Source organism: Crinia signifera, chromosome 3, assembly GCF_055691185.1.
Source record: "Crinia signifera chromosome 3, ASM5569118v1, whole genome shotgun sequence".
Classification (NCBI taxonomy): domain Eukaryota; kingdom Metazoa; phylum Chordata; class Amphibia; order Anura; family Myobatrachidae; genus Crinia; species Crinia signifera.
In genome coordinates, this window is record NC_139219.1 from 34,236,593 (window position 1) to 34,298,835 (window position 62,243).

The 62,243-nt window shown below is 46.2% G+C and overlaps 1 protein-coding gene across 1 annotated transcript; it reads left to right on the top strand.

Annotated features, from left to right (window-relative positions):
* The first annotated feature begins 13,194 nt into the window (after positions 1-13,194).
* Positions 13,195-58,888, top strand: CHGB (chromogranin B). Its single transcript, XM_083175620.1, has 5 exons — positions 13,195-13,502; positions 24,985-25,028; positions 40,083-40,176; positions 54,243-55,891; positions 58,476-58,888. Exons 1-5 carry the CDS (start codon positions 13,454-13,456, stop codon positions 58,557-58,559), a joined length of 1,920 nt encoding a protein of 639 aa, XP_083031746.1. The 5' UTR covers positions 13,195-13,453; the 3' UTR covers positions 58,560-58,888.
* The last annotated feature ends 3,355 nt before the right edge of the window (positions 58,889-62,243 follow it).

Genomic DNA, 62,243 nt, shown 5'->3' on the forward strand with positions numbered 1-62,243 from the left:
GGATCATGTGACCCGCAGCTTGATCAGGGAATACACCTGGAGCTCACAGTGACGCAGGGGAGACTTGGAAGCAAAAGACATCACGCCAGGGATTGCCGACTGTGCCGGCAGCCGACCTACGGAGGACACTACCCCAGCGTGCCGGTAAGGGGCGCATGCGAGCAGTGCGAGAACCGGGGTTCATGACAATACCTTTGCAGCTAGTATAGTCATTTAACACATTAACAATGTATATAGTGTATTTCTGAAACTTTTTTGTTATTTTCATTAAATAAACAATGCTTTTCTTTAAAAAGGACATTTCTAAGTGACCCAAACTTTTGAACGGTAGTGTATATCAATAGTACAATAGGGTACATCTAAGGATACTAAAAGAGCTTTAAGGGTTCTGGTAACATCATTAACATAACTATTTTACCAATCAATAGCTGCAGGAGTATTTCCAGAGGACTGGAAAAGAGCAAATGTCCCACTGCACAAAAGTGGAAGCAAGGAAGAGACAAGCAACTACCGACCAGTGAACCTTACACCAGTAGTAGAAGAATGAATGGAAATGCTATATTTAAAATCCATCAATATACACGACCCCAAGCAGCATGAATTTACTGATATCTAACATTGTATTCACTTTTTGACTGAGTGACTAGTAAGTAAGTAATAGATCAAGGTGGAGCCATAGCTGTAGCTTATCTAGACTTTTGACACTGTTACACATTGTTGACTATTAGACAAACTCAAAAGTTTGGATTGGATAGTAAGAGGGAAGTTTACTAAAATGGGGGTTCTATTTCACATGGGATGTTGCTATGGGCAACCAATGAGAATCTACTTCTTATTTGTTTAGCACCTTCTAGAAGTGAGTAGATAGTATAGATTGGTTGCCCATAGCAACATCCAATCTAACAAAGAACTTAGTAAATTTCCCCCTAAGATGGTTGATTGGACAAGATCTTGGTTGCAAGATAGAAAACAGAGGGCCTTATTCTGATCAGTGCGGCCGGATCAGAATATGCGGCCAGGACCGTGCGTGCGAAACCCCGCCTTCCATACGGATCGCCAACTCCGTCCGTACGCGGCAAGAAGCTGGCTGAACGGACCGCACGTGTATTTTTCATGGAATACGCCTCCTCCATCTGAGGGAACCTCCCCCATCATTCGATGGTCGCAGACCATCGAATGCAGGACCGAGTGTTCCACCAGCTCCCGCAACCTCAGACCACACGGACATTTTTCCGTGCAAAAGCAGGGATCTGGGCGGGCAGCTGACATCCGGCGATGTCATATGTCCGCCCCCTACACGTGCGTCACGGCCGCATTACCATACGTACGCCCAGCGTTTGCATGGGAATGCCCATGAAATGCGGGGCGTACGCATATGGTAATGAGCCCAAATAGCCCTTCACGCCCCTCTCCACCCCCTGTTCGGAGTGTTCACATTTCATGCGGGATTTCGACGTACGCCCCGCTCGCACATGCGCAGAGACACCTCTGCACATGCGCAGACACAAAACATCGGCGGCACGAACGCACGCGGATATTACCGCACCAACCAGAATAAGGGCCAGAGTTATAGTAAATAGAGCTGGCAACATAAATCATTGGGCCCTGTACACTTATTTTTATAGGGGTCCTCCGTCCATTGATCCCTGGAAGGTATATATAAGCCAGTTGCTTGAAAGTTTGCCTTACCTACAGTTGTGTCAGAAAAGCAATTGCGGCAAGTGGGTCCACGAATAGAAGTGTGTGTATGCATGCTCCCATATTCCATATGCTTATAATGGCTGAGGTGTGGGGTGCGGCTTTATGCACTTTGAAGCAGTTAGTCTTACAAGTGATGCATATACAGTACACATGTGTACACATCACTTGTAAGAAGAGGGAGGACATATCTATATATGTAGTTTCTCTGCAACCTCTGAGAAATTGCTATTCCCTGTGCAGATGCAGACTGCAGTAGGTATTCACTATTTACTATGTGCCTAATTCATACGTTATCAAAAGGCACCTTTTTTCTCAAGTGTACAAAACTATGCTGCACTGCAGGGGGGGGGGCAGATGTAACATGTGCAGATAGATTTGGGTGAGTTATTTTGTTTCTGTGCAGGGTAAATACTGGCTGGTTTATTTTTACACTGCAAATTAGATTTCAGCTCGAACACACCCCACCCAAATCTAATTATCTCTTGACAGGTTCCATTTGCTCCACCTGAAGTGCACATGGTTTTGTCCACATTAGAAAAAGGGTGCTTTGCAATCAGGTCTGAATTAGGCCCGTGGTTTGGAAGAAGGTCTTTTTTTGCAAAGGACTATGACACATTTTATTGTAATATAACTGAAGTTCCTCAGGCTAAAGGTCGATACACACTGGGTGCTTTTGCCCAGTGTGTATTCATAGCGATGATGCTGAAAATCGCAAAGTGCAAACACATTGAGTGATTTTTGCCCGTCCAAGCATTTTTTTGGGAAGTGGACTCTTTCCATAGCAGGATACTATGGAATGCCGTCCACCCCTCCGCTCATCCGCTGGTAATGCCAGCAGATGAGCGGCGGTAGCTGGCAATGATGCGGGATCGTGCATCAGCGATCATCCCCAGGCCATACACACTGGCGGCTTTTGAGCTGAAAGCAGCTCACGGTAAAAGTGAGCTGCTTTCAGCTCAAAATCGCTTAGTGTGTGGGCCTGGAGATGATCACTGATGCACGATGGGCCTTTGTACTAGCACAGGTTTTGGAGTAGGGTATCTATTCATGGTCAGCAGCAGGGATCTCATTTCCACTATAAGCACATTGCATTGATAGCGTACCTTTGGAGCCCCTGTCCCTTTGGTTGCTCCTATTACATATATCTGGTATAACTGCATGTGTCATTGTAATTTTGGGTGCTAATGTCATGCCCAGATCTCAAATGCAATTGCGATAACTGACAAATGGACCCCTCAGATATCTTACTACTGTATGTATAATTTGTTGCAGTGAAGGGAAAATAGGGACATGATACAAACTAAGGTACAGTATTAGAACACTAGTTACCAGCCCCTCAAAATAACAGAACAGAACATTATTGTCAGCAGCATTACCCTTTGTTATATAGGATGAGGCATTGAAGCTGGATGGAAATAGGTTCAGAGGAAATATAAGGAAAATTTACTTTGCAGAAAGGGGAATTGGATAAGTGCTTCTATAAGAGATGGTTGTGGCTAATACAGTAAGCAATTATACAATGATATCCTTACAAAGACCTAAAGATCAAATGGGGTCTAATGTTACCATAAGGTTAAAAAGTAGCAGAGTAGATGGGGCAAGTGGCTCTTATCATCCGTCGCATTCTATGTTTCCATGTTATGTTTAAAAAATCTCTTGTATCCAGAATAGAGTTTTAGCTGTAACTTGAATAAAAAACGTGTTATTTCACTTGTTGTTAGACAAAGATATATATATATATATATATATATATATTGATATATATATATATATACTATATATATATATATATATATATATATATATATATATATATATATATATATATATAGAGCACAACTACCCCAGAGAGCAGGAGAGCAGGAGGCTGGGATATGAGGCATAATAGGGGTATGTGGGCAACACAGCGTCAGCGATTACCCAGTGGTGGAAGTTACGGTTCAGGAGAGCAGGAAGCTGGGTAGTGATAGGGGTGTGTGGGCATACGGGGGACTAAAGAGGGTGGGGGACACTGTGCAGCTTCTGCCAGTGGGTGAGGGTCCGGCGTGGCAGCACAGAAATACAGGAGTCAGTGTCTCCTCCGACTGGGTGGGAGTTAGGGTGCATGAGAGCAGGAGGCTGGGCGGTAAAGCATGATAGGGGAATGTGGGCAACACAGGGTGAGCGGGTCCCCACTGGCGGAAGTTACGGGGCAGGAGAACAGGAGGCAGGGCAGTGATAGAGGTGTGTGGGCATGAGGGGTAATAAAGGTTTTTGGCTGTTGCGGAGTAGGGATAGGCATTGTTGCAGACACCATCGATGGTTGGCATTGATGGCTATTTAGCACCCTGCCATCGATAGTAGTAACATATTACTTGGATAACCATCGATTGTTGTAGTTATCGATGGTCATCCATTATATCTGACTGAATAGGCCGTGGGTCAATCAGAACTTGGTGGCCTAAAAAAATTTGAAACTTGATCGGTTCTCCTTTGCCATCGTTGTAGGGAAACCATCTTGTCCTCCCACATTGATGGCAAAAATATTCAACATCGGCCATAAACCATTGATTATTTGAAATAATTGATGGTCGATGGGCATCCCTAGAACTGGAGGAGGGTGGGGGACAGTATGCAGCTCCCGGCAGTGGGTGAGCGTCTCCTCCCACTGGGAGGGAGTGAGTGTGCATGAGAGCAGGAGGCTGTATAATAGTGGTATGTGGGCAAGACATTGATAAAAGTTGTGGTGCTGGTGCAGAGGGCAGTGGGGAAACCTGCAGTGCGGCAGCCAGGGCCGGATTTCGCTGGGGTCCCGCGATTCGCGGGAGGGTCGCGGGGGGGGGTCGCGGGGGTCCCACGAATCGCGGGAGGGGGGGTCGCGGGGGTCCCACGATTCGCGGGAGGGTCACGGGGGTCCCGCGAATCGCGGGAGGGGGGGTCGCGGGGGTCCCGCGAATCGCGGGAGGGGGGTTGCGGGGGTCCCGCGAATCGCGGGAGGGGTTGCTCGCGGGGGTCCCGCGAATCGCGGGAGGGGGGGTCGCTGGGGTCCCATGATTCGCGGGAGGGTCGCGGGGGTCCCGCGTTTCGCGGGAGGGGGGGTTGCGGGGGTCCCGCAAATCGCGGAAGGGGGGGTCGCGGGGGTCCCGCGAATCGCGGGAGGGGGGTCGCGGGGGTCCCGCGAATCGCGGGAGGGGGGTCACGGGGGGTCCCGCGAATCGCGGGAGGGTGGTCGCGGGGGTCCTGGCAGAGGGTAGGGATGTGCAGGAGTAATGGTGGATGGTGGCTGTGGAGTAATGGTGGATGGTGGGCGTGTACTGTAGCCCTGGCTGGGCGAGGGGAGGTGATGTCAAGGGGGTGGAACGTTATACACATGAAAATGTTCTACACAGGAATGTTCTACACAGGGGTTGAGTGACAGATCTGGCTAAATATATAAGAGATATATATATATATATATATATATATCGGAAGTGAAAAAGTGCACTCACCATTTTAAAAGCAATTTTTAGATTTTTATTCCATCATAATAGCAAAAGCTGACGTACCATCGACGTGACGTGATGTTTCGGTCTTGCAAAAGACCATCATCAGGATTCCATACAGCTTATATACAGCAACTGTCAGACAAGCAACCTGGCATCCATCCCTGGGGAGGACACGTGTCCATAAGGGATATATATATATATTTTTTTTTTTTTTTTTTTCTTTCGGGGATAATGGTTCAGCGACTGCACGTGTTTAATAGAAAATATATAAAATCTTTAAAATCATGTTTAGAATAAAAAAACATTTATTTTTAGTAATATCAAAGCTATAAAACATATATGGTAAAAAGAAAAAAATTTTTTTTACAGGATATATTGAATAAATAATAAAAGATAAGAAAAAGTCTTAACTTTTTAGTATGGCTGTAGGAAGGCTTCCAACGTGTAGACATTCTAGAGATTCTGACACAGATACCCCAGCAGAGCACATCTAATAGGGTAAATTGTGTGGTAGCTTGGTTAGCCTCTTATTTGTCCACTAGGTGATTCATCGCGCCCTACGGGCGCTCTTCACACCGTCGTAAGGGGCTGCGCCCCCTTAATTTGTGAACATTTGCATATGAGAAAGATGGTTAGAATTGTATGAAAGATGGCCTGTATTGCAACTTGAGTTATAGGTGAAATGTGTTAAATATAGAGCATATGATGTGGAAGGGGGTGTGTATTGTTTTGTTTAATTAAAAAGCGGTTACAGAGTAAGATGTACATTGATAGTGTGGATGGTACAGTGACATTTGTGGGTGTGGGGGGGGCTGTGTGTGCATGTTGTTTAGGTGTGTGTGTGCAATAGTACAGTAGGGTGTTTCTGAGTCAGCGGCTCCCCACTGGCGGAGGTCACGACACAGGAAAACAGGAGGCTGGGTAGTGATAGGGGTGTGTGGGCATAAGGGGGACTAAAGAGGAGGGTGGGAGATACTGTGCAGCTTCTGCCAGTGGGTGAGGGTCCAGCGTGGCAGTACAGGATGGTGGCCCTTAGTCAGTGTCTCCTCCTACTGGGTGGGAGTTCGGGTGCATGAGAGCAGGAGGCTGGGCGGTAAAGCATGATAGGGGAATGTGGGCAACACAGGGTGAGCGGGTCCCCACTGGCGGAAGTTACGGGGCAGGAGAACAGGAGGCAGGGCAGTGATAGAGGTGTGTGGGCATGAGGGGTAATAAAGGTTTTTGGCTGTTGCGGAGTAGGGATAGGCATTGTTGCAGACACCATCGATGGTTGGCATTGATGGCTATTTAGCACCCTGCCATCGATAGTAGTAACATATTACTTGGATAACCATCGATTGTTGTAGTTATCGATGGTCATCCATTATATCTGACTGAATAGGCCGTGGGTCAATCAGAACTTGGTGGCCTAAAAAAATTTGAAACTTGATCGGTTCTCCTTTGCCATCGTTGTAGGGAAACCATCTTGTCCTCCCACATTGATGGCAAAAATATTCAACATCGGCCATAAACCATTGATTATTTGAAATAATTGATGGTCAATGGGCATCCCTAGAACTGGAGGAGGGTGGGGGACAGTATGCAGCTCCCGGCAGTGGGTGAGCGTCTCCTCCCACTGGGAGGGAGTGAGTGTGCATGAGAGCAGGAGGCTGTATAATAGTGGTATGTGGGCAAGACATTGATAAAAGTTGTGGTGCTGGTGCAGAGGGCAGTGGGGAAACCTGCAGTGCGGCAGCCAGGGCCGGATTTCGCTGGGGTCCCGCGATTCGCGGGAGGGTCGCGGGGGGGGGGTCGCGGGGGTCCCACGAATCGCGGGAGGGGGGGTCGCGGGGGTCCCACGATTCGCGGGAGGGTCACGGGGGTCCCGCGAATCGCGGGAGGGGGGGTCGCGGGGGTCCCGCGAATCGCGGGAGGGGGGTTGCGGGGGTCCCGCGAATCGCGGGAGGGGTTGCTCGCGGGGGTCCCGCGAATCGCGGGAGGGGGGGTCGCTGGGGTCCCATGATTCGCGGGAGGGTCGCGGGGGTCCCGCGTTTCGCGGGAGGGGGGGTTGCGGGGGTCCCGCAAATCGCGGAAGGGGGGGTCGCGGGGGTCCCGCGAATCGCGGGAGGGGGGTCGCGGGGGTCCCGCGAATCGCGGGAGGGGGGTCACGGGGGGTCCCGCGAATCGCGGGAGGGTGGTCGCGGGGGTCCTGGCAGAGGGTAGGGATGTGCAGGAGTAATGGTGGATGGTGGCTGTGGAGTAATGGTGGATGGTGGGCGTGTACTGTAGCCCTGGCTGGGCGAGGGGAGGTGATGTCAAGGGGGTGGAACGTTATACACATGAAAATGTTCTACACAGGAATGTTCTACACAGGGGTTGAGTGACAGATCTGGCTAAATATATAAGAGATATATATATATATATATATATCGGAAGTGAAAAAGTGCACTCACCATTTTAAAAGCAATTTTTAGATTTTTATTCCATCATAATAGCAAAAGCTGACGTACCATCGACGTGACGTGATGTTTCGGTCTTGCAAAAGACCATCATCAGGATTCCATACAGCTTATATACAGCAACTGTCAGACAAGCAACCTGCATCCATCCCTGGGGAGGACACGTGTCCATAAGGGATATATATATATATATTTTTTTTTTTTTTCTTTCGGGGATAATGGTTCAGCGACTGCACGTGTTTAATAGAAAATATATAAAATCTTTAAAATCATGTTTAGAATAAAAAAACATTTATTTTTAGTAATATCAAAGCTATAAAACATATATGGTAAAAAGAAAAAAAATTTTTTTACAGGATATATTGAATAAATAATAAAAGATAAGAAAAAGTCTTAACTTTTTAGTATGGCTGTAGGAAGGCTTCCAACGTGTAGACATTCTAGAGATTCTGACACAGATACCCCAGCAGAGCACATCTAATAGGGTAAATTGTGTGGGAGCTTGGTTAGCCTCTTATTTGTCCACTAGGTGATTCATCGCGCCCTACGGGCGCTCTTCACACCGTCATAAGGGGCTGCGCCCCCTTAATTTGTGAACATTCGCATATGAGAAAGATGGTTAGAATTGTATGAAAGATGGCCTGTATTGCAACTTGAGTTATAGGTGAAATGTGTTAAATATAGAGCATATGATGTGGAAGGGGGTGTGTATTGTTTTGTTTAATTAAAAAGCGGTTACAGAGTAAGATGTACATTGATAGTGTGGATGGTACAGTGACATTTGTGGGTGTGGGGGGGGCTGTGTGTGCATGTTGTTTAGGTGTGTGTGTGCAATAGTACAGTAGGGTGTTTCTGAGTCAGCGGCTCCCCACTGGCGGAGGTCACGACACAGGAAAACAGGAGGCTGGGTAGTGATAGGGGTGTGTGGGCATAAGGGGGACTAAAGAGGAGGGTGGGAGATACTGTGCAGCTTCTGCCAGTGGGTGAGGGTCCAGCGTGGCAGTACAGGATGGTGGCCCTTAGTCAGTGTCTCCTCCTACTGGGTGGGAGTTCGGGTGCATGAGAGCAGGAGGCTGGGCTATGAGGCATGATAGGGGCATGTGGGCAAAACAGCGTCAGCGACTCCCCAGTGGTGGAAGTTACGGTTCAGGAGAGCAGGAAGCTGGGTAGTGATAGGGGTGTGTGAGTATATGGGGGACTAAAGAGGGGCTTAGGGGTGCCTTGAATTGCGGGAGGGGCGCCGGGGTGCCGTGAATCAAGGGAGGGGGGCCGCAGGTGTCGGCGAATCGCGGGAGAGGGTCCGCAAAGCGTGGGAGGGGGCGTGAATTGCGCGAGGGGGGGTTGCGAATCGCGGGAGGGGGGTGCGCGTGGGGTTCGTGAATTGCGGGAGCGGGGGGCACGGGGCGTGATGAATCACCTAGTTGGTTATATATTCTTGTAGAAGGATGGCAGGATGTTGCTGTCATTCAGAATGCATTTACATAAACAGTAATAGTAGCAGTAAAAGGTCTGACTTAAAACACCTACAGTAAAACAGAACAGGTGTTATATATTATACAAAGAATTGGTTGATGATGTGTAGGTTGACGTGCACATAGTTCATAGTTGTCACTGGAAAAAAATTGCTACAAGAAAAAATCAACACAGAAAGTTCAACACATGTAAATGTTGACATAAGTGTGGCACTTCATCGGTGTCCATGTCGACACATGAGAATGAATATGAAAACATTCCAAAAAAGAAAAATAAATCTTCAAAAACTCATGTCAACCTTTTTCATTGTTGACCATAGCCGTGCCAGTGTTTTGCATGTGCCATTTGATCCTGGGGTTGCCGTGAACCACGCGCGGGGGTGGGGGGGAGGGAGGGGGTGAGGGGTGTCCGCTAATCACGGGAGGAGGGGTCGTGGGTGGATGCCATGAATTGCGGGAGGGGGGGTCGCGGGGGGGGTGTGGGTGCCGTGAATTGTGGGAGGGGGGGGCGCGGGGGGTTGCAGTGAATCGCGGGAGGGTGGGTCGCGGGGGCGGGTGGTTGCCGCAATGACAGGAGGGGGGGTCAGGGGTGGGGAATCGCGGTAGGGGGGTCGTGGGGGGCACCGTGAACCGCGGGAGGGGGGGGCCGGCGCGAATCGTGGGAGGGGGGTCGTGAGGTGCCACGAATCGCAGGAGGGGGGGGTTTCACGGGGTGGGGCCGCGAATCGCGGGAGTCACCGGGGGTGCCGCGAATTGCGGGGGGTGTGCTGCAAATCGCGGGAGGGGGGTCGCGGGGGGTGCCGCGAATCGCCACAAGAAAAAATCAACACAGAAAGTTCAACACATGTAAATGTTGACATAAGTGTCCATGTCGACACATGAGAATGAATATGAAAACATTCAAAAAAAGAAAAATAAATCTTCAAAAACTCTTTTTCATTGTCGACCATAGCTGTGCCAGTGTTTTGCATGTGCCATTTAATCCTGGGGTTGCCGTGAATCGCGCGCGGGGGTGGGGGGGAGGGAGGAGGTGATGGGTGTCCGCGAATCACGGGAGGAGGGGTCATGGGTGGATGCCGTGAATTGCGGGAGGGGGGGGTGTGGGTGCCGCGAATTGTGGGAGGGGGGGCGCCGGGGGTTGCAGTGAATCGCGGGAGGGTGGGTCGCGGGGGCGGGGGGTTGCCGCAATGACAGGAGGGGGGGTCAGGGGTGGGGAATCGCGGTAGGGGGGGGTCGTGGGGGGCACCGTGAACCGCGGGAGGGGGGCCCGGGGGGTTAGCGCGAATTGTGGGAGGGGGGGTCGCGGGGTGCCGCGAATTGCAGGAGGGGGGTGTGTCACGGGGTGGGGCCGCGAATCGCGGGAGTCAACGGGGGTGACGCGAATTGCGGGGGGTGTGCTGGAAATCGCGGGAGGGGGGTCGCGGGGGGTGCCGCGAATCGCCACAAGAAAAAATCAACACAGAAAGGTCAACACATGTAAATGTTGACATAAGTGTGGCACTTCATTGGTGTCCATTTCGACACATGAGAATGAATATGAAAACATTGAAAAAGTGAAAAATAAATCTTGTCAACCTTTTTCATTGTCGACCATAGCCATGTCAGTGTTTTGCATGTGCCATTTAATTGTGGGGATGCCGTGAATGGGGGGGGGGGAGGGAGGTGCATACCTCCCAACATGACCCTCTCCAGGAGGGACACATTGCTCTGTTTCTGGACTTTCTTCTTAATTTATGGATTACCATCACCTGTGCTTAAACACCTTTCTTATCAATTACCCTGTTTAAAACAGGTGATGACAATTATAAATTAAGATGGAAGTCCACAACCCAGCGTTACAGCTCCAGACACACTTTGAGTGACAGATGTAGCCAAATATATAAGAGATTAGACCTTGATTACTATGTCACAGACCTAAAGGGCCATTGTGTTAGTCTGCCATATACTGTCTGTTAGACCCTGACTATCAGGTTACAGACCCAAAGGAACTGTTGAGAAAATTACGTGGAATTCCTATTTATGACTTGTGAAAAAAGCGCTTTGATTGATTTGTTCCAATGTCAGAACTGAAAACCCCCTGATGAAGTCACATGTTGACAAAACGCATTGGGTTTCCTCCTATGTGAAAATAAACAAGTAAACAAGTGTTGCATACATTATAACAAAGCATCGGCTGTAAAGTGAAAATTTTCAGAGACTTTTGGGACTTTTTGTTATTGTTGATGACCCTAGACCAGGGCTGGGCAACACCGGCCCTCCAGATGTTGATGAACTACACATCCCAGCATGCCTTGCATCAGTTTCAGCATGGCCACATAGCAAAACTAATGCAAAGCATCCTGGGATGTTTAGTTCATTAACATCTGGAGGGCCGGTGTTGCCCAGCCCTGCCCTAGACGATTATATATTATAAGAAGTCATCCTGTGGTGCCATTACTTCTTTGTTGTAACATATATATATATATATATATATATATATATATATATATATATATATATATATATATATTTGGATTGTGGGAGGAAACCTACACAAGCATGGGGAGAATATACAAACTCCACACAGTTAGGGCCATGGTGGAAATCAAACCCATGACCTCAGTGCTGTAAGGCAGTAACGCTACCCATTAGTCCGTCCGTGCTGTCCAATGCTGTAAATGTTATAGAATAAAGATTTTTCTAATAGGATTACGAGTTATAACATTGCTGCACCATTTCCCAAACACTAACAAAAAAAAATCCTGTTCCTGTTCAAAGTGCCTAGATCTGGGGTAGCCAACTCCAGTCCTCGAGAGCTACCAACAGTTCACGTTTTCCAGTTCACCTCGCAGGTACACAGGTGCACTCATTACTGACTGACACATTTTAAAAGATCCACAGGTGGAGCTAAATACTTTACTTGTGATTCTGTGAGGAGACATGGAAAATGTGAACTGTTTGTAGCTCTCGAGGGCTGGAGTTGGCTACCCCAGGTCTAGATCAATGTTTTTCAACCACTGTGCCGTCTTACACTATTGTGCCTTGAGCTGTTCTCAAGTGTGCCCCCAGATCTAGAGATGCAGAAACCAGTTTACAGCAACCACCAGTTCAATTGTTATTTACTGGCCTCTTCTTTCCATGTAAAGGGCCAATGTATTTTATTTTTGTTACCTGTGGGGACCAGTGTGATTGTTTTTTATATAGGGGCCTATAGGTTTTTTTTTTTCCTGTGGTGGCCAACGTGTTTTGCCCTGTGGGGATCTCATGGCGTGCCTTGGCAATTTTAAAATCTTATTTAGTGCGCCGCAAGGTAAAAGGTTGAAAATGACTGGTCTAGGTAGACAGTTAATAGATCTACACTAATAGTTCAACATGGTCAAAAGGTCGACATAAAGGTGAAAATGCAATAGGTCGACACGGTCAAAAAGTCAACATTTAAAAAAGTTGGCGTGACAAATACCGACACATGAAAAAGTCTACACGAGTTTTTACATATTTTTTTTATTTTTTTTGGACTTTTTCATACTTTACCATCCACGTGGACTACAAATGAGAACAGTAAAGTGTGCTGAGCAGAGCCAGCCATGTGAGGGTACACGTTACACTAATTGGGGTTCCATGTTGACATGGGCACACAAAAAATGAGAAAAAACTCATGTCGACCATTTTTTTACGTGTCAACCTTTGACCATGTGGACCTTTTGGTATTGACTGTCTATCTAATACACACACACACCACAGAAAGATTGCTGGATTGTTTTCTATACAATAGAGAGAAAATACTGTATAATATCTGCAGATAACTATTTCCTATTATAACTGTGATTAATCCTGAGACAGGTACTTACTATGATCACTGTGATTAAGTCTAAGATATTCCTTTCTATGAAATGTAAAATAAAACCAGAAAAGAAACAAAATACTTCTTCCCAGGAAAGAGAATCCTTTCCTACAGCATGTTACATATATGAGCAACACTTGGGCTGTGTTGTTTCCCTATTCCCTCGTTGCACGCCCATATCTTTATCATCTCTGGCACAACACATCACAAGGATCAATAATTCATAATGATGTTCAGCATAAAAAGACTCTTTGGGGGGATTGTCGTGACGCAGATTCCTGGAAGTAGATAGGGGATAGCTCTGGCTTTGCCTGTGTGGCAGGCAGGCAGAATAGCCTCCCAGCCTCCCACGCCTGCACCTTCCCTTTAAATACAGCCAAGCTTAGCAGCAGCTGCTATTGCAAACGCTGGATCCAGCCCTGAAACACCTCCAGCTCTCAGCACTCTATAGGAAGGCAGAACACTTGATAGAGAGCTGCCACAAGTCGTTTAGAAGAAGGGGAAAAAGCCACAGTATATTCCACTTAAACAGGGCAGGGACTGGGGATTGTGAGAAGGATGCCACCCGCCTTGTTCCTGCTGAGCCTCTTGGTGGGCACCCTGGAAGGTAAGTGACTATTGGAGATGAGCAGGAGACATAGAAAGCAAACCAGACTGAGTACAGACATTCAGCACCAGGGACAGCACCGTGTTACTGGAGCGTCCTGGTTTCAGCACCAGGGACAGCAGCGTGCTACCGGGGCGTCCAGCTTTCAGAACCATGGACAGCAGCATGCTACTGGGGCGTCCAGAGACAGCTTACTGATGGGTGCTGTAGCTCTAAGCGGAACAGAGTGCAATATATATATTATAATTATTATTATTCATTTTAGTTATTTTCTATTGTAATTAATTAATTAAAGCTTGACGGTGTTTTGCTTTTTTTTTTACTTGTGCGAGTCTGGAACCCCATAGCCAAGAGACAGAAATACATTACAGACGTGCCTCAGCCCCTCTCTTCATGTAATTTATCCTGAAACGTTGTACCAGTGCTGCCCCTCGTTAAGTTACAGCATTAAGTATTTGCGCTGCTGTTTTTGCAGTGAGGCAGCATAAAATTTTTTAGCAGCAGCCTATTTTGTGACCATGTCTTTCCTGGTGCCTTCTGCATCACTCAGGCAGAGGAGAACTGTTGCTTATTCTGAATGAGATGGAAATGATTTAGTGGAACAGTACTCTGGATTTACCTAAAAAAAAGAAAAAAAAAACCTTACCTTACATACGTTTAAAGAACGTGGACTGGGAATACCAACGTTTCTAAACCACCTTTTAGCACCTATTCATTTGCTTTTGCGTTATTACAACATATACTGTATGTGTGTTGACAATAACCCCACATCGATGTTATTAGTTCAATATTATACCAGGTGATGGTTTTAATGTGACTATGAAGTCTATTATGTCAAGTGCTTTATTCCTTGTATGTAGTGCACCAATTTCTGTTGGTTTTAAGGTATGCAAGACTCGAGTAACAGTAATTAAAAAATGGATAGTTAGTTATAAACTACCACTGTTAAGTAGTGTAAGGGCCATCTAGTGACCAAAGGGAAGAACTACATCCATTGATTTTTTTTTTTAGCTACAAAAATGTTATCTACAGGTGGAGTGCCTCTCATGCAGCACCGGTGATCACCGGTGGAGAGGCGCTTCATCTCACTGGGATGCACAAACGTCTCACATGCATGCGCGTCCCAGTCTCTCTGCAACGGAAATCGGAAACCCTTCCCGTCTCTGCTTCAGAGAGACTGGCAAGGTTGGGGGGGTGCGGGCAGCGACTGGGGAGTGGCAGGGAGGCGGCGGAGAACTCCGTCGGAAGGGTACACCCGCGTGCCCCATTCCGGTGGCTGGCAGTTGGCGATTCCATCGTCAGCCCCCAGCAATAAGAGATGCGCTCCATCTGAAACACCTTTTGTAAATAATCATTTCAAAATAAATCAACATAAATAGTAAATATACAATTAAATTGGTATAATTTAGGTACATTGAGTGGACACCTTTACTTGTTAATTGACTGCCTGTGGCCCCAATGTGGACTCAATATTCTTTAGTTTTATATATATTTCTAATATACTTACTAGAAAGATTGGCTGGCACAAGTTTTTCTCATGTTTTTCCCTTTTTCAGTTTCCAAGTATTGAATAGTGCTGTTAACTATGAGAATGGTGATTGATTAATCCTTTGAGTGCCAAGTGAATTTGTCAAAATAGGTGTGAAAATTGCCAAGCCAACATTTTTACTCATCGTAATGACCTGTAATGTTTACATTATATAGGAAACATAATCTTTTTGACACAACATTTTTTTTATTTGAATTGATATAACAAATGTGAGCGACGCCGGCATTTTAAGTGGATATTTTGAACATCTCTCACAGAGCCCTTTTTACTCAAAGGGTTCTTGCAGTCATTTTTCAATGATATTTTCTAGTATTGTTCCTGCTGCAAAAAATTGTATTGCAACCAAGTGATAAATGAGAGTATGAGGGATACAAAACATGTGAAAGAACTTAGGATGTCTCTTACATATCGCAAACTGTCTCTTCAAAGAGTAATACTTTGAAATGTGCAAAGTGTTGATTGAAAGATGAATGATACGTACATTTGAATGCCATATTAATGTGTCTATTAGGAAAGGTGCGTGTAGACATACTGTACGTATACTTTACTACATTTATTTTTATGTTTAATTAAAATCTTAGTGAAATTACTGGCAAAATATCGACTTGGAAAAACGTTGACATATATTTTTCTTGATTTTTTTTTTTAACTGACTTGTTCACACTTTAGAGTGAGAATATAATAGTGTGTCTAGCGCAGCAAGGAACCGTGTCCGAAGCATGTCGAGTGCAGCGAGCCTTCCGAGGGGACACGGTACAGTGTCCATATCAATCTATGTTGACATAGACACCCAAAAAGGTGAAAAACACATGTCAACATCTTGTCATGTTGGCCTTTTTTTTTGATGTGTTGACCTTTTGACTGTAGTGGTCGACCTTTTGACTGTTAACCTAGACACTAGCCTACCTTTAACGACCTTTTGACCTAACGACCCGTACCCATCCACAATGGGTTTATTTTCACCTAATTTCATATTTATATTGCCACTGCGTGTTTGCACCACGAGGGGACGCGTATAACTTCACAGGTATACGCGTCCCCTCACGGGGCTCGCTGCGCTCGCCACGCTTCGGGCTCGGTGGCTCGCTGCGCTCGCCACACTTTATATTCTCAACTCCACGCCGACGTGGATAGTAGGGGTATGAAAAGGTCGGAGGACGCGAACCGCCGCCCCTCGCGGGCACGCTGCGCTCGCCACGCTTCGGGTTGGCGTCAATCGTGGGGTGACGACGGGGCCATATACAATGTGAAATGGGTCATATTGGCCCATTTCACATTGTTTCCTATGTGAGATGGACTTAATCAAGTCCATCTCATCTTGTGCCATTATAATGGCACAAGACCGACGCGATGCTCCCGATTTCAATGTTAAAAATATTTTAACATTGAAGCCTATGGCAAAATCGCGGGCATCGCTTCGGTCCCCCCGATTTTGGTTTTGCCGGCAAAATGGACCTGATTTCAAAGGAAATCGGGTCCATCGCGGGCATCGTGTACCTTAACTTTAAGGTACACGATGCCTGCGATTGTGGCCATTCTAGGAAACAAGTACCGTTGTGTTTTTCCCCAATAATTTAAAGACAGAGGAACATATAAAATTATATATATATATATATATATATATATATATATCTCAATCACAAAAAGAGATGAATCTGTCTATACACTATTATTTATGTACCCCATAATCAAATCAGTTGTAAAAAAGGAGTTTACATATGCGTGACATTTATGATTAAAAAAAAATTATAAAATTTAATTTGCAGATTTAAAACATTTTTTGGTACTTGTTTCCTAGCACAGCCACAATCGTATGGATCGTGTACCTTAAGTGTACCTAAGTTAAGGTACACGATCCATACGATGGACCCGATTTCCTTTGAAATCAGGTCCATTTTGCCGGCTAGGACAGAATATCGGGGGCATCGCGTCGGTCGGGACCATTAACATTGGTCCCGACGCGACCGACGCGATGCCCCCGATATTTCCATAGGCTTCAATGTTAAAAAATATTTTAACATTGAAATCGTGTCGGGAAAGGTAAAATATCGGGGGCATCGCGTCGGTCGGGACCATTAACATTGGTCCCGACGCGATGCCCCCGATTTTTCCATAGGCTTCAATGTTAAAATATTTTTTAACATTGAAATCGTGAAAAAATGTGAAAAATGTGAAATGGGCCAATATGACCCATTTCACATTATAGATGTCCCCGTCGTCACCCCACGATAGACGCCAACCCGAAGCGTGGCGAGCGCAGCGAGCCCGCGAGGGGCGGCGGTGTGCGTCCTCCGACCTTTTCATTCCCCTACTATCCACGTCGGCGTGGAGTTGAGAATAGAATAGTGTGGCGAGCGCAGCGAGCCACCGAGCCCGAAGCGTGGCGAGCGCAGCGGGCCCCGCGAGGGGACGCGTATAACTTCACAGGTATACGCATCCCCTCGCGGGGCTCGCTGCGCTCGCCACGCTTCGGGCTCGGTGGCTCGCTGCGCTCGCCACACTATTCTATTCTCAACTCCACGCCGACGTGGATAGTAGGGGAATGAAAAGGTCGGAGGACGCGCACCGCCGCCCCTCGCGGGCTCGCTGCGCTCGCCACGCTTCGGGTTGGCCTCTATCGTGGGGTGGGGTGTACGCCGTTAAATTTGGGGGGGTTGGGAATATTTTACATTGAATCCAATGTAAAATCGGGTCCCAGGGACCCGATTTACATTTCATTCAATAAAAAAATCGGGTCTAAAATCGGTCGGTCGCGTCGATCGCATCGCATGCGACCAAATCGCATGCGATGCGATCGACCCGATTTTTCCGACACGACCACCCCGATGTAAATCGGTGTGGCCGTGCTAGGAAACAAGTACCCATTTTTTTTAAATACTGTGTTATTTTAAATAACTTCACAGTTGTGGGTGTACTTGACAAATATAGAGTAGAATACTATAACACTGGCTTCCTCCCAGCATCCCAGCAAGATTTAAATGCCTTCTTAAAGCCTTCTGGAGCCTTGTGAACAGCTTCTTGACACTGCATCTAATCCCTCTGACTGGGCGCACAGGCACGCTGATCTCCCAGTCATATATGCTGCTCACAGTAACTATTTTCCAATACTCGCTAGATTGCAAGTTCTTATGCCGGCACCACGTGCAAGGACATATTTTGCTTTGTGGAATATTGCAGATGCATTTTAGCCTAATGAAATTGATTGACTTTTGTACCGGCTCTGAGCTGGCAGATGTCTATTCTTGTCCTATGCTTTTGATGGGATGCATATTGTACCTTTTAGAGCCGGAATGGGGAACCGTCGGCCCTCCAGCTGTTGTTGAACTACACATCCCAGCATGCCCTGCTACAGTTTTGCTATTTGGCCATGCTAAATCTGATACAGGGCATGCTGGGATGTGTAGTTCAACAGCAGCTGGAGGGCCAAAGGTTCCCCATCCCTGTTTTAGAGGAACTCGGGGTGATGAGTATTTCTAGGTAATCTGCCCAGTGTAAAATAAACAAAATCATCCAATGCATTAAAGTGCTATGAATGATAAAAAAACAGTTCCAATGTCTCCTTTCATGAGGAATCTAATACATCAGTAATCCAGGACAACATTGTTTAAGGAGCTAAGGGTTCTAAAGTGGCCAAGGTTGGACCTCTTCTAGAGGAGGCATCTGCTAACAAACTGTACAGTGTACCTTTAAAATATAAAGGTAAGGGTAAAGTTACAACCTTAAACATACAAACATACTGAGTAAACAACACATACTGTACCCTGTATGCAGAAGGGTAAGCACATCATAGGCGGAACTAGCGAGTTGTGGGCCCAGGTGCAAAAATATGCTTTGCAAACACCCCCCCCCCCCCCCCCCCCATTATATTTTCAGCTATCTCTGCATTATATTTTTAGTTTCATTTTTGTGCACCCTTCTTATATTTTTTTGTGTTTTTTGTGCCCCCCTGTTATATTTTTACTTTATTTTTGTGCCTCCGTTTATATTTTATTTTGTTTCTGCAGCCCCAAGCCCCTGTTTTATTTTAAGATATTTTTGCGCCCCCAGCTCTTGTTATAAATTAAGACGTCTCAGCGGACCCCCTCCCCTTAAATGAACTGCTGCCGTTGCTGCTTTCGGCACCTACACCCTTCTCAGCCTCAGTCCCATAGCAGCAACAGGCAGCCTTGCAATTGGCTGCCTGTTGCTCTGGCTACTAAAGGAGACCAATTCCTGGCCGGAATGGATGCAGACGCAGCATGACCATGCTGCATCTACGCAGTGGCGTAACTATAAATTTTGCTCCCCCTGTCAAAATAAATTCTGGTGGGACATGGCCATTGGATGGGAATGGGGCCGCCAAGAGAGGGCTTGGCCACACCCCCACAAAAAAAGAAAATATAAACCCAGAGGGAGAGAGGCTGTGCTGCGGCACCCGCCTGACCTCTGTGTGGTGGCACGTCGCAACCATCCTGGTTATGGCCTCAAGCCCCTAAGCTGTAAAGACATATTTATGCAAGTTAGTTAAATGTATCCTGTACATATTATTTTTTTATTTATTAACAGTTTCTTATATAGCGCACACATATTCCGCAGCGCATTACAGAGTACAGTTGAACATTCACATAAGTCCCTGCCCCAGAGGAGCTTACAATCTATATTCCCTACAACATGTACACGCACACACAGACATTCTAGGGTTAATTTGTTGGGAGACAATTAGCCTACCAGTATATTTTTGGATTGTGGGAGGAAACTGGAGTACCCGGAGGAAACCCACCAAAGCACAGGGGAATATACAAACTCCACACAGTTAGAGCCATGGTGGGAATTCAACCCATGACCTCATTGCTGTGACTCAGTAATGCTAACCATAACACCATCCGTACTGCCCTAATAGATGAAGAATGTACAGTATGGTAGTGTAGTAACTAGATAAATGTTGAAGGAAATGATAGAGGTGAGAGGTATGAAGGAGGGTGTGGTAAAATAGCAATAACAAAAACAATATTCATTCTCCTAACTGTAAAGTTCTATATAAAGTTCAAATCTGCAAAATGGGCGAGAGGTTTTATAAGATTGCAATAAATAAAAAGTTTCATTGACTACCATATAATTGGTTACATAGAGAGAGAGCAAGAAGGGCGATATTAGAGACATGGAATACATCATTTAAAGCTGAAACTAAATTTGAATGCGGCGATGATAAAGTCTAGGTAGCTCATTAATTGTGTGTGCTGGTCGGATGCAGAAGTTATTATTATCAAAGTGTTCACTGTTAGAACCCAACACTCATTTATTTTTAATCCAGATGAAATGATCCCACAGCAGCTGTAGATTAATGCTGGTGACGCGTCTCTGTGCAGAGCAGCAGCAGCATCAGGGCGACCGAAACTCAGCGAACAGATAAACATCCTCATTTATCTTCTGAAGCTCATTTAAAATTGAAGCTGAAAGAGTGAAATATAAGAATTTTCTATTTTTTCATGTTTTTTTTTTATATTTATTACACTAGTTAATTCTTTATTTTATTTTTTATTTGAGGCCTTTATCTGTTGCATATTTGCTTTCATTGTTATAAATGTGTGTGTGTGTGTGTTTGTATTTATTACTCTGAAATGAAAATGATTGTGTAATGGGTGTGATTCCTATTGGGCGCCAATGATGATTTAGACCAGGCATGTCCAACGTTGGCCCTCCAGATGTTATGAAACTACACATCCCAGCATACTTTGACACAGTTTTGCTATTAGAGAATGCTAGAACTATTGCAAAGCATGCTGGGATGTGTAGTTTCAAAACATCTGGAGGGCCAACGTTGGACATGCCTGATTTAGACGGTCTTGTGGATATCTGGAAACAGCGTATTTGAAGTAGACCACTTTGTCTTCTGTATTTTTGGAACCAGGACCAGTCCAAGAACTTGGTGCTGGTTTCCTAAATATGGGGAGGACCCCATCACTTTTTCGCCACGAATTTGGGAATCCAGGACCAGCTCAATGAACCTGGTTATGCTCTGGTGGACCCCACGCACTTTTTAGATTTAAAAAAAATTTGGACAGAACCATGCACAGATCTCACTAATCCGTACATGGTTTTATCAACTCGCCAGCCTGGACCTGGCAGTTTTTGGCAGTGTTTAGGGTACGATTTGATAAATTGCACCCTATCACATTTGTGAGTTTGTTGTTTTCTATGAGAAAACCTCTGGATGCGATTTTTGAAGTGCGTTTTTTAGTTTTTAGTCACTGCAAAACGTGTGATTTTTACCTCAAATATACGATTTCTGAAAAAAGGGGGGAATTCAGATGTTTTTGACCGAAAAATCGCATATATTAAAAATCGCACCTTGGAGGTGATTCAGATTGATTTGGTCCCCCGCGCGTTCTCACGGGGATTGATGTTTTTGTTATGCGCATAATGATTTATGCGCATGTACAGGGTCCATGGGTGAACGGCTTTGGCGACTTGCATAGGAGCGATGTGGGGCGGTGGAGTCGGGTGGACGTCCCCATGAAAACGCTGGGTATACCCATGGGATTGTTGGCGGGACAAGGTGTGCCGAGGGCTGGCAGCTGACATCACATGACATCAGCCACCCGCCCTATCTTCATCCCGCTGCCTGCAAATACAGTATAAGTCAGTCTCCACTGACATATTTGGGAAGGCAGGAGAAATCATTCGATGGTCGGCGCCCCCCCTTTCAGCATGTGTTCGCCCTCAGGGTCTGCGAATGGATGTTAAACACAGGGCCGGTTTAAGGGGGGGCACAGGGGGTCAGTACCCCTGGGCAAAGTCCCAAGAGACTTTGCACAAGAGGTCAGAGGCTGAGAGGCTTGTGCTGAGCTCTGCTTGGTGGAGCTCATCATATGCTTCTCAGGCCCATGGAAGACAGCAGCAGCACCTGCCTCGTCATGGGAGGGTTTTTAATCAGAGGCAGTGCTGAGCCTGTGAGGTCTCCTACAGTCCTACAAAGTAAGGTACAGAGGGACAAACACAAGGTTTTCATGTGGTATATATATATATATATATATATATATATATATATATATATAATATTAACCCCTCCCACCCCCCTGCAGTTACCCATTGACCAAGTTTATACTGCCTTTACTCTGTGTTTTGACAGTGTAATATTCTCCCATGCAGTTTGCGGCCAGTAATGACAAGTGCAAAGGGGTTCCCCTGTCAAAGTGACCGCTGACGCCCCACGCCCCCCAGCCCCAGCCTTGGGTGTGTGCACCCAGCAAACAGTTCGTTCACCGTGGCCGCACACACCCGGCATATGCACATGTGCAGAAATGACCCTGCGCATGCGCATATGCCCACCCTCGGTCCCCGTGCGAATGTTCTGGACCGTGGAAATGGACCAGAATAACCCCCATATTCCGAACATTTACATCACTCCCTGCTCCAGTGGAGCTTACAGTCTATATTACTTACCACACGCACACACAGACATTCTAGGGTTAATTTTGTTGGGAGCCAATTAAAATACCAGTTTATTTTTGGATTGTGGGAGGAAATCCGAGCACCCAGAGGAAACCCACGGAAGCATGGGGAGAATATGCAAACTCCGCACAGTTAGGGCCATGGTGGGAATTGAACCCATGTAATGATAGCCATTTTACCCTCCTCGCTGCCGGTAAACCGTGCAGGTTCATCACATTGTACATCGGAATTTGATCTCCCTAAATATTCTGTATGTAACTAAGGCTGAGAGAAGGAAATATAAAATATCTGCCCACTATATGACACCGAGAGACGGGTATGTCGGGATTTATTGGAATAAGAAGCAGGACTGATCCCAGCTGCCGGATTATGTAACATCGTCGGTCAGGTCTAAGGGCTGGGCGTTCACATTACCAATGTTCTCATTACAATTACATGACTTGTCATGGGTAAGTGCACATATGTTGCCCAATGTAGCGTGAATAATTGCTGGCAGGCCACTTACCCTACATACATATAAAACAGATGAAGGTGAGCAGCTGGGAAATCTTCATATTCTTATTATGTTGTTGTTGTTGTATTATCATGGTATTTAAATTGTCCAGACATCAAATTTGTATTTTCTGAGATTTAAATGTTTTCAATTTGTCTTTAAGCTGTAATGTTACTCACATACTACTGCACAAATGTAACTAGCCAAAGCAGTGGGTTAACGTTACATTGATTATGAAAGGCCACCTTTACCTTCAGTTACTATTTATTTATTACCAGTTATTTATATACTGCACACATATTCCGCAGTGCTGTATAGAGAATATTTGAACATTGACATCAGTCCCTGCCCCAGTGGAGCTTACAATCTATATCCAGGGCCGGCGCCACCACTAGACAGGACTAGGCATTTGCCTAGGGCGCCGGCCACTGGAGGGCGGTACTGAACCGCCGAGGTACCATAGAGAGGTACCAGAAAGCAGGGAGAGGGGAGCAGGTAAGTATGTAATCCTCCTCCCCCTCCCCAACCCCCATCTCACCCGTTAATTAAGGCTGCCCCCCCCCCCGCGCGCCACCCGCTTCCTGCTCCCCGCTGGGGGGATTGCAGTGCGGCAGTATCGCCCGCACCCCCCCCCGTGCCGTATCGCACCCGCCGTACCTGAACACCCCCCCCCCTGTGCCGCAGTATCGTCCGCACCATCCGGGCAGGCGGGGGGCTTGCATCGGCCCTGTCTATATCCCCTACCACATATACACACACACAGACAATCTAGGGTTAATTTTTTGTTAGGAGCCAATTACCCTACCAGTATATTTTTGGATTGTGGGAGGAAACCGGAGTACCCGGAGGTAACCCACGCAAGTACAGGGAGAATATGCAAACTCCGCACAGTTAGGGCCATGGTGGGAATCGAACCCATGACCTCAGTGCTGTGAGGCAGTAATGCTATCTATTATACCGTCCGCACTGCCCACTGGCTTGTATCCAGGGCTATTTTTCAGCAGGCTCCAGCAGGTACTGAGGCCCTTATTCTAGTTCACTCTTTCTGACAAAATATTTCTTAGCTGGACAAAACCATGTGCACTGCAGGTGAGGCATGTGTAAAACCCCACCCAAATCTAATTATCTCTGCACAAGTAACACCTGCCTCACCTGCAGTGCACATGGTTTTGTCCATCTAAGAAATATTTTGTCAGAAAGAGTGAACTAGAATAATGGCCTCAGTTCCTGCTGGAGCCTGCTGAAAAATAGCCCTGCTTGTATCACGATCCTCTCAGTGCACACTGCTGAATACTATATATGCGTCATTAGGTCGAAATTATTAGGTTGTCCACAAACGATCGACAATCAAAAGGCAGATTGACACATGAAAAATGTCGACATGCATTAAGTCACCTCTAGGGCCCGTCCCCACCCTGCACCCGGTTACACTGACATTACCTCCTGCGCCACGTGGCTTACCCTCTTATAGCAGTGTTTTGCTGGGGTACTGGTTGTTAGATCAAGGTGTGTTTAGGTCGACAGTCAAACGGTCGACCACTATTGGTCGGCAGTCGAAATATCGACATGAAAAATCATCATCAGATCACATCTATCATTTCTTTATTGCATCCTTGAAAATTATAGACATATTCTGATTCTGATTGGTTGCTAAGGGGCAATATCTCCTCTTTACCTCTTTTCATTTTTAGAAGTATTAATAAATATACCCCTATGTTGGTGCTTTAGAAATAAACAATGATAGTAATAATGATGGAATAAAAGTACCAAGTTGATACAAGTTTTACAGTAGCTCCGTCATATCTTGAGAAATCCATTTCATTTGTTAGTGAAATGATTTTGCTGATTTCTTCCTGTTCCCAGAGCTACAGTAGTTATAAGGCGGAGAAATGATACCAGCAAAAAAGGGCAATTATTCAGGTTATGAATTTTCATGGAGACGGGAGGCGTGAAGCGATAAAGTAATATATTCTGCATTGGTAATTGTCTGTTTTCTCTCCCTAATACAGTTACCGCAGCTCCGTTTGATACAGGAGTACGGCCAGAAGAAATGGTAAGTTTATTAGAACCTTTCTCGTGTTATTGCTGTTACTGTATGTTACTCACTGGCAGCAGGTTCCAATGGGCAGCTGCAAAGGTTGCACCTGCTGTTTACATATGAGGGCTGACACTTGAAGCTTAGCAGGGCTTCCTTATGTGCTGCAGTTAGTGCATGGTATACTGCACACATGTGACTGCTCAGCTGTTTACAGTAATCGCCAGTGGCGGATCCAGAGGGGGGCTGCAGCGCAGTCCAGCGTTCAAATAGTGGAGCCAGTGATGCAGTTTGGGATGACAGTTAGAAACATAGAAACATAGAATTTGACGGCAGATAAGAACCATTTGGCCCATCTAGTCTGCCCCTTTTTTTACCCTTCAGGTAAACTCAACCCTTTTTAATCCTTATTTCTTTGTAAGGATATTCATATGCCTATCCCAAGCATGTTTAAATTGTTCTACTGTCTTAGCCTCTACCACCTCTGATGGGAGGCTATTCCACTTATCCACTACCCTTTCTGTGAAGTAATTCTTTCTAACATTTCCCCTGAACCTACCTCCCTCCAGTTTCAGTGCATGTCCTCGTGTTCTATTAATTGTTTTCCTTTGAAGAAAATTTCCAACCTGTACTATGTTAAAACCCTTGATATATTTGAAGATTTCTATCATGTCCCCCCTTTCCCTTCTCTGCTTCAAACTATACATGTTAAGATCTTTTAGTCTTTCCTAGTACGTTTTGTGATGAAGCCATGAACCATTTTAGTTGCCCTTCTTTGTACACTCTCCAATGTATTTATATCCTTCTGAAGATATGGTCTCCAGAACTGGACACAGTATTCCAGATGAGGTCGTACCAATGACCTATAAAGTGGCATTATTACATCTTTTTTTCTGCTACTGATTCCTCTCCCTATGCAACCAAGCATCTGATTAGCCTTCCTCATTGCTTTGTTACATTTCCTCCCTGCCTTTAAGTCACTTGAAATAGTGACTCCTAGGTCTCTTTCCTCCTCAGTAGTTTCCATTATAGTACCCTTGATACTATATTGAGCCTTTGGGTTTTTGAGTCCCAAGTGCATAATTTTGCATTTTTTAGCATTAAACTGTAGTTGCCATTCTCTTGACCAATTCTCAAGTTTACTTAGATCATCAGTCATTTGATTTACCCCTCCTGGTGTGTCTACTCTGTTGCATATCTTTGTATCATCTGCAAAAAGGCATACTTTCCCTTCAATACCATTTGCAATGTCACTAACAAAGATATTAAAGAGCAAGTTGGCGTAGCTCCTCTATTTGAACTTTGACCAGCACTGCTGCCCCACCTCTGGAGCTGCCACTGGTAATCACCTAAATGCATGTTAATCATTAAACCTCCATTCCCACAAATATCAGAATAGAAGGGATTCAGATGCTTAGGACACCTGCCATTTGTTTGACATCCCCGACCTCTAGTACCTATTTCTGCAGATGGCAGGAGGACTTGACACCCAACGTTTCAGGCACTTAGTGATCTTCATGTATAACAGCTGCCTGATTAACCCTTTCAGGTCTAACGTCTAGTCAGGCTCAACAGCCCTAGGGCTAGTAGCAGATCCAGTGGTGAGCCACTTTATAATAAGAATATTAACATCGTTCAACATTCAGTGTAGACCATTTTTTTTTCATTTAAAAAGAAAGTTACAATTAATTTAAACATTTAAACCAGACTGTTTGAAGTGCAAAAAAAAAATTGGACTGCAAAAGGTTAAGGCTTCCAGGTGCAACTTTTTACTGGAACAGCCCAATTTCAAAATTCCATTCCATCTGTAGCAGAAGAATTACGGCAGTTGATAGATCCCAGGGGGCTGAAGGACCTTTGATGGCCAACCACATGACACGTGGCACCAGGGGAGGAGCAAGATTGGTGGCCTAGCACTGTCATTATCCATGTCACTATCTATTGCCCAAAGTAACCAAGTGGCAAGAGAACCAGAGCAAACCACCTTGCCCAAAGCTTGGCGAAAGTACTATTGGGCTCTCACCTTCGAACCGTGTCTCCTTTTCTGCCTGGGCCCAGGACTGGAGTCCCTGAAATCCCCCCTGATGGTGGCCCTGCCCATTATTGTTAGCATGTCAGATATTGCTTCCAGGGAAAAAAATACCCAGTCCACCAATGTGCGTGTGATGTTTACCCTATGACAGTGTTCCCAGTGTATACCTGCACTTGGAGATGGCTCTTGGGTACTTGTGAGTTATCCGGGCTGCCGATTTTGTCCTTAAGTTTGGTTAACTTAAGGACACCCGACCGACGCGATGCCCACGATTTAGCTCCAAATCGGGGGCATCGCGTCGGTCGTGGCCGTTATAAGGGGCCGCGACGCGATGCCCCCGATTTCCCATAGACAGTAATGTTAAAAGACACGATATCGGGGGCATCGCGTCGGTCGTGGCCGTTATAAGGGGCCGCGACGCGATGCCCACGATTTCCCATAGACAGTAATGTTAAAAGACGCGATGGACCCGATTTCCTATAGACAGCAATGTTAAAATAAAATTACAATGTGAAATTGGCCAATATGTTTTTAAAATAAATGTTTCATGGCCCCCCACCACCGTTAACGCCACCCCGCTATTGACGCCAACCCGAAGCGTGGCGAGCGCAGCGAGCCCGCGAGGGGTGGCGGTACGCGTCCTCCGACCTTTTCATGCCCTACTATCCACTAGGGCGTGGAGTGAGAATAGAATAGTGTGGCGAGCGCAGCGAGCCACCGAGCCCGAAGCGTGGCGAGCGCAGCGAGCCCCGCGAGGGGACGCGGACACCTGTGAAGCCCGCAAGGGCACGCGGATACCTGTGAAGGTGTCCGCGTCCCCTCGCGGGGCTCGCTGCGCTCGCCACGCTTCGGGCTCGGTGGCTCGCTGCGCTCGCCACACTATTCTATTCTCACTCCACGCCCTAGTGGATAGTAGGGCATGAAAAGGTCGGAGGACGCGTACCGCCGCCCCTCGCTTCGGGTTGGCGTCAATAGCGGGGTGGCGTTAACGGTGGTGGGGGGCCATGAAACATTTATTTTAAAAACATATTGGCCAATTTCACATTGTAATTTTATTTTAACATTGCTGTCTATGGGAAATCGGGTCCATCGCGTCTTTTAACATTACTGTCTATGGGAAATCGTGTCGGAAATCGGGTCCATCGCGTCTTTTAACATTACTGTCTATGGGAAATCGTGGGCATCGCGTCGCGGCTCCTTATAACGGCCACGACCGACGCGATGCCCCCGATTTCGGGCGCGATGAAAAAATCGGCAGCCCGGATAACTCACAAGTACCGGCTCTTGTTCTTTAGCTTATAGAAAGTTATACCTTTGTGTATAAAATAACCTATACAATACGCCACACTACACAGATTCCCCATTCAGACCTACTGCAATATAAATGATTGTTTGCTTAGAGCTATTATTATACTTTCTGCGCACAGTCTGACGTTACCTATGCACAAGGATATTCCAGCTCTGAATAAACAGACAATGCATGGTTACCAATGGAAACGTACACAGTATGGCCTGAGGTGTAAGGTTCACTTATGTGCAATGTCTCTAAGTAAATATGGCTAATCTATGCTGGGACAACGTATTTTAATTTCCTTTATTCCCTGGAAAATACAGGACAGACTGCACAACTAATTTGTTATTGATAAAGCAAATGTTAATTTTTACCAAATATCATATCGTGTATAAACAGAACAGGGTGACAGGTTGTGCTTTTAACAGTAACTGCCGTACAAATAAATGAAAGTGATGGTAAGTATGGTATACAGTATACAGTGGCGGCTGCAGTACAGTTCAAAATTCATATAGGGGAGCTCCACCAACTGCCAATGAGTACTGGCCTCTTGAGGTATGGAGTGACAGTTGGTGTGACTCCCCTATTTGAATTTGTTGCCCCCCCCTTGGATCCGCCACTGCATGTATAGAACTATTGTAGTAGGCTTGCAAGATACAATGGGATTGTATTTTCTTCAGTAGTGCAGATACAGATACAGTAAGACGCATGAAGTATTGAGTACTAATCAATATACTATCATTGGTCAGACTACACTATACTGACGTAAACTGATATCTGATTTTGAACTGGTTTAGTAGCTAATAATTCTGTTTGAGACCTGTTATCCTCACTGATCCTGCATATTATATAGTACTGTGTGGTGCCACTTTTCTGTTGCTGCTGATGGACAGGTGTGAGATACTCTAGGACAGGCATTCCCAACCACAGTCCTCAAGGCACACCAACAGTGCAGGTTTTAGTGATATCCAGGCTTCAGCACAGATGGTTTAATCAGAATCCCTCAGATACTAATTAAGTCACCTGTGCTCAAGCCTGGATATCACTAAAACCTGCACTGTTGGTGTGCCTTGAGGACCGTGGTTGGGAATGCCTGCGCTAGGATGACAGGAGTAGTACTCACATCTCACACTCATCATGTCTGCTTGTTATCCCACTCTCCAATGTCTGCCTGTTGTCTCTCACCCCAGCTAGCTCACCCAGCCTGCAAATTAGCAGCTGTGTAATCAGGTCTGAATTAGGCCCATGGTCACACAGGTTAATCAGGTGTGGATTATTAGATAGACAGGTTCTAGATAGACAGTCAATGGGGTGTATTCAATGCTTTTTGCGAGCAGTGCTGCTTGCTCGCTGTCACAGCTCGCACGGTCAGTATTCAACTGACACCCTGCACGCGCCATTTCCCTCTCGCTGGGTTTTTTACAGTGACGTGGAAACGGCGTGTGCGGCCGCTGAAACAGCGAAGCTCGCGGCTAACTGCTGTGGGCTCCCTGCATTAGCCACGAGCCTCTCTGTTTGGGGGAATCCTCGCCATCATCTGACAGCGACGATTCCCCTGGAACATTGAATATGGTGAGCGGCCGGCGCGGGGGTCAAACGGCGAGGATCGCTTGTTTTCGGCGATCCCTGCTGTTTAACCCCCTCACCGGCAGCATTGAATACTGCCCAATAGGTCAAACCCAAAAGGTTGACATGCAATAGGTTGAGTCAAAAGGTTGACAGGTGAAAAAGTCGACATGAGTTTTTCACATTTTATGGGTGTCAATGTCAACACCTGCCCACATGGATCCCCCAGTTTGTGTTATGCATACCCTTACCAGCTCGCCATACTTTAGGCCTTTACTGTTCTCAATTGTAGTCTTAATTGTAGTCCATGTAGATGAAAAAGTCCAAATAAAAAAAAAAAAATTGGCAACACTGTAGACCTATTGCGTTACAACCTTTTGGAGTCGACCTATTGACTATCTAGACACTGTAGATCGATCAACCGGAACCGGGGTAATCTATATGGTAAATGCTTGTTAGAAAAAATACGCAGCTCATTAAAAATATTGATTGTGCATGGAATATAAATGGGCAACGTTTGGGTTACAGATAGAACGCGGCAGTCACAATCCGGCCATAGCCTCCAACAGTACTAAGAATGTACTTTTGTGATTTTCAGTCCGGACTGGCCCACAGGGGTACAGAGGAAACCCCCCGGTGAGCCCCACTGCCTGGTGCCCACTGCCTTCTCTATGGATCAGGTTCCGGACTGTTCACTTGAATTATACATTATATCACACAAGACTATGGTGTATTTGTTTACAGTGCATTGGTGACATTAATCTGGTACATTATCCTGCATACGCTATCATAATATACTATGTATATATATTTACCTGGAGGCCCGCACCACACACTTTAGAATTGTTAACCAAGCTTCTGTGGCAACTGGCCACACCCCCTCTGGAGACTGGCCACACCCCTACACATGGGCCCCTAGCATTTTTGCATTAGCGATGGAAGGGGTGGGGGGGAGGTGTTGGTGAGTCAGGAGATGCCGGACTTCAGAGGGGAAGCTACAAGTTAAACTACTAGATCCCGGCGCCCCAGTAGAACCGTCCCTGACTGTGCCATTAGGATTTACCCACACAGGTGCAGTTACACATATATGTTGGATAAGGACAGTACCTCTCAACATATAGGTTTTACGGGAGAGATTTATGAAAGCATGGAGAAATATAAAGTGGTATATTTATTAACCCTTGGGAAGAGATAAAGTACCAATAATCATCCGCTGTTATATTTAAAACACAGCCTGTAACATGGCAGAAACGGATTGGTTAGTAATTTATCTCTCTCCACTGTATTCTCTGTCTAAGGTTTGAGACCTTTCCCCCTAAATGCGATATGATGCGTAGCTTTTAACACCCATAGTGCGACCAATTCCACATAAGGCCCAATCATTTTTTAAATACTTTTAAAGTAATAAATAAAGTCTACTTGCCGAGTGTTCTATGGTCTTCTCTGGGAGGACGAGCAGGTGGGCTGTGGTCGGGGTGGGGCGGGAACACGCACTCTGTTAGGCCCCGCCCTCTTAGGGGGCTCAGTGTAATTGACACAATTAACATAAAATCACAATTAACACAGAATCATGTCTCTAGGCCCCAGGGCCGGCAACAGAAATCATGGGGCCCTGTACAATGATATTTCTGGGGCCCCCCCACTTAATCCCAAATTCACACAACCCTCTTCTGCATGAGCCTCATTTAAACTTTTGCCGCTCCAGATCCTGTTTTCAGGTGCAGAATTCTCTCGTTCTCAGTCCTGCTGGCCTGGCTCCTGGGTGCTGCTTCCTGCTGGCTCCCTGATGCTGCTGGCCTGTCACTTTCACAAAAGTACGCCAAGCACTATGAGCAGGCAGGGCAGGTAATTCGCAGAGTGCAGAACAGATAGCCAAAGTAAGTACAGGAGCCAGAGACTGAGGCCACAGCTCCAGCGGTGGGTACGGCTGTGCCCCTGCGGCCTCAGGCCATGTGTTCACACAGAGTAGACAGCCAAGGGTGCACACAAAGTAGACGGCCGGGCTAGTACAGGCGGCAGCCGTGTTGGGGCATGGAAGATCTGCAGCCCTTCAGATCGCTGGGGCCCATCACACTTGTCCCCCTTGACCCCCCTGTCGCCGGCCCTGCTAGACCCAGTCCTCTGCACGGACCACAGATTCCCGTTATTCTCTGCATTCTGCCACCTTCACTAGGCAGTGGTTGGGATAAAGAAGGGGTGCCCCCCCCCCCCTCTTCAGGGTCTAGCTGAAACATTCTTAAGTTGTGTATACACTGTGCGATGTGGTGGCCAACGATATCAATTCGATGTCGGTGGCTGCTGATCGAAGCAGAAATAGACTTGCCCGCACAGTCAATTTCTGCTTTCGATGCCGATTTCGATGCCGCAGGGCTGCACATTGGGAATGAATCTGGATCAAATGCGGCTGTACATGTGCGATTCAGGGTCACTTTCTATTTCATTTGGACTCTATAGTCCAAATGAAATAGAAAGGGACCCTGAATTGCACAGTGTGTACACAGCATAAGTCTTGCGCGGGTTCCAGGCGAGTCTGATACTAAGTAAATCAAGGAACAATAGTGATATAAAACTGAAATCCATGAGCAAATTCTAATGGTACATGACAGTGTGATTACTGAACGTGCACATACTCTCCATACACATCTGAGGCTGAAGTCAATTAAAAGGTTGATGAAAAATCTGCCCAATTACTGTCAGATAATTGAATTCCGTCTTCCTGAGGGTCACAAGTCACCAGGGAAGAATGAGTCATGGGCAGTAGAGAAAACAGCAAACCACTGCGCTCTGCGAAATATAAACCGGGAAGATTATAACATCATCTCTCATGACCCAGATGTTTTGCTTTTAAACCACTGCCAACATCGGCCGTCGGGAATTACACCGCAAAGCATTCGTGAAAGCAGCAGCCACACTTAAGGTACAATTCATTTTCGCAGTCCTGAAACTAATATGTGGCCAGTGATTTCGCTCAAGGGAACTGTAATGCGATTCCTGCTTTAACCGCTGATGGTCTGGTCTGGACATTTCAAACGGTCTTCTTGTTAAAGGCAAGAATTGATCTCCTAATGATGCTCTGGGTCACTTTCTGCTGCAGAGAGATCATCACTGTAGATTGCTCTGATTTCCCTATAGAGAGCGATGAGATGTGTGTAGGTGGGTGAGCCTATTCCAACTCACTTCTGTTCCATCTTCTCTAAACTCTAATCTAAAAGCAGTAGGAGCATTGTGGTCAGAGCTGGATGTACCACCGGCTGATCGATCTTCTCTGGTAAGGATTTCTGTACTTAGAGAATGGATGTCTTCTTCTCTGGCAGAATAGGACCTCTGGCTTCAGTTAGATCCAATTATGTTCCTGTCAAGAGTAATTGATTTATAATCAGACTTGTGCAATGGATGATACGCATGTAAATGGTTTAGCATCTGGAAGAACACAAAACATGTCTGAATATGAGTCTTTGAATATATATAACCTGTTTAATACAAAAGAGTTGCAAAGGGATAGAAGTCAGCCATTTGAGTGTGTAGGTGGCAAACCACTCTGCATTCCACTCATAGCTATGGTGGGTGCTAGCAGGGCCGGTGCCACCACTAGGCAAATCTAGGCATTTGCCTAGGGCTCCGGCCACTGGAGGGCGTTATTTCGCCCCCCCCCCCTTGCCGCCCGGGTACCTGTCCTGCGGCGTATATGTGCGTAAAAGCTGGCGGAAGCGCTTCTGTTTTGGAAACACTGGCCGCACGCTGATTGGCTGAGATTCAGCCAATCAGCGTGCGCCGTGCGGCCAGTGTTTCCAAAACAGAAGCGCTTCCACATAGCCCGGTGGATAGCGCTCGTTATTTCTTATTGACTGCAGGGACCCCCCGCTGCCGCCGCCGCCAGCTTTACAGCGCCGCAGGACAGGTACCCGGGCGGCAGACACCGGGACGCCCCCACCCCGACTTGCCTGGGGCGCTCTGGTGCCTTGCACCGGCCCTGGGTGCTAGGGGTGCCATTGCTATTTTATTCTCCCACCACGCCCTACCATCCACTAGGGCAGTGGTTCCCAACCTTTTTTCGTTCGAGTACCCCTTGATTAGGCTTTTCATTTTGGAGCACCCCCTCCTTTCATAAATCCCTCCTCTCCCATCGCTTTGCGCCATAAAAGTTGGTTTTTGTTAGATAGTAATGTTATTAGGTTAGCAAAATACTAACAACGTCTCTTTGATGACATTAACAGGGTTTTACTTAAAATAATGGCACTAAAAATAATGAATACACAAAGGCAGAATTGTTGCAGATCACATACGACACATTTTAATAAAACTTTGGGGCAGATTTATTAAGCTTGGAGAAGAGATAAACTGGAGATAAAGCGGAGAAAAAGTAAAAGGAGATAAAGCACCAGCCAATCAGCTCCCAACTGTCTTTTTCAAACACAGCTGATTGGCTGGTGCTTTATCTCCTTTTACTTTTTCTCCGCTTTATCTCCAATTTATCTCTTCTCCAAGCTTAATAAATCTGCCCCTAAATCTTTAAATAACACCACTCCATGAGCCAATTGGCCTACCTGTATATTTTTAAACTTATCTGTATGTATTTTTAAACTCATGCAAGCACAGGGAAAATATACAAACTCCACACAGCACATTGTGGGAATCTATTCTAGCCCATGATGTCAGTGCTGTGAGGCAGCGATGCTAACCATTACACTGTCCGTGCTGCCACACATTAGCCAGACAAATCTTTAGTACCACCAGTATCATCCTCAATAATCCATAAAGTCCCCTTTTTACACACTACGCCAGCATAGTCACCCCTCTACACATTGCAGCAGCATAGCCCCCCCTTTTTAAACACGAAGACACCAGAGCAAAGTAAAGTGACTGTGGTTCCTATTACCACAGCATCAACAAGCTATATAGGTGGTTCACATCATTTGTCCAGGATCACATTCCCTCCAACACGACCCATTGCGTCCGGTACACCTTGTTCTGTTCCTGGACTCCCCTGGTAATGTATGATTGCTGTCACTTCAGTTGAAACACCCTCCTCGTCAATTTTGTTCCACACAGGTGCTGGCAATCCTACATTAAGAAAGAAGGCCAGGAGCAGAGCATTGTGTATGGAATGGGTCATGTTGGAGGCTATGGGAGAGGACAGAGAACCCACCTGGAAAGTTATGGTGCAAATCCCTGTGTTCTCTCACACTTTCAAGTGTGGCACTGTGTCATTTTCAAGATAAATACAGGCCCATTATTCAAAGTAAATTAATGGCTGCCTTATATTGAGTGTCACACATAATCCCAGAGTCATGACCCAGTCGTCATTGGGTCCAGCAATGCTTTTAGTCACAGCAGCAAGAAAAATGTGCAAGACTAGAGGGACAGAAAGCATACTCACCTGGCATCTATCCGCACATCCAGCGATGGCGTCGTTCCGTCCAAGCAATCCTGGCGCGGCGGCTTGCTTCCAGGCAAGCCGGTGTCCTTCAGCGCGGCTGCGCATGCGCCGGGGTCCGTCCTTACAGGCGCAGCGTCTTTCTTCCAGGCGCGGCGGTCTCCTCAAGTGATTGCGCATGCGCCGGGGGTCCTCCTTCCAGCCGCAGCGGCGTGACCCGGCGTCCTGCGCATGTGCCGGGTCACGCCGCCGTCAATATCGTACTCGGCCTTGCTGCAGCCGCCATTACCATACTCGGCCTTGCGTACCCCCAACCCGGTGGTACGCGTACCACGGGTTGGGAACCGCTGCACTAGGGTGTGGTGGGAGAATAAAATAGTGTGCCCGAAGCATGGTGAGCTACGTTTCGGTGTCCATGTCGACACAACATGTGCCGACAGGCTGTATTTTATGCCCTACCATCCACTAGGCCTGGGCGTGGTGAGAGAATAAAATGGTGTGGTGAGCGTAGCAAGGCACCGTGCCTGAAGCATGGCGAGCGTACGCGGTGCTACGTTTCGGTGTCCATGTCGACACGACATGTACCGACAGGCGGTATTTTATGCCCCACCATCCACTAGGGCATGGTGGGAGAATAAAATAGTGTGGCGAGCATAGCGAGGCACCGTGCCCGAAGTGTGGCGAGTGTAGTGAGGCACCATGGCCGAAGCATGGCGAACGCAGCGGTGCACTTTAACCTGTGTCCATGTTGTTGACTGTGTCGACATTCAGGTAAAAAAACTGTGAAAAACCCCATGTCGACCTTTTGACTGTTGACCTAGACCATGTTGACCTAAAGCTTGTGACGGCCCAATGACCTGTCGACCTAGACCCATGTCGACATAATGGTGTCGACCCAATGCTTGTCGACCAACTTCTTGTAGACCAAATGATCCCATTCACTGTAATGTGGTACAGATAAAGGGCCTTATTCAGGTTCTCTCACCCCCCTGCCTGTTCGTGGGATGTTTTGTTACTGCGCATGTGCAGCCGCTGTGTGCGGGGGGGGGGGGGGCGATTGTGGTAGATTGTGGGCCAGGGGACCTGCCCATGTGAACACCCGGCATTTCATTCCCATGAAAACGCTGGGCGTTGCGCCGTGCGAGGAGGCCGGGGATCTGTGTGGGCGGAGCCTTGTGAGTCAACCAGAATAAGGGCCATAATCCTTCTTTACCGGGCAATCTGTGGGCTGAAATACCAAGTGGTATCCCAGAATCCATATTTAGGGGTTCACAGATCGTCCAAAATACTATTGTAAGTAACCTCTTTTGGTCTCACAGAAGCCTGGCATATGGACAACACTCATCCCAGATTACTGGATCACTGGCACATCGAGCCTCAGGTTAATAGCACACTGAATTCTGCAGACACAGCTGCAAAAAGAAACGCTGAGCATCACTTCACTAAACATCCGCCGCACTCATGTTCTTGTACAATCTTTCCTGCTGTTAAACACAGACTGAGGGTTAATAACCATCGGCCTCAGATTAAATATAGAATCCATCGCTATAGCTGATATTCATATCTCTGAATCAGCATGGAAGATCTGTTCTAATTTAATGGAGGCTGAAATGAATGTTCCAAGGGCAAGAAAACTGAACTCATCAATTGTGCACAATCTGTGCTGGCTTCCACAGTGTTTGGCCAAATATTACCTGTAAAAAGTAGGCTGCTGTCATTAAATTATGGTACGGCGTCCTGTGCTATCTGTGCGGTCAAAACCGTAAGTTGGCCTCAGGTTTTGAAGGAAATAGGGCAACAAGAGGTCCGGTATCTGGGATTACTTTCAAGCCCAACTGTCTGACAAGTAAACTAAGGAGGTCACTGTAATTCATTCGCTCCCCTTCCCGTTCGCACAGGGCAGGGATGTTTTGTTGGTGCACATTCGCATAAACACTTATGTGCATGTGCAGCCTCTTTGTGCGAATTGGAGCGGCAAAATTATTATTCGCCGGCCCATTTGCCCGGTGCAGTGCGTGGGGGGGCGTGGGCTGGCATGGATGGGTAGCGCCCATGGGAACTCCCAGCGTTTCATGGGCATCCCCATGAAAACGCTGGGCGTTTCCATGGTAATGGCTCTGTGGGGCACCTGATGTCACCTGATGTCAGCTGCCCGCCCTCTTCCGTACCAAGGCCCCGCATATCTAAGGCACCAGAGAGTGACTTAGATATGCGAACGCCTTCGAAATCATTAGATGGTCGGCAACCATTGAATGATTTCGTACCCGCACGCAAGCTGCGAATGGATGTTTATGCAAAATATCCATTCCCATGAGTGCGGGCGAAATCTGCATGTGGCCGGCGAACGGGCGTTCATGTCGTCCGCGTTTAGTTGACTCTCAAAGCTGCATACTGGGGTATGATGGGCCCACTGGGGAATGCTGTGCTCCACTTAGAGGGCCAGTCCCTAGATGGGGCGTAGTCAGTCCCTAGATGGGGTATGGCCAGTCATCACAGAATTTTGGCAAACCATTAGGGATTGCATGGTCAGGGCCCTTTAATATATATTTATACTGCTAGTCCCCCCTCTCATCGCTCACGAGGCCGCTGCCATCACCAGGTCTGTTGCTGCTCTACCTGTCTGCTGTCCCGGCGCTCCTTCTAATACAATGAAAAAATGCCCCTTGCAAAATGTCCGCCGCCTCACTGCAGACAGTTATTAAGGATGCAAGAGGAGGCAGCCTTCTCCTCTACCATCCTCAAAAACTGTCTGCTGTTAGGGAGCGGCCATTTAGTGAGAGGCTTTTATAATGGCAACAGGAGGAGCGCAGACAGGAAGACCTGCTGGTCCCGGCAGAGGAGCAGTAACGCCCATAAAACGCTGGGTGTTTGCCTGCTTCCACCCCCTGCCTGCCCCCTTCTCCCCCTCCTGGTGTGAACTGCCCGGGGAGTGTAAAACACACCGAAGCCGTTCGCTCCTGGGGTTTGCGTATGCGCATACCCTGCCCATCGGTGGCAGGGCCACATTCGGCCTGTTACGAACTGGGCTGAATCGGCCCCAGTGTTCTGGAGGACACACTACATTGCAGGATGGCTGCACCACAGGGGACTCTAATTTTACACTATATTGTATCTTCATGACCTATAACCATATGTACAGTATATTTTAAATGTAAGGTCCTTTAGGATACAGAGGGGGAGATGTACTAAGCCATGGAGAGTGAAGAGAGAGTACCAGTCAATCAGCTTCTAACTGCCATGTTACAGGCTGTGTTTGAAGAATGGCAGTTTGGGGCTGATTGGTACTTTATCCCTTTCCATTTTATCACTCTCTAAAGCTGGAGCTATCTCGGGCTGATTTGCTGACAAATCACCTACATCGCTCAGTGTGTACGGATAACTGTGTGCTCCGCTGGTCACTGGCGATGGTCACCGGTCAGCCATACTGCACATCAAGGAACAAGAGAGAAAACTGCGCTGGAGATGAGATCTCTCTATTTAGATAGAACACAGGTCTATCAAAATTCTATAATCCAACCAATAGGGGTTCATCTATCTCCAGCAGAAATTTTCGCTCTTTTTTCTTTAGTATATATATATATATTTTTTGGTGGTTAAGTACCCAGACTTTGACTGCTGCTTGGATTTAAGATCTCCCAATCTAAAATAGACCTGTTTAAGAAAAGTTTTTTTATTGTATTGTTCTTTTAGACAGTATTTTTGAAAAATGTTATTCAGTGTACTGACAGCGCATAGCCGCACCCTTCCGTTCTCTCTCCTTTCTATACTGCACATCACCCCAGCGAGATCGCTAGAGACCTTGTCTATGCTAATGAACAATGGAACACGATCGCTCCATCCCTCAAAAAGCTCTCCCAGTGTGTGCACTTCATCTGGACTCAAGGGCGTTGCTTCCATTTCCCAGTGTGTACCCAGCTATAAGGCTTAGTACATCTGCCCCAGTATGAGAAATGTCTCTACCATTCCTTTGCACAGAATATTACTTGACTCTATGGGTGGAATTTACTAACATGGGAGTTATATTTAAAATTCTAGAAGATAATAGTATCTGATTGGTTGTCCAACATCCCATCTCAAATGCAGAACTGTAGAACTCCCATCTTAGTAAATTTCCCCCTATGAGTTTTTATATCCAAGGTTATGTAGAATAGATTAGAAGAAGATGTAAACAATGCAGCTATCGGGGTTTTTTTTTTACTTTAAAGTCACCGTCACAATTAACCACCTTAAAAGCCAACATTGGGATTCAAGCTCATTGTTTTATTGGCCAATAGAGAGAGATAAAGTGGAGAATGGCGATAGCACCAATCAGATTCTATCTATCCTTTGTCTAGCACAGTCTGATTCAGGCTGGCTCGTGAGGGGACTCGTTCAGGCATTTGTACAGGAAGGGGAGGAGGCTGGCAGGGGACGCATCAGGGGAACAACTTAATTCAGTGCCATTTTTTCAAAGCCCTACCCCCTTGTTTAAAAAAAATTTAAATAGGATCAGTAGGGACTGATCCAAGGGCATTGAAGAAAAGGCGGCAGAATCTTAGGAGCGCCCCATTATTCTCCAAAATCCATCAAAAATCCCCATTACAAACGCTGGGCGATCCTTCGGGAACGGGCGGCAACAGGTCTGAATTAGGCACTAAATTGGTTGCTATGGGTAACTTCTCCACTGTCTCTTTGTAACTCTTGTTACAGCTCCCCAAAGTAGGTTCGCTGCTCATATTATTATGCCAGTAATAAGTATAATCTAGTAATCTGCCAACAAATTCTGTTTCTATACCTTATGTAACCGTTATGCTATTTCTCTATATCCAGGTAACACGATGTATAGTGGAAGTTCTTTCCAATGCTCTGGCGAAACCCAATGCACCAGCGATTGACCCCGAGTGTAAAGAAATCCTTAAGAAAAGTAAGTCTAAAGTAATGCATGAAATATCCACCCGTCACCTGGCATTTTTCCAGGAAAATTCATTACAATTGTACATATTTTATTATAGTTATATAAAATGGGAGGTAGATGACGTATGAGCCAGTTATGAGCTGATCTTGTGTTTGTGCAACGCAAAGTAACACTGAAAATGAAAAAAAGTGACATAAAAATAGTATTTTCCCATTTTTTTAATGTAGACCGCCTGCATTGTGGTAAAAATCATCATTAACCCTTTGAGTGCCAACATCACGGTTAACAATGTGTAAAATATCCACTAAAAATGCCGCCGTCGCTCACATTTGTTATATAAATTCAAATAAAACAGGTTGTGAAAAAAAAAAAAAAAGATTATATTTCCTATATAAGGTAAACTTTTCCTGGTCATTATGATGCATACAAATATTTGTCTGGCAATTTTCACATCTATTATGATAAATTCACTCGGCACTCAAAGGGTTAATGACAGAATGAAAAATACTGAATGTCAAAACTCGTAAGACACAACTTTGTGGCGATGAATGCGAGTTTTCCCACTGTGTATGTTATTTTTGGTTGGGATCATTTGGTCTACAGTCATTAGGTTGACATGGGAAAAGGTCGACATGGTTCTAGGTCGACTTGGGAAAAGGTCAACACGGTTATAGGTCGAAAGGTCATTAGTTCGATTGGTCGTTAGTTCGACAGGTCATTAGTTCGACAATGTCTAGGTCGACAGTCAAAAGGTCGACATGGGGTTTTCACTGGGTTTTTTTTACCTGAATGTCAACACAGTCGACATGGACACAGTTTAAAGTGCACCACATCCCCTCGGGCATGGTGCACCGCATCCCCTCGGGCACAGTGAAAAACCCCATGTCGACCTTTTGACTGTCGACCTAGTCACTGTCAAACTAATGACCTGTCGAACTAATGACCTCTCAACCTATAACCATGTTGACCTTTTCCCATGTTGACCTTTTCCCATGTCGACCTAATGGTGTCGACCTAATGACTGTCGACCATCATGCTGTAGACCAAATGACCGCATCCCATTATTTTACACTGCTTTTTTTACTTCCTTTATCCATCATTCATTTGTTTGGATTCTATTCTGTTTTATTTCATTTTATCTTTTTTTTCTAAAGAAAAAATATTTTGATTCATTTATTTATAAATATTTATTCTTAATATTTTTAATTCAAATTTATTTATTTATATTTTACTTTTTATTTTATGGAGTTTATGTACTTTAATTTAATACTTTAATTTACACTGACTGTCATATGAGCACATTTATTACTGCAATTACATTTTACACCTGCATTTAGCAGCTGCTGACGAATCTAATCTGAATTGGCCTCTATAGGAAGGATTTGCATGTGCGTTGCATAAAGTTGTGTGTTTAGATATTTCTGCACCATTTACAGATGGAGAGAAATAGATTTATCAATATGAATGTACTAGCAAAGCAGACCAGGTTCTAAAACTAGGGATGGCCATCGATGTTTACAAAACATCGATGGTTCATGGCCGATGTCGAATAGTTTTCACATCGATGGGGGAGAACCAGATGGTTTCCCACCAATGATGTCAGGCTTAACTGAATAGTTTCATTTAAATTTTTTCATCAAGGGTCTGGGACACGGAGCGTAGCCCCGCCCCCAACACCAGTTAAGCCCCACCCCCACATTTTGATTGGCCCACAGGCCAATCTTTCAAAGCAAATGGATGACCATCGATATGTCTAAAACAGTTTAGAGGTTAAGTGGGTTTAGCTGTGTGCATGAAGATATGGGGGAAATTTACTAAGATCGAATGGGTACAAATGTACGTATTCATACCCATTCGATGTCAAATGCGGCGGTAAATTAGCACTTGATAACTTACTATCAGTCAAATTCATCTGATTCGCCGTATTTATATATGGAAAGCTCAGCCGCATTCTCATGGACGAATGAATACACCATCGATAGAACACGGCCGTATATATATACATAATTTGTATGATGGTGTCCTCCTTTACTATCATTCGTTCTGCTGAATTTGGCCAGTAATTCAGCAGTAAATACAACTGGAAAATACTCCTCAGTATTTGGCTGAAGCCTGCACGGACCAGTCAGATCCATACGACGCTTCTCTGTGTAAACATAACAAAAATTAATCATTTAAAAAAAATGGCGTGGGGTCCTCCCTCCAAGTATAACTAGCCCTGGGCTCATTGAGCCAGTCCTGGTTGCAAAAATACAGGGGTGGAAGACAAAATGGGGTCCCCTGTATTTCTATTATCATCACCCAGCTCTTGGCCCAGTCCTAGTTCCCAAAATATAGGGGACAAAAGGAGTAGGGGTCCCTCCTATTTCAGAAACCAGCAACAGGCTCCAATAGCCAGCGGCGCCATGCCACAGCCATAGGAAACTATTTATATTAGTTCCCCCGGCCAAAACATGACACCCTTGCTGGTCAGCCCGGGTCAGGTCCCTGAGGGAGTGGGGACCCCCCCAATAAAAGGGACCCCCCTCCAGTGGACTCCGGCCCAGTCTGAAGCACGGGCTGTCCCTGATGTCCCTGGGTTACACCAGGCTGATGGTGTGAAAAAAGTGATAAAGATAGATATCGTGTTCTGTAGTAGAACTACAAGGCCTAGCAAGCCTCCCCCACATGCTGGGACTCGGAGAACCACAATTCCTTGTAGTCTCATTACAGAAACAATACCGAAATAAATGAGACCCACACAAATAAAGTATAACTTTATTGCACCCTACACACATCCATACTTACCTATCTTGATCAAGTAGGTTCGGTCCACTTGTCCATGTAGAATCTAAAAGGGTACCAGTGAAAATAAAATTATACTCACCAACAATCCAGTGTAGATTGAGTCCTCTTTTTTCCCTGTAGGCATCCACAGGTAAAAAATAACTAAAAAAAAAAAGAATAATAAAAAAAAAATAAACAAACTCAAATGGACAGAAGGAAGCCCATGTATACACATGGGCTTCCTTTTCCAGAATGTTGGATTCCCACAAGACTTTGTCACTGGAGGACCCGGCAGCCAATCAGGGAGTGCTACAGCAGCAGCGCTCACTTGACGCAGGCGAAAAATTATTAAAAAAACACAGATAAACAGACAAACAGATAAATAGTGTGTGTTAAAACGACACGTGCGGACGTGCCGTGTGTGCTTCACTTGAAGGGCTGAGCTCCTCTGACCGTCATTCATGCGGAGCTCTGTTTCCATTTAGAATGGGGAGTGATTCCCCGCTCTAAATAGGTGTGGGAACCTTGTGGTTTCCTAAACCGCAAAGGATTATTAGGTCAAGTCTGGGGTCCAGCTGTGGGACAGAGGTGGGTTCTTGGCAACTGGAAACCCTTCTGCATTTGCCTATGTTTATATTGCTGCAGACTCTGTGGCGCCTTACAAATTAGACCTCATATAATAGATATATTATATAGCATGCATATACATTAACTACATATGTCGATTTTGTAGAATTTTTTTTTTTTAAATAATCTGTATTTATTGTTGTTTGTTGCATTTGTGTGTTTTTTTGGCGGTGTAATGACCTGCGAATACAGCGTTGCCGGGTGTGAATCATTAGATAGACAGTAAGCAGCCCGGCAGTCATTAGGTTGATCACTATATTGGTCGACAGTGAAAAGATCGACACCGGAAAAATCAGTGGCGTAACTATAAATTTTGCTCCTCCCTGCCAAAAAGTGTGGGACCCCCCCCCCCTCCATGCTCCTCTCCAGCATGTTTTCCCAGCGTGTGACGTGATGATGTCACACGCATAAGGGAGAAGCTGAAGCAGGATAGATGAAGAGAGACCAGCAGACACTGCTGCTTCTCTTGGCTTTGACGCATCCCAGGCCGCCCCAGCACGCCCATCTGGCCGCCCATCCTGTACACAGTAGCCAATAGCCGGCTCTGTGTACAGTCAATTGAATCAGTGGGGGAATTTGTCATCTCTGCCATGGCTCCACCCGCGCTGCGGTTGACTCGTGTCCAGTGCTCAGTCAGTGGGCAGCGGCAGGCAGCAGCATGTCAGTGCGTTGAGCGGGTGCCGGCACCCACACAGACCCTGCTGCTGCTTGCTCCCCCAAGCGGCTGCTGGGGCTGCCTTACAGTAGTTACGCCACTGGGAAAAATGTTGAATTGCACTAGGTTGACATGGGCAAAAGGGCTACACAGGCAAAAGGTCAACAGAGAATTGGTCGACACATGTAAAGGTGGAGATGCATTTTTCATGTTTTTTTGTGTGTCTATGTCAATATCTGTTGACATGGACCCCCAATTAGTGTAACGTGTCCCCTCGCATGGTTTTCTTCGCTCTGCACAATTTAACATTCCTAATTATAGTCCACTGGAACTTAATGTAGGAACAAGTCACCTGGATGCAAAAAAATAAAAAACTCATGTTGACTGTCATGTGTTGACCATTGCCATGTTGACCTATTGCTTATATCGACCTTTTGTCAGCGGTCACCCAGTGCATGTCGACCTTTTGACCATGTCAACCTTTTTCCTGTCAAACTAATAGTGTTCGAACTATTAACTGACCTATACAGTGTTAACCTATTAACTGAATAAAATAATAACTGTCGACCTAATTACTGCCGACATACTGGAACAACCTTTGCCCATCGTTCGAGACATCATTGGCATACACACAGAGGCTTCTGGTTCCATTCCTTTGCTTGGCCAGTTTATTAATGACCCTCATGACTTGGTGTCATTTGTCCAATAAGGGAAATGGTCTTGGGTCGACCTATATTCATCGACATACATTGGGTTGACACCCTTAGGTTGTCAGGCCATAGGTTGACACCTATAAAAGGTTGACATGAACTTTAGGTCGACATGGACTTTAGGTCAACGAGCCAAAGGTCGACATGAAAAAGGCCGACATACCAGTCATATAAGACAGTGGTTCCCAACCTTTTTTCTCTCCCGTACCCCTTGATTAGTCTTTTCATTGATGAGTACCCCCTCCTCTCAATTTAAAATATAGACAGTACGAGTGGAGTGGAAGTGAGCGGTATGCGTATCCTTATGCATGTCCTTATATTAAGGAGTAGCAGACAGGAAGCGTGCCCTTCCGTGTCTGGCCGCTGGCTGTGCATTGTCTCCATGGTTCCCACTAATACCTTTAGGATTAATGCCGCTGCTTCTTCCACCCGTGTCAGTGCAGGGCAGATGATCGCTGTCGTCTGAGGGCAGCATGGGAAGCTCCCAGTGGATTGCTGGTCAGGCAAAAGCACAATGAGACGCTGATGACGCTGAAGACAGAACCATAAGTGACACAACATGGTTCTTCTCCATAGCAATGGGTCTTCTTCTGCCATAAAAATACTTTTTTTCATCTTCCACCATTACCAATATTATTTTCAAGTACCCCCAACTGGTCTGCAGAGTACCCCCAGGGGTACTAGTACCCCAGGTTGGGAACCACTGATATAAGACATAGGAATTATTTTAAATGTTATAGCAGCTTTAAATGAATGCACACAAAAGTCCAAGTCCTCAGTACCATCATCGTGTTATTTACCTCAAAGCAAAGCGAAGGTTACTAATCTTTAGAACTGTAATAATTTAGTAACATATAAAACAATACAGGGAAATGACATTATAAAGGGCAGTTGTCACACAAGCTACGCCGTACGTTGTTCAACTGAATAATATGCTCTCTGGCCGTCTATGAATGCCGTAACAATACATTAACACCCTTCTAGCATTAAAAGGTCAGACAGTATCTGTAATTATAATGAAACTGGTCATTAAAATAACATTTCAACATTTCCTTTGAGGACCTTTGCACTTTTCTTGTTGACTACATAACGGAGATAGTTATTGAATTGTGCGTAGATCATATAACTCCACTTTGCAGAAATAAGATGAGGTCTCTGCAGCTGGGTGTGATCAGACGCGCGTTTCGCTTTGTATTCCGGTTCCTCCGCTGCCACCAGAAGATGCGCTATCACTGATAAATCTGTTGGAGCTTAAGTAATCAGCTGCGCTCACCCTCTGCCAAACACACTGAAATAATTAGATACTAAGCAAATATAGAACAGTTATTACCAGTCTAGTTTATAGTTAGTATATTAAAGGGAAATTAATTGCTGAAATAAAGAAGAGCAAGAGAGAGATTATTTTAATAGCAGCCAGCATAGCTTGTAGCCAGAACAGGATTGTGCCTTTATTCAGTGAATCTCCTATGAGGCACATAAGACTTGTGCCTAAAAGTCTCATTCAGGCCTGTTAAAGGCTGAAAAATTTGCAGATGGACAAAATCATGCTGCACTGCAGGTGGGGCAGATGTAACATGTGCAGAGAGAGAGAGAGTAATGCTGCTTTTCCACTGCCAAGCCATTTAAAGAACGGGTATTTTTAAACGTTATTTAAAACGGTATTAGCTTTCACATTGCAGTAGATTACCGTTTTAAATACCGTTTAAGTACCATTCACATCACAGTGAAACGTTTAATCCCCTTGTGTCCCCTGCTACCTGTCCTGCCCCCCTCCCCCCCCCCCCCCGTACCTGCCAGCTGGTACCCTCGCTCACCCCCCGTACCCCCCTCCCCCACTGGTACCTTGCCCCCCCCCCCGCCTCCCCTGGTACCTGGCAGCAATCTATCCGGGCAGCCGGGCAGCATGGTAGGCAGCGGGCATTCCAGGGCTTCTAGTTGGAAGGTCCCAGGCTGATACATGAAAGCATAGAAACATAGAAACATAGAATTTGACGGCAGATAAGAACCACTTAGCCCATCTAGTCTGCCCCTTTTTTTAAACATGTTACCTCAAACCATATTTGATCCTTATTTTTTTGTAAGGATATCAATATGCCTATCCCAAGCATGTTTAAATTGTACTACTGTATTTGCCTCTACCACCTCTGGTGTGAGGCTATTCCACTTATCTACTACTCTTTCTGTGAAAAAATTCTTCCTCACATTTCCCCTGAATCTTCCTCCCTCTAGTTTCAGTGCATGTCCTCGTGTTCTGTTGCTCCTCTTCCTGTGAAGAATGTCTCCCACCTGTACCTTGTTAAAGCCCTTGATATATTTGAAAGTTTCTATCAAATCAAATCAAAGCATCATGCAGGAGGAGGCTGTAGCTGGTGCACAGACACTGGGGATCCGGCCGGGCAGGTCCGTGCTCAGGAGGAGGAAGGTCCATTAGGAGATTGTCATCGGCGGGGGTCCCTGCCACGAATGGGAAATAGCGGAGCCGCTCATTAAATATGTGCATATTTAATTAGCGCCTCATTAGATATGCGCATATTTAATGAGCAGCTCCGCTATTTCCCATGCACGGACCGGATCGCGCTTCCCTGATCCCCAGTGCCCCCGCTGTCTGTGCACCGGCTGCAGCCTCCTCCTGCATGATGCTTTCATGCATCAGTCTGGGACCTTCCAGCTAGGAGCCCTGAAATGCCCGCTGCCTACCATGCTGCCTGGATGCAAGGGGAGGGAGGGAGGGGGGGGGGGGGGCAGGACAGGTACCAGGGGAGGGGGAAGTAGTGTGGGATTTTAAGTACCATTTAAGAGGCATTCCCACTGCCTAAAAAACGGTATTTAAACGTGTAGGACTCTGCTTTTTAAACGGGTTGAAATACCGGTGAACTTTAACCGGTAAATCAACTCTGGCACTTTCCCACTGCAGCCTTAAATGGTAAATAGTGAAGAAAAAAATGGCAATTTACCGATTAAGAGCTGCAGTGGGAAAGGGGCATTAGATGTGGGGAACCTATTTTTTTCTGTGCAGGTAAATAATGGCTGCTCTATTCTTACACTGCAACACTGCTGAGTGATCTACATTGCTCAGATTGCTCAGCAGTCACCCATATGTAGGCCCCTTAGCTTTCTGCACATGTTACATCTGCCCCACCTGCAGTTCAGGATGGTTTTGTCCATTTGGAAAAATTGCAGCCTTGCTGGGGGCAACTCTTGGTTTCTGGCAGTATTTGCAATTTGAGGGATTATGGTACGACTGCGCGAGGGTACCGTTTGAATTGCGTGTGCGTGAGGGGAGTTAGAAACTGAAAATGATAACCGATTGGCATTGTAGCTGCAGTTTGACTGCCAGGAAGCCAGTGTTTGGCGGCAGAAACATGGAATTTTCTGGTTGTGTCAGAGAAAACACAGGAGCGCCCATGCATTTCGAAGGTGTGTCTCTGACACCACCGCTGTCCACTTTCAGGCTGGCTAAGTAGCCTCCCAGTTACCAGGGACCTCTCCTTTACTGGCGATGCAGTGGCACATGTGACCCGCCCAGAGATGGATTTTCCACAAGGCAACCTAGGCGCATGCTTAGGGCCCAACAGGTCCCAAAGGGCCCCATAAAAATTTTCTGGCTGTCCAAAAATGTTTCCAGAGGAGCATTGCGAGACTACGCGTGACATCATGACATCACACGGCCCTGCCCACCCGCCAAAGTGATAAAATGGAGAGTGATAATATACCAGCCAATCAGCTCCTGTCTGACATTTTTCAAACACAGCCTGTAACATGACAGGTAGGAGCTGAATGGCTGGCTGTTTATCACTCTCCTCTTTATCACTTCTCAAGCTTAGTACATCTGGCGCTTAGAGCCTGATTAAAGGCCCCCATACACTAGCCGATTTTGGTCAGATTTAGGCCAGATCAGTCGGATCTGGCCTAAATCGGACCAAAATCGGCTAGTTTTGATGTCCCCTCAGATCCGATGCGCGGTCCCGTGCGCATCGGATCTGCGTCGGGTGGTCGGATCTGCTGCACGTCCGACCACCCGACTTGGGACCTAGTGGGGCGGTGCGGCGGTGGAGGGAGCAGGGGTGGCTTGGGGACGCTGCGAGGGACACAGGCGGCATAGAGCCGGGCGGGGGGAGCCGGGAGCTGTCAGCACTGAATAAAAAAAAAAAGCCCATACAATGAATGGGCGGCCTGTGATTGGCTGAGCGCTCTCTCAGCCAGTCAGCAATAGGCTGAGAGAGCACTCAGCCAATCACAGGCTGCCCATTCATTGTATACAGTAGTTTTTTTTTCTAGCACTGACAGCTCCCGGCTCCCTCTGCCCGGCTCTATGCCGCCTGTGTCCCCCGCAGCGTCTGTGTCCCCCGCAGCGTCTGTGTCCCCGCAGCGTCCCCAGCCCCCCTGCTCCCACCAGCAGCCCCCCCCCCCCCCCCCCTGCTCCCCGGGTTTTTTACATGTGATAAATCGAGATTTATCACATGTAAAAAATGGCACATCAAGTGCCAGTCTAATCAAGCTCCCCCGGGGAGCAGCCGGGGAAGCTCAGGGGGAAGTCGGGGGCGACTTGTCCTAAGGACAAGTCGCCCTAGTGTATGGGGGCCTTTAGATTTGTACTCAATTCCAATGTTCACTGGATTATTTGAGGGAGGAGGCCCCAAATCGGTATCTTGCCTAGGGCCCATGAGGTCTATAACTGTACCCGCCCACCATACACAACATAGAGTGAATTCAAGACTGTTGGGAGAAGAACGGGGCCGAGGACAATGGCAGGTTGGTGTGTGTTTGTGTTGGGGCATAGCTAATATGGAAGGTGTAGATATGTCCCTTTTCAAATAAACAAAATCACAAGCCCAGGCATTCAGCGCCCGCTTCGGTCCTCCCTCTCTACTCCCTCCAGTGTGCTATTGCACAGTGGAAATATATTTTTAGTTACTAGGAAAGTTCTGATAAACAAATAGTGATTGCCTCTGTGTTTGTGCATGTGTGATAGAGAAAGTGATGTAGTTTCACTCGCTGCCAACAGATGGCAGGGTTTTGGAGACACACAAATAGACATTAGACATATAGATTATTATACTGACCCCTAAATGATGTAACAAAATGTATATATATTTTTTTAATTTAAAATAATGGTACTTGTGTATTATCACGGCGCCGGCGCGCACAACGTAGTTGGCGTAGTCAGAGCACCGTAGTCAGCGTAGTCGTAGTAAAGCTGCCGGTGTCCACAGGGCGGACACTGGCAGATAGGTGCTCCATGTTAGTTGAACGCGTGAGCGTCTCATACACTCTGGGGCTGTGGATGTAAACCCTGCCTGTCTCCGCTTCAGCAAGACGGACAGGATTAGGGGGTTTGGCGCACCTGCGTCTTGTGCCCAAAAGAGTACAGGAAGCATTTGCCAGTGCTCCATGTCATATTCTGGCAAATGCCTCCATTTCATACCATCACTATCCACGTCAGCCCGAAGCGTGGCGAGCGGACACATTGTGCTTCCTGTTCATACCCCCAGTATAAAATCAACTCCACGCCAACGTGGACAGTGGGGGTATGAACAGGTCGGGAGGACGCATACCACGTGGATAGTGGGGGTATCAACAGGTCATACCGCGTCCCCTCGCCACCCTTCGTGCTAACGTGGATAGTGGGGGATGTTACAGGAACACATTCACACCTGTCATGTCAGGCAGGTTAAAATGGTCAATGGTTCCCACACAATGTATTAAGCGCTGACTGACTACGCTAACTGCGTAACGCTGACTGACTACACTAACCAAGTAAGCTCCGGCTAGCCGCGAACGTACTGACTACACTGGCTGCGGGAACACTACGCTGATTCTGACAGGGACACTACGCTAACTACGTAACGGGCGCCGTGATAATACACAAGTACTAAAATAATTTAGTGATTTGTACAACTAACATGTAACACTATGAGTAGGGATGCCAATCCCGGGGCATTTTTTCAATCCCGGGAATCGGGATTGTAAAATGCTCAATCCCGTGATTGAGCATTTTACCCTAAAAGAAAATGCTCCCGTCCCCCACATTTACTTACGAGGGGGAGCAGGGCAGGCGGAAGCGTGGCGGCGGTCAGTGGGTGTTGCGGGTAATATGGCCACCGGGGAGGCAGTCAGCGGGGGTTATGTGCCGTTGGGATCGCAGGTCAGGAGGCGGGGAATGCAGGTCGGGTGCCGCCGGGAGCGAAGGCCGGGAGGTGGAGGGCTCTGGCGGCAGAGGTGCGTCCTGCTTAGCGTGACCTATGACCAGGTCTGCACAGGCCACACACCGGGGTCGGGAACAGGCGGGCAGCATCTGAGCGGGTGCAGCCTTTATTCTTTAGCCCCACAGAAACACAATGCAATTTGAACTACATGCGATGCGTTCAGAACTTAAAAGTTCAAGACACAATAATCGCACTGCGTATGGGCTCCATTACTTTTATCCACGAAGGGAGGAAAAATCATTGGTTGATGAAAAGTAAAAAAAGAAAAAAAGTAAAAGTAAAAAAAAAAAAAAATACATTTAATTTAAACATTTAAACTAGACTGTTTTAATTACAAAAAAACCCCTTTGTACTGCAAAGGGTTAATAATTGGGGCGGCCTGTATCAGAAAAAAAAGTATTATTACATGTACAGACTTGTCTACAGCGTGAAGCTGTTGCACTATAATGGAATCAGTTATGTCTCTTGCATGAACTAAATAGTTAAAGGCTGTTTCAGGCAGGAATAGAAATGATGTGTTGTAGCCTGCAGCCCTTGTTTGCACTGGGATAATACATGTGCGCAGACATTTGTCAGAGCTCCTTATGACTCACGCAGCTGTAGATGTACATGGCTGAGTCACAGGTCACTCGTATTGTATCGCAGAATGGTTTATTAATTTCCCACAATTCCTTGCAACTGGCCATAGATTTCCTGTCTGTTAATCTTTGCAGTAGACAAAAAACAAGGAAAATTCCTCTCTCTCTCTGTCAACATTGATGAGGTTTCTGTGGATGGGTCGCATAGGAATTGGAATTTTCTTTGTCAAAATATTGCAATTACATTCCTATTACAAATTCCATTTAACAAACCTGACTAATACATGTATTTTTCTTAGCACAGTCTTTGTAAACAAGTGTTTATTGGCGAGATGTACTAAAGGAAAAATGTGGTAAAACCCCCGTTTTCGGGGGTTTTACCACATTTTCAAATGTACTAAGACCCGGCCACAGCGTCTTCGCCGGGCTTCTTATGGCCGCCCACCGCAGACGCCGACCCCACTAGTCCTGTTCCGTCCTCCTCCCCCTAGCAGCATGTCACAGCCGGTGGTCCTTCCAGCTGCATGGGGGAGGAGGAGGCACCAGGACACTTCCCCTACAACAGGAGTGAGGGAGAGACCAGGGATGTGACGGAGACCCCCCCACCCCACACCACACACAGGTATCGCGGGGGGTCTCTGTCACCGCATTGCAATGCTAGTCGCATATGTTAGTACATATGCTCTAGCATCGCTGTGGTGGTGCGGCGAGGGGCATCGCTGTATTTAAATACATCCCTCCCTATCTCTCTAATAAGAGTACTGATCTTTACTATGTAAATAAACTTGTTGTAGGTGGTGTATTTTAGGTATATATTACGGAATTAGATTAGAATATTTCATTACACTCATACCTGGGTGGGAGGGGCAGTTAAGGAGATGACAGGGAGACTTCCTGAAATAGTAACAATCACCCTAATGGGACCTACACCATACTTGCCTACTTTTGAAAACCAGTTTCAGGGAGATTATAGTTGGTAATAGAATTTTGCACAGTGCCCTATTGAGGGGGCGTGTCATGCTCCAACCAAGGGGTGTGTCTAGTACCATATATGGATAGATTATGAAAAGAGATTGTGAACGTGGCACCTAGAAGTGTGGGTGTGTACTGCTACATCTGAGAGGAATCTTTTAAAATTACTAATATCCAAATGTAGATGAGCCCAAAGCAGTTAGTAAGAGATACTGTACTTGGTAAAGTGCTGGGAAATGGTGCTGATGATTCAATGTAAATGTATCTGTCTCTCATTTCTTTTCTCCCCAAAAATGTAACAGTGTAATGTGGGCTAGGCGACATGAGGGAGATTGCTAGACTAATGAGGGAGAGAGGGAGATTGCTGTTATTTCAGGGAGTCTCCTGCAGAATGCAGGAGGGGAGGTAACTATGGTGTAACAGTGTAATGTGGGCTAGGTGAAATGAGGGAGATTGCTAGACTAATGAGGGAGAGAGGGAGATTGCTGTTATTTCAGGGAGTCTCCTGCAGAATGCAGGAGGGGAGGTAACTATGGTGTAACAGTGTAATGTGGGCTAGGTGAAATGAGGGAGATTGCTAGACTAATGAGGGAGAGAGGGAGATTGCTGTTATTTCAGGGAGTCTCCTGCAGAATGCAGGAGGGTAGGCAACTATGACCTACACACGGGGCGATTTCAGTGTATTTTCAAAGCAATCTCACTAGATCGCCGGTCAGGGCCAGTGTTCTCATGTCACTGACCCTGACAGATCACTTAGCAAACATCGCTGACACACGCTGTGTTCTGAGCGATCTCGCTGAGCATTCTGTGCGATCCAGCATCACTCAGCTCAGCACATCTCCCCGTGTGTAGGCCCCATTACTGACTGATTTGGGGCTTGTCTACATTTGGATATACAGTAAGTAATTGTATGACATGCCTCTCAGATGTAGCTGTACACACCCACTCTCTTGGTATAACATTCATTAGGTGTGGTGGGGCAATTTGTATGCACAGGGAAGTGTGACCTTTAGGTGAGAGGTGGGTAGGTGCGACGCTTGATGTTTGGGTTGAGTCTTACAGCTGATTTTTAATAGCAAAATGGTAATTATACCATGTGGTTGGTGGAGGGGAGAAGTATATTTTGAACAGAGCATAAAATTGCTCAGAATAATTTTGTAGCTGAACATTTTTCAACATCATGTAACATTTTACTTTATTTATCGGTTTATTGTCTAATTTTCACATGAAACTTGCTGCTAGTTTTATCATTTTATATTGATTGGCCTAGAACAGCGGTGGCCAAACTTGTCCTCAAGATTTACCAACACTTCATGTGTCTCAGGAAACCTGTGTATCTATAGTAGGAATGAATGCAGCATGTTTGAAAATGTGACAGTTGGTAATGACTACAGCTGTGCACCAGCTAGGTGATTTGGAAAACATGGACTGTTGGTAGATCTCGAGGACCAGTTTGGCCACCACTGGCCTACAACAAAGTGCCAGCCATATTGATACTAAAAATACTTTATGAGGTATGGAATACAAAATTAATTCATGATGTTTAAATAATGTCTTGCAGGCAACAGACACAGCATTGACCAAACACAAGATGAACAGAGGCAGTATGAAGAAAGAAATATAAAGGACTCTGCCAGTGCAGGAAAACACCAATTTCAAAGCAGTGAAGAAATCAGACTTTCAGATTCACCAAGAGAGGAAAATGAGAAACATCATAATGTGGACCCTGAAATCAGTGAGGAGAACGAAGAGGAAAGAATAAAGAAACTGGTTGCTGAAAAAGAGGACGGCACCGGTCATTCTAAAGAAAGGAACTTTGTGGATGATGAAGAAGATGGTGAGGAGGAGAGAGAAGATCGCAAAGACCACAACGAGAAAGAAGAGCTTATACAAAAAGACAAATACCCTCATGATGATTCACAAGAGGCTAAACATGATGTTTTTGACAAAAAAGCCCAGCAAGCAACTAAAAGTGTTGAAGATCTCTCAAAGGAAGATGATGAAGACCTAAGGAATTTAGAGGAGATCAAGAGACACCTTGGAAGCAAAATGTCAAAAGAAGGATTCTTCCACCCAGAGAAACACAATCCGGCCTATTCCCATGAAGTTTCCGATGATTCTAATGAAAGAGAAGAAGAAAAAAGAAGTTATAAGCCAATCCATGATGACCTTGGACAAATACTTCATGACTATGAGGAAAAGAGAAGTCATCAAGAACAAGGAAACCACATTGCATTTGGTAGGGGACAGAAAACGCACTTAGACCAAGGCTCTTTGGAGAATAGCCTGAAGAAGAATACATATGACAGGAGAACCCATAGTGAGAAAGAGAGCTCAGAAGAGTCAAGAGAAAAGAGACATCACCACCAAGATAGCAAGGAGGAGCGGAAGCAACATGATAGCAGCGAGGAGAGCAGTGAAAAAGAACTGAAGGGGCATCACTATGACGAAAAGAGATACCATGAGGAAAGAAAGAGGTGGCCTAGCCAACAAAATGCAAGACTGAATTATGAAGAGAGTAATGAGGAAAGTAAAGAGAGTGAGGAAAATATTGACAAGTTCCGGGAACGTGATAGGCTGGAAAAAGAGAAATTCTTCAGAAATTTGAGGCATCAATTACAAGAGAGTGAAGATGATGAATCCTATCAACCTGAAAGGAAACCGGAAGACAAAAGGCATTATATTGGTGAAGAAATGGTGGACGAAATGAAAAGATACTATCCAGAATTCTCTCATGAGAAAGATCTGAGACCTTATAATGAAGAAAATGCAGAAGAATCGAACAGCTTAGACAATGAAAAGAGCAAACGACACCATTCTGAGGAAGACGTAAGGCTATTCAATAAATATGGACTCTCCGATGACCCACTGAGGTGGAAGAGACGATATTTTGAGACCGACAACAGCAAAGAAGAAAGGACGAGGAACTTGCAAACCCCTAAAATGTTTCCAGACTATGGTGATTATGACTTATGGGAGAAAAGGCAAGTACTTGAGGACATGAATCATGAATATGGTGAGAGGAGTCCATTTAAATTCCACAAGTTCGAAGAAAAAAGACAACACGATAGAATGGATGAACTGGCTCAGCTGCTTAATTACAAGAAAAAGTCTGTTGAGTTTCCCGATTTCTACGACGCAGACGAGATAAAAAAACGTCATTATAATCAGCGGGAGAGGCTCAGCCAAAGGCCTTTAACAGAAGAAGAGGTAAATGTGAACTTATTTCAAGGATTTCAATTTAATAGTCAAAAGTAATAAAGTAAAACTAGATATCTAACTTATGAAGAAGTATTGGAACACTATAATTGTGTGTGACCCAAATAGAAGCTGCTGTGATTAGAGTAAGGTGACTCATCCTACGTGTTGGATTATTTCTGTCATACTTCATAAACTGCACTAATGCTAAAGTTACATTTCAAAGAATCAAGTTGTTAAAAATGCAGCGTAAGAAGTAATGTTAAAGTTTTGCCTCCAGTGGGTATATAGCTTTAGGCATGAATTCAAAGCAGGCTCTTAGTACCTTGTATTTAACCTTTTGAGTGCCAAGTGAATTTGTCAAAATAGATGTGAAAATTGCATAGTAATAAAACAAAGCTCATTTCCTCACCAGATCTGCATTAGCAGCATGCCCACTTTACCAGGGTTTCAGTTAGGGGTAAATGAACATACCTCCCAACTTTCTGTCATGTGGAGGAGGGACAAAGGCGCGTGACCCAAATTAGGGGGCGTGGCGTGTTGGGAAGGGACATGGCCTGTAATTGTGACATCCCATGAGGCCACACCCCCGTTTTGACGCTCTGTGAGCCTCTAGCCATGCCCCCAGCCCCGCTGGATGTGGGAATAGACGCTGTGCGCATGCGCACAGCGTCTATTTGCCGCAAGCCAGCAACTGACAGGGGGGACTCCCAACTGCCCCCCTCCCCCCACCACGGGACACTGCTGGCCATGGGAGGGGCGAGGGAACATCCCCGAAATCCAGGAAGCTCCTGCGGTATTCAGGACGGTTGGGAGATATGGCTGAATGAAGCAGTGATAAGGGAGGAGTGATAAAGTGCCTGGTGCTTTATCACCGGCCAATCAGCTTCTAACTATCCCTTTTTAAACCCAGCCTTTAACTTACCAGTTAGGAGCTGATTGGCTGGTGATAAAGTACCAGGCACTTTATCACTTCTCCTCCCTTATCACTGCTTCATACATCTACCCCTCAGTGTACTAAGCCTTGGAGAGTGATAAAGTTGAGAGAGATAACATACCAGCCAATCAGCTCCTAACTGCCATGTTACAGGCTGTGTTTGATACATGACAGGAGCTGGTTGTTTGGTAGTTTACCAGTCTCAACTTTATCACTGTTCAAGGCTGACATTTACCCCACAGCAGCTGGAGCTGGTGAAGCCAAAATAACCCTGATGTTCAGGTATTTCATGTGCGACTCCCTGATTTGTAATCGGAAGGGGCTGATTCTCAGGGGTACGTATCTCTCTTCTGCATACAGTGCAGGTGCAGAACTGCTTTGCATATACCCGGACTATTCAGATGCTACTTTGCTGGATCTGTCTTATGGGGAAATAAGGCATTTTGGGGCAGGAACTGGGTGGGGTATCTGGTCGACAGGTCAGCAAAGTCTATGTCGACAATCACTAGGTCGACCACTAATGGTCGACAGAGAGTAGGTCGACACCTGCATTTGGTCGACATACTCTAGGTCAACGTTGACAACACAAGCAAAAGGTTGACACGAGTTTTTAACTTTTTTTTTACCGACTTGGGACATGGCGGGGGAATATAATAGTGTGCCAGGTGCAGGAAGGGACCGTGACAGAAGCATGGCGTGCGCAGCGTGCCATGCAAGGGGATGCGGTATACAATTTTACAGATGAAGCGCCTCTCATTCAGCACCGGAGATCGCTAGAATGCCCCTGCTGGCGATCGCTGGCGGAGAGGTGCTCCATCTGACTGGGAGGTGCGAGCACCTCACATGCATGCGCGTCCCAGTTTTTTGGCGGCTAGGGACGGAAACCCTGACCGTCTCCACTTAAGGGAGATAGGCAGGGTTGGGTACTAGGTACTGTGGGCACTGACTGGGGAGCTGCGTGTAGGCTGCGGAGGGTTTAATCGGAAGGGGACACGCAAGTGTATTTCCTGAATCGTGCGGATGGGAATGGGAAGTCTGCTTATGACGGAGCTCTTGCACCTGGGATTGGCCATCACCAATGACGATTTATACAGCAGCCGGCATAAAATGAATAGGCGTCACTGGTTTCTGCTTGGACACACACAATGCCCTGCATTAGTTGTATAGATACTTGCAAGGGCGTAACTACCATAGGTGCAGGGGGTGCAGCTGCTATGGGGCCCAGAGCTGAAAGGGGCCCACTTTGCCTGTCAAAGTATCATGTGCTGCATACATTTTTCAGCATTAGAGGATAAATAGGGGCCCTTAAAAACTTTTGCTATGGGGCCCACATCTATCTAGTTACGCCACTGGATAGTTGAATCAGGTACACAACGCCAACAGGCTCAAAAGGTTGACAAGCTTTTTTTTAAATAAGTTTAATTTTGTATGTTTCAGCATATGTGACCCAATTAGTGTACCTGTACCCTAACGAGGCTTACTTTCAAGCCTTCACAGGACGTTCCGGGCAGCTTTGCAGCAGCGATACTGGCTGCTGGGCGCTGTTACAGGCTGGTTACAACCCTGCTATATTAGATCTATGTTACTGTTATTTAATAATACATGAAAACCTACATCTTTGCATTCGCATCTCATGATATCTCTACGTCTGTGTTCTAGGAGAAAGAGCTGAAGAACCTGGCGATTATGGACATTGAGTTGCAGAAGATCGCAGAGAAGCTCAGCAATAACCGACAAGGCTGAGCGCACAAACAAACTGCCGTTCCCTTAGCTGAGAGCTGTGCTGTGTTTAGCTGAAGGTACCTCTACATTTCTTGTCGTCGCCTCTTCAGGAGACAAATAAAGTTTTGTTTAGTTCCGACAAGGAAAATGTAGTTCATTGCTCACAAATAGTATCGTACACTGCCCGAGATCTCTGGTGCGACGCCTGCTTCTGACACAACAGACAAACGACATATAATCATCCATATAGGAGACATTTTACTATGCTTGTGGAAATGTATTTTGTGTGACTGTACTTTAATACATCTATGTCTTGAGATTTTAAATAATAAAATGCAAATTGAATATTACTCTGGGGACATTGTTATTCTGTAAGGTTACAGATTATGCCACACGCACCATATCTTGTTACTGCACTTTAGGGGTGATTCAGAGCCACTCGATGCCGGCCAAATTTGCTCCCCCGTCCAATGTGGTTTGCGCATGCGGACACTCACCAGTGCATTCGCTCCAGGATCGGAAGGCCGGGGGCGGCAGCAGAGGGCCGCGAAGGCTTTTCATAGGCGTGCAGACAAAGACGGTGGGCGTGCCGATAGTAACACTTGGCGTTCCACCGCGAAACAAGCCTGTCATCTTCATCAGACGTCAGCGCCTTCCCCGAATTCCGTCATCTACGTCCACAATAACAGTCAGTCTAGACTGACTTTTATTAACGAAGAGGAAAAAATTTATTTGATTCCGAGTGACCATCGAATGATCTCGCTCCAGTGTGGCAGCTTGCAAACACATCCCCTGCGTACTAGTGAGCGGATCTACAGGCGGGGGCATAACTATACATTTTGCTCCCCTTGCCAAAAAGTTTGTGGTGCCCCCCCCCCTCAAGCTCCTCTCCAGCGTGTTTCCCCAGCGTGTGACACGATGACATCACAGGCATAATGGAGAAGCTGAAGTAGGAGAGAGGCAGAGAGACCAGCAGACACTGCCTGGCCATCGGGGGGGGGGGATTTGTGGTCTCTGTCATGGCCACAACCGCGCTGTGGCTGACTCACCTCCGGTGCTCAGCCAGTGGGCAGCGGCAGGCAGCAGCATGTCAGCGGGTGCCGGCGCCCACACAGACCCTGCTGCCACTTGCTCCCCCAAGCGGCAGCTGGGGCTGCCTTACAGTAGATACGCCACTGGGCGGGGGGTATTTATGTATAGCAGAGATAACTATCCTGAGCATTTCCAGCTAGAATAGAACCACAACTCCCAGCACAACATTATGGGCTGGGCAGCCATGCTGTTATATGTAGTTCCACAAAAACTGCTGCTGGCGGCTCTGCTGGGTGACCAGATCTGGCAGAACACAGTGAATACATGTTGTATGGTCCTCTCGTTTCATGCAATATGTGGACATCATGTGTTGAGATTTACATGCCAAGAAACATGAGAGATTGATAAAAGGTTAAGCCGTGTGATGACTACACTAAACCTATACAATAGAAAGCTAATGCTGCTACTCACCTCTATGGGGAATTCAAGTGTCTTATGCTCCGGGCACCATTAGATGGCATCTGACAGAGCAATTCAAGTGTTGCTCCAATCAGCTGCGCACACCAGTCACCAGGGCATTGCTATTATATTGCTCCCTCATCTTTATAGGCTGGTAGCTAGTGTGATTGGAATTGTATTGTATCAAACAATAAAAGTCACACCTGGAATGTTTTACTGGATTATTTTAATTGCAGAGATTCTAAGAGAAAAATCCATTAGATACATTTGTTTATGAAACCGACTTTGGTTGGGGAGGATGAGAACATCAGGACAAAAAACACAGACGTATGTGGTGATAACATGATATATTTAAATATATAATATCTACCTAACTTATCTTAAGCAAAATCTAAGATGCAGAAAGTGCTTTCACCTAAGATGCGCCATGTGCCGGAATCAATAGGGCAGAAGGGATTGTGGCCAGGAGGACACATGGACATGAAACAGGAGACTCCATATATAATAACCCAGCAACTGTCCTCCACATTATTGCTTTGGGTTGGGTGTAAGCCAGAGTTGGACAAACCGGTCCTCAAGATCTACCAACATTTCTAGGTCACCTGTAGATCTGTAGAATGTGTCGGTTAGGAATGAATGCAGCATGTTTGAATATGTGACAGTAATGACTGCACCTGTGCACCAGCTAAGTGGTCTGGGAAATGTGACAGTTAGTAATGACTGCACCTGTGCACCAGCTAAGTGGTCTGGGAAATGTGACAGTTAGTAATGACTACACCTGGGCACCAGCTAGGTGGTCTGGGGGAATGTGACAGTTAGTAATGACTGCATCTGTGCACCAGCTAGGTGGTCTGGGAAATGTGACAGTTAGTAATGACTACACCTGGGCACCAGCTAGGTGGTCTGAAGAATGTGACAGTTAGTAATGACTGCATCTGTGCACCAGCTAGGTGATCTGGGAAATGTGACAGTTAGTAATGACTAGACCTGGGCACCAGCTAGGTGGTCTGGGGAATGTGACAGTTCGTAATGACTGCATCTGTGCACCAGCTAGGTGGTCTGGGAAATGTGACAGTTAGTATTGACTGCACCTGGGCACCAGCTAGGTGGTCTGGGAAATGTGACAGTTAGTATTGACTGCACCTGGGCACCAGCTAGGTGGTCTGGGAAATGTGACAGTTAGTAATGACTACACCTGGGCACCAGCTAAGTGGTCTGGGGGATGTGACAGTTAGTAATGACTGCACCTGGCTGTGCACCAGCTAGGTGGTCTGGGGAATGTGACAGTTAGTAATGACTGCACCTGTGCACCAGCTAGGTGATCTGGGGAATGTGACAGTTAGTAATGACTGCACCTGTGCACCAGCTAGGTGATCTGGGGAATGTGACAGTTAGTAATGACTGCACCTGTGCACTAGCTAGGAGATTTTGAAAACTGTTGGTAGATGTTGGTTTGACCAGCCCTGGTGTAAGTGTACGGGGAATCTGCATTCTTCCCCCTCATTGTTAGGTTATCACCACAAAGGTCAACCTGGTAAAGGTGGACACGTGAAAGGTGGACATAGTCAAAATGTCGACATGAAAAAGGTAGAAATGAAAAGGTCTGCATGAGTTTTTCACATTTTTAGGGTGTCAATGTCGACTCGACATTCTTAAGGGCTCACCACAACAATTACGAACAAGCGGGTAAAAAAGAAAAAAAAATCATGAATAACTCATGCAGACATTTGAATGTGTCTACCTTCTTCATGTTGACATTTTGAGAGCGTTGATCTTTTGACTGTCTATCTAGACCAGGGATAGGGGAACATTTGGCCCTCCAGCTGTTGCTGAACTACGCATCCCTAGCATGCATTGCAAGTTTTAGCATGTCCAAATAGCAAAACTGTACCAAGGCATGCTGGGATGCGTAATTCAACAACAGCTGGAAGACCAAAGGTTCCCCATCCCTGATCTAGACACTGTAGATCGATCAACTTGAACCAGGCTTATGTGCAGGGAACTGGCATCACCCACATAGCACCAGATTTATGGCCTAAAGAACGGAAATGGATAAAGAGTGGATTTTCTGCCCTGTAGCCTTCACGGGAAATCTGGATACATTTATAGAATGTGAATTACATTATGGAGAAATCAGGGGTAAATGAGCCGGTGTCAGAACGGACCTCCCACGCCGCAGATCCTTCCCGATGATTGTAACAATTCTCTCATTAC

Excerpts from the sequence above, each read along its gene's own strand:
- CHGB (XM_083175620.1), top strand. The coding sequence starts at position 13,454 with ATGCCACCCGCCTTGTTCCTGCTGAGCCTCTTGGTGGGCACCCTGGAA. Across the intron at positions 13,503-24,984 it reads CTTGGTGGGCACCCTGGAAG|TTACCGCAGCTCCGTTTGAT; the intron begins GTAAGTGACTAT and ends TCCCTAATACAG. Across the intron at positions 55,892-58,475 it reads GGCCTTTAACAGAAGAAGAG|GAGAAAGAGCTGAAGAACCT; the intron begins GTAAATGTGAAC and ends TCTGTGTTCTAG.